Source organism: Dreissena polymorpha, chromosome 3 (assembly GCF_020536995.1).
Source record: "Dreissena polymorpha isolate Duluth1 chromosome 3, UMN_Dpol_1.0, whole genome shotgun sequence".
Lineage (NCBI taxonomy): Eukaryota > Metazoa > Mollusca > Bivalvia > Myida > Dreissenidae > Dreissena > Dreissena polymorpha.
The window spans coordinates 43,696,190-43,757,270 of NC_068357.1; the positions used below are offsets into that span (position 1 = coordinate 43,696,190).

General features: G+C 36.2%; 2 protein-coding genes and 1 long non-coding RNA gene across 3 annotated transcripts; 2 read left to right on the top strand and 1 right to left on the bottom strand.

Annotated features, from left to right (window-relative positions):
* Positions 1–2,196: 2,196 nt before the first annotated feature.
* Positions 2,197–42,175, bottom strand: LOC127872173 (rab3 GTPase-activating protein non-catalytic subunit-like). Its single transcript, XM_052415506.1, has 30 exons — positions 42,029–42,175; positions 41,595–41,696; positions 40,908–41,007; positions 37,180–37,278; positions 36,211–36,356; positions 35,395–35,474; positions 32,554–32,643; positions 32,081–32,220; positions 30,587–30,711; positions 30,071–30,270; positions 29,141–29,223; positions 28,790–28,854; positions 25,239–25,349; positions 24,620–24,635; positions 22,706–22,836; positions 21,915–22,167; positions 20,455–20,552; positions 18,161–18,257; positions 17,454–17,906; positions 16,978–17,115; positions 13,747–13,853; positions 13,161–13,227; positions 12,791–12,861; positions 12,379–12,414; positions 11,790–11,928; positions 10,928–11,076; positions 10,655–10,744; positions 10,125–10,367; positions 7,699–7,857; positions 2,197–2,344 (listed from the first exon to the last, which is right to left on the bottom strand). Exons 1-30 carry the CDS (start codon positions 42,173–42,175, stop codon positions 2,204–2,206), a joined length of 3,876 nt encoding a protein of 1,291 aa, XP_052271466.1. The 3' UTR covers positions 2,197–2,203.
* Positions 27,715–28,663, top strand: LOC127873889 (uncharacterized). The gene is made up of 2 exons (XR_008046424.1): positions 27,715–27,879; positions 28,029–28,663. It is a non-coding gene; the product is annotated as an uncharacterized LOC127873889 (long non-coding RNA).
* A 4,881-nt stretch (positions 42,176–47,056) lies between the features above and the next one.
* Positions 47,057–60,275, top strand: LOC127872174 (DNA repair protein XRCC3-like). The gene is made up of 7 exons (XM_052415507.1): positions 47,057–47,114; positions 48,299–48,424; positions 56,575–56,655; positions 57,477–57,599; positions 58,255–58,400; positions 59,026–59,238; positions 59,841–60,275. Exons 1-7 carry the CDS (start codon positions 47,057–47,059, stop codon positions 60,096–60,098), a joined length of 1,005 nt encoding a protein of 334 aa, XP_052271467.1. The 3' UTR covers positions 60,099–60,275.
* Positions 60,276–61,081: the final 806 nt, after the last annotated feature.

The window sequence follows — 61,081 nt, forward strand, 5'->3', positions numbered from 1 at the left end:
AGAAAAACGCTCACCACGCGCTGTACACGTGTGACGCACATGGCACATCAGGGCGCACTATGCACGACTCTATTCGCCAAGTAAGTCCGAGTCTGTACCAGATTGGGCTGTAATTGACAGCAGGTGTAACCCTGCAAATTGGCAAGGAAAGTCTGGCTCAATAACACATGGTCTTTCACTTTCAACTAAACCAAATCGCCGCGTTTTTCATTACCAGACATGAGTTTTGAATCTATGTTTGTTAGGAATTCAGAGTGAACACAGATGAAAGTGACACGGGAGGAAAAACTTCGCGGATTTGGCGAAAACCATATCTCAACAAACACAACGCATTCAATTTGTCATTTATGTAAATTGCATAATAAGGAATATATTTGAAACGGTTGAATACATAAATAAATACATTTAACATTTTCAATAAAACAGTTTCATTAAATAAAAATGAATACACATAAGCGAAAAGCTGATAATCATGTTCCGTTCCACAACACTAGCATTGCACGTTCACCAAAATTGTATAACACAGTTATGAAGGAAAACAGTCAACGTAGCATAACAACAATCAAAACAAATATACGTTGGCTAAAAGTACTGTTATCAAATAATACAGCATATTCACATAAAAACGTTATTATAACAGAAGTATGCAGTCTTCTGGCAGTCAGTAATAAAATAAACCGAACGCAATAGCATTACTTCCTTGTTCATGATATTGATGCTTTGGAATAAAATTGTTAGGCCTTTGCCGATGCAATATTTAAAATAATGTTATATAATAAGGCTTTTTTAATACATGCCAGACGTCCCGATCTTGGCGGGACAGTCCTGCTTTTGGGGTGTTTGTCCCGGTGTCCCGATGTAACACTATTTGTCCCGACATTCGAACAAAACGATATACGCTCTTTAAGTTCGCACTAAAATTCCCTATTCAAGCTCCGTCTGGCTTTAATTACCATCGCTAATCCCTTTATTGCCCCCTAATAACAAACCATATCTACTAATCGAGTGATCCAGTGTTGTTTTTGACACATTATCAGCGATATATCGGCAAATTATTGATTTTATCGGGCATTCACACCAGGGTATTTTTATGATAAGGGTCGTTAATTGCTAGGGATAGATGCATCGTAGTGCATTTAGCAGATTGCTTTTGTATTTCATGGCCCAAATCAAGTCCAAAGATACTATTATTACGCGGTATTCAGTGTATTATATGTCAAACAAATCGAGCGCTGACCGATACCAGAGACATAAATTTACTTTCGTTTTTGGCTGATTTTCAGAAAATATTTTGTACATTTTGCATCAATCTAAATTTAGAGTTAATGGATGATTGGTTGAAAAAAAAAACAGTGCTCGATGTGCGCACATCCCGTTGAACGTTGCCTTTGTCACAAATGGGTTCATCTGCATAGTGCACATGTTTGTTTACTTCAGGAAAATGGAGAACGTCTGTGTTCATGCAATTCTAAACACATTTATCATCAATATTTGCCAGAAATTATGAGGTTTTGTAAGTAATTAGCTGATTACTGACTTCAGTAAAGGTTGCATGATTGATCGTTTTAGGTGTCCTGCTTTTTGGTAAAATGTCCCGACATTTTTAATGGACTGTCCCGATTTGGACCCGAAAATTTCTGGCATGTATGTCAGACTTTATTATGAAGATCTTTTCCACAGACAAAACAACGGTCCCCTACCAAGTTAATGTGGTCCAAGTAACACTATTATCTCCATAAGTTTGGTTGACATTGCTGGAGTACTTTTACACTATTTTAAAGAAGGCGGCATATATCGGTTGCACTGTTTCAAACGGATACACTGAAGTTGGCAAGAACCAGGTGTAATCAATAATCCCTTTCAGTTACAACGGATGAGGTTTTATACAAAGTTCAATACATGTTCAAAACACTTCACGACACATTCTCCGAACATAGTAAAGAAACATGCCCGACAGAAATAAGACTCATAAGTACACTTATTCTAAAGTAATCATGAAAGACATAAAATAACATAATACAAATACACCTAGCGAAAACAACAATATCTGAACGTATCAGACAATGCATGCCTATCATTCTGATGGCAAACACAAATAATTTATAAAAGTTAACCTTGTTTATGAGAAACAAGCCTTCAAACGTAAAATATATGGTTTATGACAGTATTATTTTCAATCATATAAGAAAATAAATGGTCCCAATCACAAAACATGGGAGAGAGATTCTAATGCCTGGGCAATGCCATGAAGTGGGTGGTCCTCGGACAGGTGAATTAAAGTCTGGTGAATTAGGTTCTGTATATAAGATGTCTCTACATCAGCTTGAAGAAGCAAGCCAGCATTCTGAAACATAGTAATGCAAATAATTGGGCCGTTCTCTGTGAAAAGGAGGTTTAATGCATATATGTAAAGTGTCATCCCAGATAAGCCTGTGCAGTCCGCACAGGCTAATCAGAGACGACACTTTCCCCTTAACTGGATTTTTGCTAAGAAGAGACTTTCTTTAAACAGTAAATAGCGGAAAGTGTCTTCCCTAATTAGCCTGTGCGGACTGCAAAGGCTAAACTGGGACGACACTTTAGGCACGTGCATTTAACCCCTTTTTCACAGAGCACTGCCCAAATGTTTTGCAATTTACATTAAACATTAAACAAACATTTTTACATACATCTTTCAATTACAGAGTACATGTTTGCCTTAAAACTTGTTTATTTTACGTGTATATTTTTAAGTGGCGTAGGGGACATGGTGCCCGCCTAGCAACAGGGAGGTTACGGGTTCCATCCCCACTATGGGAGCGTTCTTAAGATCTCCCCTATAGACACAAAGTACTGGTTCTACCCAGAACACTGACTAGAGAGCGTTTCAATAAGCCTTAAGCTTTCAATGCAATCGAGCTAAAATAAATAGGTTAAAACTAAACTAAAAGGTTGAATAGATGGGGAAACAGACTACAAGTTCCATAAATTGTCAAAAAGTACAATATATAAATACATCAGACCAAATGTAACAATAATATGCTTCAATGAATCCAAAGACCTTGCAATCTTTAAAATGCTTCTCTTTTTAATCACAAGAGGGCCATGATGGCCCTGAATCGCTCACCTGACTAACCTAATACAATCCCAACCCAGATTTCATCAAGATAAACACTCTGACCAAATTTCATAAAGATTATACGAAAACTGTGACCTCTATTGTCTACACAAGGTTTTTCTATTATTTGACCTAGTGACCTAGTTTTTGACCCCAGGTGACCCAAATACAATCCTTACCCAGATTTCATCAAGATAAACATTCTGATCAAATTTTATAAAGATTGGATGAAAACTGTGACCTCTATTGTCTACGAAAGGTTTTTCTATTATTTGACCTAGTGACCTAGTTTTTGACACCAGATGACCCAAATACAATCCCAACCCAGATTTCATCAAGATAAACATTCTGACCAAATTTCATAAAGATTGGATGAAAACTGTGACCTCTATTGTCTATACAAGGTTTTTCTATTATTTGACCTAGTGCCCTAGTTTTTGACCTAGTGACCTAGTTTTTGACTCCAGATGACCCAAATACAATCCCAACCCAGATTTCATCAAGATAAACATTCTGACCAAATTTCATAAAGATTGGATAAAAACTGTGACCTCTACTGTCTACACAAACAAATTGTTGACGGTTTTTCTATTATTTGACCTAGTGACCTAGTTTTTGACCTCAGATGACCCAAATACAATCCCAACCCAGATTTCATCAAGATTAACATTCTGACCAAATTCCATAAAGATTGGATGAATACTGCGACCTCTATTGTCTACACAAGGTTTTTCTATTATTTGACCTAGTTTTTGACCTAGTAACCTAGTTTTTGATCTCGGATGACCCAAATACATTCCCAACCCAGATTTTATCAAGATAAACATTCTGACCAAATTTATTAAAGATTGGATGAAAACTGTGACCTCCACTGTCTACACAAGGTTTTTTCTACTATTTGACCTAGTTTTTGACCTAGTGACCTAGTTTTGACCCCAGATGACCCAAATAAAATCCCAACCCAGATTTCGTCAAAATAAACATTCTGACCAAATTTCATAAAGATTGGATGAAAACTGTGACCTCTACTGTCTACACAAGGTTTTTCCATTATTTGACCTAGTTTTTAACATAGTGACCTATTTTTTGACCCCAGATGACCCAAAGACAATCCCAACCCAGATTTCATCAAGATAAACATTCTGACCAAATTTCATAAAGATTGGATGAAAACTGCGACCTCTATTGTCTTCACAAGGTTTTTCTGACTGATGAATGGGGTTGTTTACCCTCGTGACTTCGGTTAAAAAACCATTGCCCGAGCACACTGCTTAACATAAAACTCTGCATTAAAAGGTGATGAAATGAGAGAAAAAGGATAATTACATCCAAAAGAACATGAATTTTAATAAAATACATGAATTGATTTATAGAAATAAATTACTATGTTGATGTTATATTATTATTCTTATTATTATTATTACTTATATTAAAATATTGTTATTGGATGTTTTAAAAGGAAAGGGAGAGAGAATAGCCCAATTTTTATAAGTAAAGATGGTGAAAACACATACTGTTGTATGTGGCATCGTCATTACTAGACCCACTGCTCAGTATATACTGCAATGGGTTTGTTGGAGTCTTTAGACTTTGTGATCTGTGTTTTTAATGTTAAAACAATATAGAATTATTTTAATTTTATGTTTCTATGAAAGAAAAGAAATACACAGAAGTGTAATATGTTTGAAATAGGCAAAAATTATTAATATTTTAGGATTTTACAGATCACAAAGTGGTTTAACATTGCCACTATGTATTAGATCTATGGATAGATGGCAATTTGTTGTTAGTGTTATATGTGATACAAAGAACTCTTATCGATGGGATGGAATAAAGATTTATAAACATTAATTAATAGGGAAGGTAGAGCCTGATTTCATAGCTCTAATAAGAAAAGGGGATTTGCATGTAAACATGCAGTTATATAGAAATATAACAAAATTGTATTTGGTAATTGTATTTTAGTTTAAAATTATATTTTGTATTGTAATTGGTATGTATTCGTATATGTGGCACAATTTTGAACACTTGCAGACAGGGAATATAGCCGTAATGCTCCAACATAAGACCCTTTCTGTATGGAACTTAAGGAGTATTGGGCTATGAAGAAGAAACGTCCCCCCGGAGTGGCGTTAAGACAATATTTAAAAGAAAGTCAATAGTAATATTTATATATTACAGTTAATTACTTACTTGTCGCCAAAAAACGGTAACTTCTATAGGGCCACTTAAGAATTATAAGGTAAAACAATGTCTTTTACAGTCAAAACTTAAACAAAACAAAGAAGTTTCTATATAAAAGTACATTACATGTACATGTATGTACATTATGTACAAAGCTGCAAGCATTTATTAATAAGTAAAAAACATGGTGCCACCCTGGGGGGTTTAAAGGAAGGAGAGTTTTGGAAGTGTAGGCTAGCGTGGGTGGGGGGAACCAGCAGGGGTTGTACTACTGGGATGGGTACAAGGGAGGTAATTGTGGAGGTGAAGTTTTATGATAGTTGTGTCCCCTAGACCAGAGGGAGTGCACGGTAAATGGAAATTACAAATGAAGAATGATGGATAAAAAATTTAAGACAATATGATATTACTATACTGAAATAATCCAGTAAAAAGGAATTGGTTAAAGAGATACCAAATCATACTAAGATGCAGGAAAAATCCCACAAGATGCCTTAATCAAACCTATAATACTGAATATATAGGGGATGAAACAGGGTAAAAATGGTACAAAAGTACCTCATTTGCTATATAAGCAAAGTTACAATTTTAATAGAAGTCAAGAAAAACAAACAAACAAATAAATGTACACGTGTACATTATAAACTATAACACTTAATATAGCAATTTTTTAAAATAATTATAGTACCAAAGAGTTGGTAATACCATTGAAAGGGCTAAAATTCGTTTTGCAAGGTGTATGACCCTGCACCGTGCACTCCTGTCTAACATGGTTCTTCGAGTTTGAAGGAGAAGGGGGGTTGTCAGAGGGGAAAGGAAGGGGTGCAATGCAGCCAACAAATCCGGGTTACTGGACAGCCTCGTCCTTTCTTTTTAAATAAAAGCTGCTGTAAAATATGAATATATTAAGAAACTGAGGAATGTAAATGTAAGGTTTTTCTATTATTTGACCTATTATGTGACCTAGTTTTTGACCTAGTGACCTAGTTTTTGACCCCAGATAACCCAAATACAATCCCAACCCAGATTTCATCAAGATAAACATTTTGACCAAATTTCATAAAGATTGGATGAAAACTGTGACCTCTACTGTCTACACAAACAAATTGTTGACGGACGCACGCACACACGCACACACACACGCACGAACAACGGACGCCGGACATCACACGGTCACACTTCGTGACAGGTGAGCTAATAAAAACTATATTCAAGTTGTGAGATATCTGTTTTCTTTAATAAACTTAGGTTTTTCAATTACTTAGCACAAAAACTTTCTTGTATTTGAAAAATAATCAATACACAAAAGATGGTTAGGTACATGAAAACCTTCATTGCATTCTAAAAATTATATACTTCAGTAATGTAAATAAAACCAAAACTGTGTTAAGATATTCCCAATACATACCATAGCTTTAAGCCAGGTGTATAGGACAGGGTTCACCACTACATACCATAGTTTTCAGCCAGGTGGATAGGTCAGGGTTCACCACAACATTCCATAGCTTTGAGCCAGGTGGATAGGGCAGGGTTGACCACTACATGCCATAGCTTTGAGCCAGGTGGATAGGAGAGGGTTCACCACTACATACCATAGCTTCGAGACAGGTGGATAGGACAGGGTTCACCACTACATACCATAGCTTCGAGCCTGGTGGATAGGAGAGGGTTCACCACTAATACCATAGCTTTGAGCCACGTGAATAAGACAGGGTTTACACCTACATACCATAGCTTTGAGCCAAGTGGATAGGTCAGGGTTCACCACAACATTCCATAGCTTTGAGACATGTGGATAGGTCAGGGTTCACCACTAATACCATAGCTTAATGCCAGGTGGATAGGGCAGGGATCACCACTACATACCATAGCTTTGAGCCAGGTGGATAGGACAGAGTTCACCACTACATACAACAGCTTTAAGCCAGGTGGATAGGGCAGGGTTCACAACTACATACTATAGCTTTGAGCCAGGTGGATAGGGCAGGGTTCACCAATACATACAATATCTTTGAGCCAGGTGGATAGGGCAGGGTTGACCACTACATACCATAGCTTTGAGCCAGGTGGATAGGGCAGGGATCACCACTACATACAATAGCTTTGAGCCAGGTGGATAAGGCAGGGTTGACCACTACATGCCATAGCTTTGAGCCAGGTGGATAGGAGCGGGTTCACCACTACATACCATAGCTTCGAGACAGGTGGATAGGACAGGGTTCACCACTACATACCATAGCTTCGAGCCTGGTGGATAGGAGAGGGTTCACCGCTAATACCATAGCTTTGAGCCACGTGAATAAGACAGGGTTTACACCTACATATCATAGCTTTAAGACAGTAGGATAGGGCAGGGTTGACCACTACATACCATAGCTTTGAGCCAGGTGGATAGGACAGGGTTCACCACTACATACCATAGCTTTGAGCCAGGTGGATAGGGCAGGGTTGACGTTTGACATGAGATCTACCATCATCTGGGCGTCCATGCCAGCCAGCTTGTAGGCCACTCGCTGTCCACATATGGTCAGCAGCTGGGCACCCAGGGACTGGCGGTCATTCACGGTCACCAGCACCTGCATAGACATATAATGAGTGAACACCTGCATAGACATATAATGAGTGAGCACCTGAATAGACATATAATGAGTGAGCACTTGCATAGACATATAATGAGTGAGCACTTGCAAGACATATAATAAGTGAGCACTTGCATAGACATACAATGAGTGAGCACATGCATAGACATATAATGAGTGAGCACCTGCATAGACATATTATGAGTGAGCACCTGCATAGACTTATAATGAGTGAGCACCTGCATAGACATATAATGAGTGAGCACCTGCATAGACATATAATGAGTGAGCACCTGCACAGACATATAATGAGTGAGCACCTGCATAGACATATAATGAGTGGGCACCTGCATAGAAATATTATGAGTGAGCACCTGCATAGACTTATAATGAGTGAGCACCTGCATAGACATATAATGAGTGAGCACCTGCATAGACATATAATGAGTGAGCACCTGCACAGACATATAATGAGTGAGCACCTGCATAGACATATAATGAGTGGGCACCTGCACAGACATATAATGAATGAGCACCTGCATAGACACATAATGAGTGAGCACCTGCACAGACATATAATAAGTGAGCACCTGCATATACATATAATGAGTGAGCACCTGCATAGACATATAATGAGTGAGCACCTGCATAGACATATAATGAGTGAGCACCTGCATAGACATATAATAACCGATCACCTGCATAGACATATAATAAGTGAGCACCTGCACAGACATATAATGAGTGAGCACCTGCAAAGACATATAATGAGTGAGCACCTGCATAGATATAATAATAAGTGAGCACCTGCATACACATATAATTAGTGAGCACCTGCATAGACATATAATGAGTGAGCACCTGCATAGACATATAATGAGTGAGCACCTGCATAGACATATAATGAGTGAGTTCCTGCATAGACATATAATGAGTGAGCACCTGCATAGACATATAATGAGTGAGCACCTGCATAGACATATAATGAGTGAGCACCTGCATAGACATATAATGAGTGAGTACCTGCATAGACATATAATGAGTGAGCACCTGCATAGACATATAATGAGTGAGCACCTGCATAGACATATAATGAGTGAGCACCTGCATAGACATATAGAGTCAGCACCTGCATAGACATATAATGAGTGAGCACCTGCATAGACATATTATGAGTGAGCACCTGCATAGACATATAATGAGTGAGCACCTGTATAGACATATAATGAGTGAGCACCTGCATAGACATATAATGAGTGAGCACCTGCATAGACATATATTGAGTGAGCACCTGCATAGACATATAATGAGTGAACACCTGCATAGACATATAATGATTGAGCACCTGCATAGGCATATAATGAGTGAGCACTTGCATAGACATATCATGAGTGAGCACCTGCATAGACATATAATGAGTGAGCACCTGCATAGACATATAATCAGTGAGCACCTGCACAGACATATAATGAGTGAACACCTACGTAGACATATAATGAGTGAGCACCTGCATAGACATATAATGAGTGAGCAACCAACACGGCTGCCATTTCACGGATGTCAACAATAACAAAATGCACTTAGTGAGGAGACAACCTTGAGGCACACCATACCAACAAAATGTACACTAAAAATTCTAAACACAAGATAACAGGGTGCATGATTACGTGACTTTGTGGGAAGCGGTAAGTGGTGATTTTTGTTCGAATAACTTTTAAAAACAATTTTTCTTAAAAATTTCTACTAGTGCATAAAAGACAGATTTGTGTGCTGCATATGGCAATGTGATATACATCAGAATTACTGTATTAAATTTTAATAAGAATTTGTTCTTGTTAAAAAAATCTGAGTATACTGCATTGACTTATATGTTTATGCTTCAAGCAACGTGAAATTTTGTCACCACTTTCAGATGTATTGAAGGATTTATTCTTAAACCTTAAGATATCGGCACAAACTGCAAGAAAAACTGTCTTTTAGGCACTAAATATTTTTGCAAATGAATTTCAAAAACTTGAGATATTTGCAAGAATAAAGTTTTTAACGGTGTGTTTAAATTCTGTCCAGCCTGTGTGTAAACCCCTGAAAACCCAGTCGATTCTGCACCCTGAATAAGAGCCATCATTACTCTGCCATAGTGTTTTCTTTCAGTATTGATGGAGTTACATTTTCAAGCATCATCAAACTTAAAATTGAATCTAAACTGCGAATTGACACCATTCCAGAAACTTACAAACTAAATCCAGATAAAAGCCAGTATGTACCTCTTCAGCGAGCTTGTCAAAGCCAGCAGAGTAGAGCTCACACACCTGGTGCTGCTTGAGCTGATCTAGGTCAAGGCCAAACTGGTCAGCAAGGTCAAGGATGGTGCCCGGCCAGCGTCCAGCCTCACTTGACCTCAGCTTGCTGACAGACACACTGGGTGGGGAACCAGCATTGTCAGAAGAGCTCAGGGGACAAAACTCTCGCATCTTCTTCACTGACTCGGTGATCACCCTTGTAAAGAACTGGGAAAAAAAAGCCTTGATGTTACACTTTTCTACCAATACAAATACGATGTAGGGTAATAAATAATTTCTGTAACATAGGTTAGTTTGCTTTGAAATATGTGTTTTTCATATATGTGACCAGTATATGAACAACATTTCAGCTTTATCATTTCAAAATAAAATAAATGAAAATCACAATTTTAATTTACAAAACAAGTTATACTTATTACTTCAAATTGAGAATAAGAAACACACAAAACCTTACAATCCTTATCCTATATGTACAATCCCCAAGACCTATGTACCTGCTTTCGTAGGGCAGCCACACTGGAGTCCACGCTGGTTGTAGGCAGCAGGGGATGTGCATGCAGCTCCTGACTCAGTGCGTGTCTACCCTGCAAGCGTACAGCAAATACATAAGCCTTGTTCTGGAAACACTGAGCTTAACATATTTGCATTCAGTGCAGTCTGCAAAGGCTGGTCAGCAACAACACTTTTCTCTTTTATCAAATTTGTTGATATTTTATAGAATAGAAATGAAAAAATCTCTTCTAAACAAAAATTCCCAGGAATATTACCTTAGTATCAAACAGCGAGAGTACTTTGACTTGTTTGATGTTGAAAGTAACCACAGCATGTATAATTGTAGACAGCTGGTTATACACAGTCAACAACCCATAATTGGTTGACTTTTGGTCTATTGCCAGCTCTACCAGAGACACGCTTCCTGAAAATAAATTCACATGCATTCAGTAAGTCTGTGAAATAATTAAGTTTTAACATGTCATTGAAAACAATAGTCTGAAAGAAATTATATAAAATAATTGTACATTTTATATATAAAACAATCAGAACAATAATATCTTAAATCTTCGTTAAAATGTCAGCTAAAACAGCCCAGTTTGCTTGTGTACGATCATAAGAGTTGTACGCTGTTACTTTTTGCTATAATGCACAAAAGCGTAAAATATTGTAGTTATACAATTTCATTTATAAAAAGTATTAGTTTGTGTTTTAAAAATGTGGTAAAGGTAAATGTCCCCATGTTTTATTTAACTAGGAGACGTTTGTCCCACAAAGTGTAAGTGTTCTTTAACATTCTTTAACAAATATGAATATGAAAGGGAAAAAGTTGTACAAATCCAGTGAAATTGTCTTGCTTCAAATTGCACAAATGGCTAAACACCATAAAATCTTTAAAAACTTTGTAATGTTGCAACACCCTTGCATATTGTAGGCATTGTAGCATCTTACCATGTGTAATGAAGAATCTTCTATAAATATCACCGCCACACCTTTCTAGTACAAAGATTGTATCATAACAATTACCGCTATGCCATTCTAGTACAAAGTTTGTATCATAAATGAGTCGCAAGTTCTTGAGCTTTTAAAAATGAACCAGCATTCAAGAACTGCACAAGAATAATTCATACAACTAACCTTTGACCCCAGTCCATGAGGGCTCAAGGTTGAACACAGGCACTTCATTGGTCTCACAGTTGGCATCCATGATAATGGTGAAAAAGTCACAGATCTGGGACACAAAGGTACCTAATCTTGTTTCGCTTATGCCAATTTCCTGGAAATAGAACAAAAACATTTGTGGTGATCTTGCACAACATTTTTTATGTAAAGAATTTCAGTTTGTTGCTTTGTCCTTCAAGAGGTCGCTCACAAGACTGCCTGACGGAGAATTAAATAGTATTTTTCTGCATTTTATAAGGGAATGAAATGTCAGAAAATTACTTTTACATAGATGAAAATCAGTTTATATCCACTTACAAAATAAATAGGACATGGGTTATGGACGCATGTAACCCAGACTACTCCTAAGTATTGTCCTGATAAACATTCTGACAAAGTTGTATCAAGAAAGATGTGGTCTCTAGAGTTGTAACTAGCTAAAACAGTGGAAACACTGCTCAAAGATGTACACATATAATACAAGTTTTTATTTGATAAGAAAAAACTATATCAAACCAATATCATTTTAAAATATATGCTTCAAAGTTTGGTAATTCTGACTTACCTTTCTACAGAGACGATCTTTTGGTACTTTCCCTACCTGCAATATTCAAACAAGACTTCACATAACTTTCAAACCTAATTCTTATCTGATTTAAACATAGAATTATATAATCGCAGTAAAAATTATACTTCTTTTTCAGAATGTGTTCATATTTATGTTAACATAAATTATTCTGTAACATTATTATAGTATGGCATTTTGATTCCTTTAAATACGTATCTAAGTGGTAAAGGGTTAAATACGTATCTAAGTGGTAAAAGGTTCAATACTTATCTAAGTGGTAAAGGGTTAAATACGTATCTCAGTGGTAAAGGGTTAAATACGTATCTCAGCGGTAAAGGATTAACTGTGTATCCAAGTGGTAAAGAGTTACATTCCGGTACGTATCCAAGTGGTAAAGGGTTAAACCAACCTTTTCCATCAGCTGACCTATGGCTTGAAACCTCTTTGCTATGAACATGTGCCACATCATACTGCACACACCTGCAAACCAGTAACACAGACACTTGCAGATAAACAGATACAATATGGAATATTTGTTTAGCAATATTGATGGAACTATGACTTTTCTGTTTGGAAATCAGCACATTTAGCACATTTGGTATGAACCCCCCCCCCACCCCCCCAAAATTTTATATAAATTCTAAACAACATCTTTTCACAGCTTTAATCCAATTGAACAGCAAAATAAAATCAATAATACACAATATAGTTGGAAAAATATAACAACAATATTTCATATTTTATGCTACGCATATTTAAAATGTTAATACAAACCATACCTTGTCTGAGCATAGCATTCTGTACTAGGCGTAGGAAATCAAGGGCTTGCTTTAGATTGTTGACTTCCTAAAACAAGAATATCATTTTCTTTGTAAACGGATGTGTTGATCATAAGCATGGGAAAGGAAAATGAGCAATCAAAAAACCCATAAACACTCAAAATACAAAATGCACTTTTTTTTTTTTTCTTGGACAATATGTTCATCACATGTTCATTTACCATGTTAGTGTGTCGTATGAATAGATATCGTTGCAGGAAATTAAAATGGAATATATTGTGCCACAAAAAATAAAAACAAGCATTTTGCATCTCTTTAAATCGATGTTACCACATCTAGCGTTTAAATGTTTGCTATTTTTATAAGGAACACTGATATTTTATGGGTTAACTTTATTTTACAAAATATTTTGCGAAATATTCGTTGTTTTTGAGTATTCATGTTACTTTAATAATCAATTGGCAATAACTCTATAAAAAACAACAGAATAGAACAACAGGACCGTATGCACACACCACTTGAAATTATCCTCATTAGCGAATATAACAAAAGTTTACACTTGATGTACAAATGAAAGCATGAGTACCTCAGGCACTTTATTCCAGAGGACAGCATACTCCCAACTGCTGTTACTAAACAAAACGTCATTCTCCAGGCTATGGGGGAAACGTCTCTTCAACAACTCCATTTGGTCTGAAGTTGGCAAACAAATATATTACACACTCTAAGAGTTCCCATAATACCAATCTTTTACTCGTAACTCCTGTAACTTTTCCACTTAGGCTGTCACAGGGCCCATAAACCTCCAACACAAGCTTTGTTGCTGACAAAACAGCAGTTGCTTGTGTTGTTGCAGGACCCAGATTTTAGTTTTTACTCATTTCTGTAGTATTGCAGACCAGAATTTTTGTCAAACCAAAAAACTGAAACTACTTGCATATTGCTACATGTGGTCCTGTATCTACAATTTCATAAACCTAGTTTTTTTTAACTTGAAGCAAGATCAAGATGTTTCTTTTCATTCATTTCTGATACCATACTATCCACAAAAGTTGTCTGAAAAAGTGAAATAACGTGCCCATTACCAATATAGCCCTTTATCTACAAACACACACATTTCATTCACCTGCCTTCAGTACTTTATACATTCGCAGACAAACACAGGATTGGTTTGGATATTAATGATTTTTGCATACAGTTATTCCCTTTATTGAAATTTAACAGAGAGAGCATTTGTTTGTGTGGATCTGAAAGTTAAGGATCAATCTACCCACAAAATCCAAGGAAATTAATGTCACACAAACATTAATGATTTTTCAGCATGATATTCATAACAATTTCCAGATATATGTTATTTCTTAACCTATCCCAGTTATATGTTATTTCTTAACCCATCCCCGTTATATGTTATTTTGTGACCCATACCGTTTATATGTTATTTCATAACCCATCCCAGTTATATTTAATTTTGTAACCCATACCGTTTATATGTTATTTCATAACCCATACCGGTTATATGTTATTTTGTAACCCATACCGTTTATATGTTATTTCATAACCCATCCCAGTTATATGTTATTTCATAACCCATCCCAGTTGTATGTTATTTCATAACCAAACCTAGTCATATGTTATTTCATAACCCATCCCGGTTATATATTACTGTGAAACCATTATTAATCGTCAGGCATTAATTTTCATAAATTTCGTCAGTCGACCGATCGGCGAATTTAAGATCCTAACGAACAATCATGCTCTATGTTAGAACAAAATCAAACACTGAGTTGAACAATATTTTAAAACTTTACCGTAGACATGAGGCATTAAATTCCAACATAATCCATGCACACATTCACTGCTGTTTCGTAATCAAGATTAATCCGGTTTTGACACAAAGGGATGTAGATTACACAAGGTACTTAACTGACACGTTACACTTCTTTAAAACGCGTGTGCAGTACAGCTGTATTGAATGCGCTGACTACGTTTATGTAGAATGGTAATGAATTAGCGCTAATTGTTTATAACTTTATTACCCATTAGGTGCATTGTGTTTTTCAGGGGTGTTGCATATTAGCCATCACGCAGTGAATGCCGATGAATGACAATAAACCAAAAGAAAAGATGACGATGTGTGATCAACATGCGTATTTATCACAAATTTAATAAAGAATATTTTAATTGCTGTTTGTTGTTTGATTGTTTGCGTTTAACCACACTTATTACTATTTTAAATGTATCAATTTATTTATTTTTAAATTATTGACATTATTGATTTATATACCGGTAGTTTACTTTTTAAGAACAAACACACACATAGAGTTTATAATTTTAATGTTGATATCAGAATAAAAAAGCATTTTATTTGAAAAAAAACACTTAACAAACTGGAACCCTTTTTCGTATAACACAAACAGTTTTAAAACGGTATTGACAGCATTTTAATAAAAATCATACCAACTAGAATTACGATTGTTATCAGTATGGCAATTATAATAATAGAAAAAGACTAATAGGCAATTGGCTTCGTTGTTACAAACACTCGTTAACGAATATTCGGTCCCACTTGTCCGCTAATCATAACAATGAACGTGTGAATGGCATACATCAAGAGGGTCCATTACTGTCCCTTGATAACAAAAGACTAGTTAATTGGCATGTGACAAACAGGCCCCACCTCCTGCAGTGATTCTCAAGTGTGTTCCCGCATTCGTACGATTTTTCGCAACTGCGATTGATCGCGAATATGTATTTCACACAAATCGGATATTGACTGACGCATTTTTTTAAATTTAAAATCAGAAATCGGCGAATTTAAGTGCTGACGAAATCGTCATTTTTATAAAAATGACGAAATTTTGTGCTGTCAAAAATAAATAGTTTCACAGTATTTCATAACCAATCCCAGTTGTATGTTATTTCATAACCAAACCTAGTAATATGTTGCTTCATAACCCATTCCAGTTATATGTTATTTCATAACCCTTCCCAGTTATATGTTATTTCATAACCTGTCCCAGTTGTATGTTATTTCATAACCAACCCTAGTCATATGTTATTTCATAACCCATCCCAGTTATATGTTATTTCATAATCCTTCCCAGTTGTATGTTATTTCAAAACGTGTCCTACCTATATGTTATTTCATTACCCATCCCAGTTATATCAGAACCCATCCCAGTTATATGTTATTTAATAACCCATCCCAGTAAGTTATTTTTTAACCAATCCTAGTTATTTGTTATTTTATAATCCATCCGGGTTATATGTTATTTCATAACCCATCCAGGTTTTTTTTTTCATAATCCATCCCAGTTATACGTTATTTCATAACCAATCCCAGTTATATATTATTGAATAACCCATCCCAGTTATATATTATTTCAAAACCCATTCCAGTTATATGTTATTTCATAACCCATCCCAGCTATATGCTATTTCATTACCCATCCAAGCTATATGTTATTTCATAATCCTACAAGTTGTATGTTATTTCAAAATAGGTCCAAGTTTTATGTTATTGCATAACCAATCCTAGTTACAGGTTATTTCATAACCCATCCCAGTTGTATTTTTTTAATAATCCATCCCAGCTATGTTATTTCATAACCCATCCCAGCTATGTTATTTCATAACCCATTCCAGTTATTTGTTATTTCATAACCCATCCCAGTTATATGTTATTTCATAACCCATCCTGGTTGTATGTTATATCATAACCAATCCCAGTTATATGTTATTGCATAACCAATCCCAGTTATTTATATGTTATTTCATAACCAATCCCAGTAAGTTATTCAACCTTATGGTAGCTCACCCCAGACTATTTCCTGACTAGAAACGTTCAAATGACTCCCAGCTTCCCTGCAAGCCTCTTCTTGAAGTGGCCGGTATAGGTCCTGGGGCTGGAAACCTACCCTCGCAATATGCCTAGCAACCACCTCACTGATACAACCTTAATTAAAAAGTGATTATGTCCCATTGAACTGTCGATTAGCTAATAACAAAGCGCAAACGAATTAGTAAAAGTTACTCAACTGTTGTGTATTTTTTAGGTTACTGACAATGTTAGAACCTGAAAAATATATTATGTGGTATTTATATAAAAAGAGTATAGAAACCAAACAATTTCTGTACTGCGAAAAAAAGTAGCATAATATCATTTTTAATAGCTATGTTTAATAAAACACCTACAGTAAAACCAAATGTTTCAAATTAATTTACTTTGTAAAAATGGCAATGGCTCCAAAAAGTGCATAGATTCTTGGTATAAATTTAAGTACATTAACAAACCTTTGCCTCCTTCAAGCACAGTGAGTACACTGACTTTTATCTCCTCCGTCAGGTTCACAACCTGTTTATGACCAGGGGGAGACAACTTCAGAAAGCAGTCTATACACAACAAATCCCCCAGTTGCTGAGCAAGTAAAGTCCAGGCTTCCACATCAGCGGGAGTCTTCATGCCTCCCTCTGCGCTCGCTGTCAGTGGAGAGCTTTCCAACACGGGGGACGGCAAGGTTTCTGAGCAGATACTCATGGTATCGGCATCAGGATCTTTTGCTGCATCATCAGACAATGGTTTATCAGGTTTCTTTGGCATCAAGCCCCAGGTATCCATGACAACTGACTTGGTAACTATGGCAGCCAGGTAAGCAGACAGGCACTTTGTTGTCTGACAACATAGGTGATGCAAGCTCTGCCATCGATGAGATTCCTCTCCAGGGTTGGAAGACAAATCTTTCCCATCTGGAAACAATTCAAGAATGATTGACTTCCAAAAAGTTAAATATTTAATAAATGTATTGCCTTAAACGGTCATTTCTTATTAAAGTATTAAATCCATGCCCTTATGATGAGATTTTTGTCTGCTGAAATAAGTTTTCCCATTATCAACACTTCAATATTTTTTTACTGAAAGAAATTTAATTGTAATGTGGTCTAATACTGTAAGGCCAATTGGTGTACCTTGTCGATGCATCTTTTTATATTTTGGTACCTACCTAGACTAGAAACCATGAGTTTTAGCATGTAGAATAATCCAGGGACCTGGCTGGCAGTTCTTGTATTATCTTGCAACCAGGAGCACACAAGCAAACTCTGCAGCAATATGTAATATAACATTAATATATACAGGCTAGGATGAAACATGTTTTAGATAAAGTATTGTCAACTCAAATCATAAGTTTTTTAAATGAAGGTTCAAAATACTATTCACAGTAAATGAATATGCATGAGATATTTTGGATAGAAGCAGAGATATTTTTTAAAGAAACAAGCCAATTACCAACTGCTTATTCTTACTATACAGAAGTCTGAAGGACATTGCTGCCCTCACTATATTTCACGGAACACAGAAGAGTTTTGTTTCCCACCCATATTCAGAGCATTTAATCCAAGATGTGTGTACAGGTCCTTTTAACCCATTTGCCACTTAGATACACATGTTTACACATTTGTAGTCCCTCAGAAATTTAAATTTAATTTAAGATCTTTCTTACTGTACTCAAGTTTTAAAGGCTTCATTTCCAACCCTAAGGTACTGATGAGCAGCAAACAGCATGAAACCTGAACAGACTGCGAGTTACTCGCAGGCTGTTCTGGTTTTATGCTGTTTGCACATAGCCATTTTCACTTTGCTTCTGAGTGGGAAAGGGTTTAAACTGTTGATACACATAGAGCCTATTTCACATATGTGAAATTGAACTTTATTGCTTTTAGACCAACCTTACTTGGTGTACACAAGATTTCATCTATGAATGATGAAACAACTTTGCCAATGCACTATAAACAAGCAAATTCGTTGAATTGATATCCCCCGCCAATATGCTTTTGGATACTCATACCAAGTTTCAATGAAATCCGCCACAGCACTTCCAAGATATGGCTCTGGACACACAAAAAACAGTTTTTCAAGATACAAAGGGCCATAACTCTGTTATTATCAGATGGTGTTCAATGCCATTTGGCATGCATCATCTTATTATCCATATATATACTCATACCAAGTTTCAATGAAATCTGCACTTCCAAGATATGGCTCCAGACGGACGGAAGGACGGACGGACGGACGGACAGACAGACAGACAATGCCAAAACAATATCCCTCTTCCTATGGCGGGGGATAACAAATAGGACTAACGGTCACATGAACATAAATTATTATTATTATACCAAATTATAAGAACAATATTCACAATTTTTTCTCTATGACCTGGACATTAAAGCATGAAACATGGTTGTTTCTTGGGCGATACATTGTCCAGAAATAATTGTTATTTGTGCCAATTTTTTTCTAAATGCTATAAGGCAAGACACTATTGTTGGCAATATATTGAATATATACAAACTCCAAACGTCTACTGCAACCTTGACCTTTAAGTGAGCAACATAACTTTAAATGCATCAGGTAGGGACAAATTTGCACCAATTTGAATTTAAAATCCCAGCACACACAACAATGTTAAACACAACAATGTTAAAAGCTGGACACAAACATACTTTAACAATATACATGCAAGGAATATGCAAAGACTTAATGAGTCCACTGAGAACTTGACCTTGAAGTGAGTGACATGGTTTGCATGTGACATGTTGCCTTGATATGATAATCCCATAGTGTACCAACATGTATTTTCATCATATACATAAAAGAAATATGCTAAAACTTCCAGTGTTCATGGTTACCTTGATCTTTGAGCTAGAAACTTAGTTTTTGAACGCAACTAATTGTCTTGATATGAGGGTCATAAGTGCCAATTTAATTCAAAATCCTTTTATTTATAGAAAAGTTATGAACCAGACACGAACATGTACTTTGAATATATATAAACATAGAAGAAATATGCAAAAACTTAACTGTTACCTTGATCTTGAAGTGACATGCTGTTTGCACACAACACATTGTCATAACATGCTGATTATTTGAGCAACTTTATTTTAAAATCCCATTGTTTAGTAGAAAGTTATTGGCCAGACACAAACATGTACCTTCACTACATACACATACCAAATTTATTTTTAAGTTCAAGCGTTCCCTGTGAACTTGTGATGCAAGTAACACAGTCTTTATATTATGATCATTTGTGCCAAATCATATATTAAAAAAAACACAAACAAAAACTCCTAAACACACGGACACAATAACACTGTATGCCCTTCCACCATTATCATGGAAAGGGATACAAATAAAATTATTGGTATTTGGGATTCAAGCATAGATATATTTGACTTAAAATAGTCATAATCTTATGAAACCCTCTTTATCATGTAAATTTCTTAAAATCAAGTCACTAACCGCCAAATCTTCTGTAGGCACCAGGCAGTTTCTAATGGCAGTGAACAGATCAGTGGCAGACGTCTGATACTTTAGACATGGCTCAAACATCAGCCGCCCTGAAACAGAATTCAAATGGAGATATTGACAAAACGAAGCAATAAGCAGAACACGTATATCTTTAATGTTGATTAATTTAAAGGACCATGGCAATGTGATTAACAAAGCGTCATAAAAAAATACATGACTCAATGTTCTCATATTTCAGCCTTTAGAGGCTGTTTGCAGTAAATTACTGTAATGCAAAAGAATGCATATTCTTTGCTATAAGTTCTGGGTTACTGTGAGGTTTATCTAGCCTTAAAATTGGTTTCAACCCAGCTGCTTTTAATTGACCCTTCTAAGGCAGTCACCCTTTCTTTGCATTGACCACTCCAAAGCTGTCACCCCCTCTTTTAATCTTTTCAATTGACTGTTCCAAGGCTGCCACCCCCTCTTTTCATTGACCGTTCCAATGCTGTCACCCCCTCTTTTAATTTACCGTTCCAAAGCTGTCACCCTTTCTTTTAATTGACTGTTCCAAAGCTGTCACCCCCTCTTTAATCTTTTTAATTGACTTTCCAAGGCTGTCATCTCTTCTTTTAATTCACCATTCCAAGGCTTTCAAACCCTCTTTTAGTTGACTTTTCCAAGGCCGTCACCCCCTCTTTTAATTGATCATTCCAAGGCTTTTAACCCCTCTTTTAATTGACTGTTCCATGGCCATCACCCACTCTTTTAATTCACTCTTCCAAGGCTGTCACCCTTTTTTTAATTGACCATTCCAAGGCTTTCACCCCCTCTTTTAATTGACCATTCCAAGGCTTTCATCCTCTCTTTTAATTGACCATTCCAAGGCTTTCACCCCCTCTTTTCATTGATCATTCCAAGGCTGTCTACATCTCTTTTATTGTTCCAAGGCTGTCACCCCTGCAGGCAGCTACATGCAGGTTGTTTTGATTACTTATTGTGTGTATATAACATGCTGCCATGTAAATCTATGCATTTTATGTTGAAATAAATCTATCTATCTATCTACCCCCTCTTTTATCATTCTAATGCTTAATGCTGTGTTGCTTGTTTTGACATAAAAGACACAAATGATTTTATACCTGATAATGTTTCTGGAGTTTTATTGTTTCCTATATCAACATTGCGAGATCCTTATACTTCACTTGAAACTATTTTCCTGTTTTTGATAAAATACATAAAGTGCAGAAATATTTAATTTTGCTAGTTACTGACGGTTCAAAACTGATCAGATACAAAATACATAGATTCATTGTTATTGTCTAAGGTTGTTTGTCCAAGTATATGAACAGATTGGAATATGCATCCATGCGCTAATGTTTACCACTGACATATACAATCGACATCCATAGTTGTTCACCTTAATCCTAAACTGTCAAATAGCCATTCCTTAATTAAAATCGTTGTATTACCTAATTGAAGCGTCTTTTCATCAGTCAAGTCTTTAGCCAGAGCCACAGTTCCAGGCCCAGATGTGGCACTCTCCCCTGCATGTGGGGTGCACGCAAAGCAGAACAGAAAGTCAGCCACATTGGTCACACCGTCTTCCTTAAATGTGACTCGAGCTCCACCCCGACTGGCCGCTGGGATGCCATGGTAACGAATGGCCTGGGCCATCATGTGCTCCACCTCACTGTCGCTCAGACCAAGAAGTGTGGACAGAGTCTGAAAACATTAGGTAAAATTTCCTCGCAAAAAGGTTGAAAAAAAGCTTTACCCCTTTACCTCTTAGAAACATATTTTCACGCATTTGTAGTCCCTTAATAAATTTAATTTAATATAAGACCTTTCTTACTAGATTCAAGTGTTTAAGGCTTAATTTCCAACCCTAAAGAAATGATTAACAGCAAACAGCATGAAACCCGAACAGCCTGCAAGTTACTCGTAGGCTGTTCTGGTTTTATGCTGTTTGCACAAAGCAATTTTCACTTTGCTTCTGAGTAAAAAAGGGTTAAGAGTGATAACCTTTTCTTTTCTCCAAGTTTTGACATGGAAACAGAGTTTTCAACCTTATCTGACCAAACTTGAAATTGGCAAATATATTTCAAGATAGAAATTCTTGCCATGTTTCATTAAGATTGATCAAAAGCTGATGGCCCACCCCACATACCACACAAACCCAGACATGGAATGATCACATAGGTAATTGTGAGCATTTTGTGATAAGTAAAAACCTCCCTGTGAGACTGGTGTGAGTACCCACTTGTGTGTGCTGCTCTACAGCCTGTGTGGTGGACTGAAGGGTAGACAACTCTATGTACGTCTGTATGAGTCGCTCCTGTAGCTGACAGTACTGCAGAAACAGGCGACGCTCAATGTCTCGATGATTTTCTCCTGTGAAGGCAAAAATCTTTGATAACACAATAGATATGGGCAGTGCTCTGTGAAAAAGGGGTTTAATGCATATGCATAAAGTGTTGCTCCAGATTAGCCTGTGCAGTTTGCTTTTATAATATTTTCTGTTAAAAGAAAGTCTCTTCTTAGCGAAAATCCAGCTTAGGCGGAAAGTGTCGTCCCTGATTAGCCTGTGCGGACTGCACACGGCTCATATATTATGATACAGGACATGTAATTATGAGTATTTTGGTGATATTATACAGAAATGACTTACATTCAATTTCTTTGGAGTTTATGTCATAGAGTGCTATCAAGTACCCACTGAGTTATTGGAAAGCAGAAAATAAATGTATAACAAGAGATGTGTTTGTAAGAAACACAATGCCCCCTATTGCGCGGCTTTGAAACAAAATTTCAGTATATCATTTGGCAGGTTTAGCAATTATTTCCCTTTTAAAGCTTATTACTTCCCTTGGATGTTACTTTTTGATTTTTGACCTTGAAGGATGACCCTTACCTTTCATCACTCAAAATACGCAGCTTCATGAGATACACATGCATGCCAAATATCAAGTTGCTATCTTCAATATTGCAAAAGTTATGGCCAATGTTAAAGTTTTCGGACGGACACACAGACAGACAGACAGACAAACGGACTGACAGTTCAACTGCAATATGCCACCCTACCGGGGGCATAAAAACTAACGTGCAGTTAAAGTGGTAAACATGAGATGTGTTTGTCAGAAACACAATGCCCCCTACTGCGCCACATTGAAATAAAATTTCTATTTATCATTTGGCAGGTGTAGAAATCATCTCCTTTTAAAGGTTATTACTTCCCTTGAATTTGTCCAATCCAACTGGGGGGGGGGGGGGGTTGGGGGGGTTGGGGTCTCACAGTCAATTATGACCATGTCAGACATCACTGACAACCAAGGCCTGCGGTTTAAAAGAGATCATAGACAGAGTTGATCATGTATCTATAGACATAAGTCCACAGGTATGTAATGAACATCAAAGAAATTATAATTACATAATTTAAAAAAAATAATTGAAAGATCAATCATTTGGGTTATAAATAATCAAAATAGTAAATCTGTACAGTAACTGTGAAAAGAACTTCAATTCTTGGTAAGGAAATATATAATATGAGATTTATAATTATATAAATTACTTCCCTGGAAAATAATTGTCTGTAACAAATCTCTATTTTTAGTAGCAAATAATTAAAAGCCACTACCGTGACTGTAGATTCACCACTCAAAATGTGCAGCTTCATGAGATACACATGCATGCCAAATATATAAAGTGGCTATGTTCAATATTGAATAATTTTCTCCCTTTTTAAAGCTTATTACTTCCCTTAAATCTGTATTTTTTACCATCGATCGTAAAGGATGCCCTTGACCTTGATCTTTTACCACAATGTGTTTGTCAGAAACACAATGCTGCCTACTGCGCCGCTTTGATATATTTAACAAAACTATATACGTAGGCAGGTCAGATAACTATGTCCATTTAAAGCTTATTACTTCCCTTGAATTTGTTTTTTTGACCCTAGACCTTGAAGAATAATGTTCACCTTGAAATTTTACCACTAAAAATGTGCAGCTCCATGAGATACACATGCATGCCAAATATCAAGGTGCTATCTTCAACATTTATAAAGTTATGGCCAATGTTAAAAGTTTTTTCGGACGGACAGACAGACTGACATACTGACGGACGGACAGTTCAACTGCTATATGCCACCCTAACGGGGGCATAAAAAGCAGCTCACCTATATTTTTGAGTCTCTGAACACAGTAAAATGTGGTAAAAAAGCAACTCACCTATATTTTTGAGTCTCTAAACACAGTAAAATGTGGTAAACAAGGGACAAAATTGTCACAAAACCAGGTTTTCATTGTGAAAAAAAAATCTGATAAAGGGAGAAAACTCAAACTGAACTTTTGAAATGAACAAACAAAATTAACCCCCTTTGTAAGTTTTTTTTTTTTAAATCTATTTTTAGTCGTGGCGACCTTGACATTGGAGATATTGACGTGATTCTTTCGTGCGACACACCGTCCCATGATGGTGAACAAATGTGCCAAATGATTTTAAAATCTCACAATGAATGACATAGTTATGGCCAGGACAAGCTAATTTATGGCCATTTTTGACCTTTGAACTCAAAGTGTGACCTTGACCTTGGAGATATCGACGTAATTATTTCGCGCGACACACCGTCCAATGATGGTGAACAAATGTGCCAAATGATTTTAAAATCTGACAATGAACGACATAGTTATGGCCCGGACAAGCTTGTTCCGCCAGCCCGCCAGCCAGCCCGCCAGCCAGCCAGCCAGCCCGCCCGCATTCGCCAATATAATAACCAGTTTTTTCCTTCGGAAAACCTGGTTAAAAAGCAACTTGCCTATATTTTTGAGTCTCTGAACAATTGCTGCTAGAATGCCCAACATGAACTTGGCACTCAGATATGGTGTGGAAAGAATCTTGTCGACACCCTGTGGAAATTAACAATAATTCCTCAAATGTAAATCATTTACATGCTACTCACTGCAATACGATAGCAAGTGGTTAATAACAAATAACAAGAGCACCGCCTTGCGGGTGCAGACCGCTCATCTATTTTCTTTTTAAAGGTGAAGGGACTCTCATTTTCAATCACAAAGGAGGGAGGGGTGGAGTGAAGAGGGGTGTATAGTGTGGGGGTGTGGACATTTATTACATTATTTTCCAAAAATGCGAAAAAAATGCGGAAAAAATTAAAAATCGGGGGGGGGGGGGGGGGGGGTGGGGGGGATTCTTGGGTGCGATGGTTGGACGGTATTTTAATCATAAAATAATAACATTAGGGGGGGGGGGATTCGGATGGGGGGAGGGGGGGGGGATGGGGGGGTAGGAGGGGAGGGCACGGGGATGGTTTGGGTGGAGTCTATTGTGGTATGTCAGGTAAGAGTAGTTTTGTCAAAGTATCAATCAAATCAAATCATAAATAAAGAAGTTATGGCAATTTTAGCAAAATTTAATAATTTGACCTTGAGAGTCAAGGTCATTCAAAGGTCAAGGTAAAATTCAACTTGCCAGGTACAGTAACCTCATGATAGCATGAAAGTATTTGAAGTTTGAAAGCAATCGCCTTGATAGTTAAGAAGTAAAGTGGATCGAAACACAAAATTTAACCATATATTCAAAGTTACTAAGTCAAAAAAGGGCCATAATTACGTAAAAATGACAACCAGAGTTATGCAACTTGTCCTTTTACTGTACCCTTATGATAGTTTGCGAGTGTTCCAAGTATGAAAGCAATATCTATGATACTTTAGGGGTAAAGTGGACCAAAACACAAAACTTAACCAAATTTTCAATTTTCTAAGTATGAAGGGCCCATAATTCCGTCCAAATGCCAGTCAGAGTTACATAACTTTGCCTGCACAGTCCCCTTATGATAGTTAATAAGTGTTGCAAGTATGAAAGCAATAGCTTTGATACTGTAGGAATAAAGTGAACCTAAACACAAAACTTAACCAAATTTTCAATTTTCTAAGTATAAAAAGGGCCCATAATTCTGTCAAAATGCCAATCAGAGTTACATTACTTTGCCTGCACAGTCCCCTTATGATAGTTAGTAAGTGTTGCAAGTATGAAAGCAATAGCTTTGATACTTACGGAATAAAATGGACCTAAACACAAAACTTAACCAAAATTTTCAATATTCTAAGTATAAAAAGGGCACATAATTCTGTAAAAATGCACACCAGAGTTATCTAACTTTGCCTTCTCAGTCCCCTCATGATAGTAAGTAAGTGTACCAAGTTTGAATGCAATAGCATTGATACTTTCTGAGAAAAATGGACCTAAACACAAAACTTAACCAAAATTTTCAATATTCTAAGTATAAAAAGGGCACATAATTCTGTCAAAATGCACGCCAGAGTTATCTAACTTTGCCTGCCCAGTCCTCTCATGATAGTTAGTAAGTGTACCAAGTTTGAATGCAATAGCATTGATACTTTCTGAGAAAAGTGGACCTAAACGCAAAACTTAACCGGACGCAGACGCCGACTCCGACGCAGACGCCAACGCCAAGGTGATGACAATAGCTCATAATTTTTTTTCAAAAGATAGATGAGCTAAATAAGAATGTGGTAATATTTAAGATTTTTAATGAAGGAAAATAAATTTTAATCTTGAAAGAATATCTTTGACTGTGGTCACTCGAGTTTGAACATAAACAAAACAACACAATGAAGTTAAAAAATAACCCAAAATCGTGTGTGTCAGCATAGAAGCATTTGTCAACAAAGCACAGATACAAGAGTTCCGCGGTCGGAGATGACCGCATTGAAGCCGGATTTTTGATTTAAATGACAGGAAAGTACCTTTCGTGTTTTTGTCAATGCAATACTTAAATTACTGAAATATTGTTCAAAGGTCAAAATGACCAGTGGTCATCTAAGTGTGCTTGCAAACCTTTACGTCAAGTTTGAGATTCTAGGTCCAAGCATACCAAAGTTATAACAATTTTAACATTTTAACATTGAAGGTCACAGTGACCTTGACCTTCAAATGAATGACATTGAAATGAGCAGTGGTGATCTTCTAGTACTGGCCAACCTTTATGTCAAGTTTGAAGACTCTAGGTACAAGCATACCAAAGTTATAACATGGAATAAGAACTTTAACATTTTTACCTACCAAAGTTATAAGAACTTTAACATTTTTACATTCAAGGTCACAGTGACCTTGACCTTAGAATGAATGACCTTGAAATGACCAGTGGTCATCTAAGTGTGCTTGCAAACCTTCATGTCAAGTTTGAAGACTCTATGTCCAAGCATACCAAAGTTATAACAATTTTAACATTTTAACATTTAAGGTCACAGTGACCTTGACCTTCAAATGAATGACATTGAAATGACCAGTGGTCATCTTCTAGTACTGGCCAATCTTTATTTCAAGTTTGAAGACTCTAGGTACAAGCATACCAAAGTTATAACATGAAATAAGAACTTTAACATTTTTACATTCAAGGTCACCACAGACAGCTTTGACCTTCAAATGAATGACCTTGAAATGTCCAGTGGTTACTTACTAGTTCTGGCCAACCTTCATGTCAAGTTTCAAGACTCTAGGTCCAAGCATACCAAAGTTATAACAACTTTAACATTTTTACATTCAAGGTCACAGTGACCTTGACCTTCAAATGAATGACCTTGAAATGTCCAGTGGTTACTTACTAGTTCTGGCCAACCTTCATGTCAAGTTTCAAGACTCTAGGTCCAAGCATACCAAAGTTATAACAACTTTAACATTTTTATATTGAAGGTCACAGTGACCTTCACCTTCAAATGAATGACCTTGAAATGACCAGTGGTCATCTGTTAATCCTGGCCAACCTTCATGTCAAGTTTGAAGACTCTAGGTCCAAGCATACCAAAGTTATACCATGAAATAAGAACTTTAACATTTTTACATTCAAGGTCACAGTGACCTTGACCTTCAAATGAATGACCTTGAAATGACCAGTGGTTACTAACTAGTTATGGCCAACCTTCATGTCAAGTTTCAAGACTCTAGGTCCAAGCATACCAAAGTTATAACAACTTTAACATTTTTTATATTGAAGGTCACAGTGACCTTGACCTTCAAATGAATGACCTTGAAATGACCAGTGGTCATCTGTTAATCCTGGCCAACCTTCATGTCAAGTTTGAAGACTCTAGGTCCAAGCATACCAAAGTTATACCATGAAATAAGAACTTTAACATTTTCGAGCACGCCGCCACCCCGCCCGCCCGACAACATCAATCTATAAGCCGAGATTTTTTCGAAAAAAATCCGGCTAAAAATATGTAAGAAAACAACCAACTTAAATTGTTGTTTTGATAGATAAGGTATTCTATATTAATTTTAATTCAAGTAAAACCGTTTTAACATGTACCTGTTGGGCTATACTGCATATCTTAATATTCAGCAACAAATCCTGAACTTGGGCAGCCAGTGATTCTGAATAAGAATAATGGGAATATATAAACACTTTACCACTTAGATACGTATTTAACCCTTTACCACTTAGATACCTATTTAATCCTTCATATCTTAGATACATATTTAAAGGACAAAACTCAGATAATTGTTACAACAAACATAAAGACTGCCAGAAAAATCTAAATGCCCCTGCCCCACCCCCCTACCTTACATCTAAAGATTGAAAGTGGAGTCATAAAAACTTGTTAATTAATGTGTATTTAGACAATTTTAAAAAGTTTCAGTATTGAAAACGATAACTCACCTGATTCCTCTTTGTTTTCTCTAAGTATTTCCTTCAATCTTTTAAGAAGATGCATGTCTCTTACTCTTTTGTTGTTTTTGTCACTGAAATATGTGTAGGTATAAGAACATTCAAATATGTTCATCAGCATAAAATTACATTTGAATACATAATTAAAATGTTTATGGGCCTATTTTTCATTTTTTTAAGTTCGTATTTTAAAGAAAACAAAATCAAAAGCTTTGTCACAACCAAACTGTGTCAGTTATGTTCGATTGCAAAAAACTCGGGAAAATGTTTCTCAATCTACATTTCATGGCGCGGACACATTTTTCGTTTCAATTTTATCGTTTTAGAAATGCGGCAATAGTTCGATCCACAAACCGATAACATTTCATGTAACCATGGCAACCAACAGAGTTACTCCATATACCTACTCAATACAAGGGTATAATTATTGGTATGAGTTAAAATACACAGAAAAAATGAATGGAAAACAATAGAAACTTAAGACAAATAAGTTCAAATACAACATCTTACATACATTATACTGACAAGATTCCATAAAATATTAATTTTAATAATGAGGGATCAGAGAAATTAATATTTCTTTGATAAGAAATTATAAAAAAATCAACACTTTATTGAAACCAATGATTGTATAAATATGTTATGCATGTTTACCTTCACTCGTGTGAAACAGAAAAATCCAAGAGTGATAATTTTCACTGGTATATAATAGGTTAACAATTATCTTTCACCAATAAATCCCTACACATATCCAAAGAACATGAACTAATTACCTCTATTGTTCCATTCTTCACAAAGTTTAACCCATAATCATTTTTAATAGTGGTGAATAGCAAATACAAGTTCCCCATGTCCGCATACACGGTTCACAAGTCTAAGCAAAAAAGATAATCAAATAATTGTTTCCCAGATCTGTCGTACCTGAGTGCCAGATGGAAGGGAACCTGGACAGTCTTCAGAGTACCTGCAGGGTCGAGAAGGGCCACCTGGAAGGCCTTGATGCGGACCCCTTTACTGGTGACATTGTTAAGACCGAGTATGCCGTGAGATATGGACACCAGCTGGCAGTGCTTGCTCACGTTGAATGCTGCCACACGAGGGCCATTACCAGCAAGCCATATCTGTAAGCATTATCATCAATAGTTAGTACTAACGTTGAATGCTGCCACACGAGGGCCATTACCAGCAAGCCATATCTGTAAGCATTATGATCAATAGTTAGTACTAAGGGCTACGTAGAAGTGGCAATAAACAGTTATTAAACAAAAGAAGCTGAAATTTACATCTAAAACAAAGCTTTATCCAAAAGTTAAGCTCTTTAACAGCATGTTTAGTTCATTTAAAAAAGACTATGCACATTAACTCACATTACATACCGGCAATAGCCATGCATCACTAATTCCATAAATTGGGAGTGTATAGCCCAACTGTCCATACCTCCAGAATGCCCCTCCTGGATGCATATATAACCAGGAACTGTGCACTGCGACACTGCCTGACATGAGAGTGGGACTCTTCCTCCTCCTTGACCTCGACCCAGCCCACAGTGGCGTCACGGTAACCTACAGAGTATTAACCCTTTACCACTTAGATACATATTTAACCCTTTACCACTTAGATATGTATTTAACTCTTAACCACTTAGATATGTATTTATCCCTTTACCACTTAGATACGTATTTAACCCTTTACCACTTAGATACATGTTTAATATAGCATGGACTTGGTTATGCAAAAATGTGTCACTTTTATTTTTAATTAATTAATTACTAAGTGCAAATTTAAATCTCAACATACTAAAAAACATGAACCCAGAATTTCATTCAATAATTGGAAATATTGTGTAAGGTTGCATATGTCATCAAATTTTTTTATTATTTGTGTCTCATAGTTAACTAAGGTGAGACCAACTTTGGGAAGTGTTTTAATCTACATTCTTTCTCTATTGATTCAAACCAACTTTGAGACACAAACATGAGTTTGAGTTAAGCTTTATACATGTATTTTAAATTTGTAATACTCCTGAACCAAGACAACAACAAGTTTGCCGTGGCATGATGGATAAAGTGTCCGCCTAGCGACGGGGAGGTCACAGGTTTGATCCCCACTCGAGGAGCGTTCCCTAGATCTTCCCCAAAGACACCGAGTACTGGTTATAAGCCCAGGAAACGGACTTGAGAGCGTTTCTATAAGCCTGAGGCTTTTGATGCAATTGAGCTAAAATAAATAAATTTAAAACCAAGACAACGACATTCAAGAGTTAAATCTTAAGAATTAATCTTCTACACTGGGTATTAAACCAATAACAATAAATTCTCAAAAGTTATAAACAATATGATTGGTCAATAGTTGAGACATATTGAGAGACCAAGAGCATTTGCTTAACTGGTTCCCCATTGAATATAACCGTTGACTCCGTTGACTATAATATACAGGTACAGGTACAGGCTAATGTATCGGCGATTTTAATTGGATAATGCGAAGACCAATCGGAGCGTGGTTTATAACTATTTTTATGGGAAACAGCACGTGCAGACATAAACATTGTAACGTCACATTTTTTTATACAAAGATTCATATGCTCACAAATCAAGAATTTCCACTTTAAAGTAACGCGAGGATATTATGTATCATGTAGTATTTGAGTTGCATGTGTATTGTGAATCTTATTTGCCTAGAACGATCTTTTATTCTTACCTATCAGCTGTCAAAAAGTTCGGGAAAATACACCGGAAATGGTACACGGATTACTTCCCCTGAACCTCGAATAATCTCACGATATGTTTCTAAAAATAACCAGTCAAATTTTTGACCGGTAAAATTAGCCTGTACCGATCCCTATATAGAGTATGCGATAGATAAGGAGAGGTAACCAATCAAGGCCATTTGCATTAGTAAGGCAAGAATATTCCTTGTAGTAATGGTCCATACCTTTCCACATCCTTATGGCTATTCCCTGAGCGATGTCAATGAGTATGACCCTGCCAAAGCTGTCTGTGGTGACAGCGTATGTGTTGTTAGGTGACAGGCTGACACAGAGACCCTCGCGGCGCTGGTCCGGTAAACCAAATCTGAAAGGGCAGAGGAGGTAAAGTCAGATGTCCACATACATGTGTAAATGGTAAACATCCTTGCACATATCCCGAACATCACTAGAACAAGAGGTACTCATTTACAAACTTTTTGCACTATTTCTGCAAATGATGTAGAGTTTTGTGGATATAATGTTAAATATTTTTAAAACTAAGGCTAATTTTTTGTTTAATAATTTCATCAACAATGCCAATCATGGTTAAACATGTTTAAAATCATCAACATTAAAACTGTTTAACACGATTACATATTGCAAACAAAAACAAAATTAAAATCCTTTTATACCATCTGATTTATTAGAAGAATATTACCTCAGTGGTAAAGGTGTAGCTGGTTCTATTTTTGGTTGTTTTTCACCGCTAGTCTCTGACTTGCCTTTTGACCCAAAACTCAACCATCCACTACAAGAGTGCACACATTTGATTTCAGTAATACTATTTGTGCATGGTTTTAAATTAGTATGAGTGAAATGCTATGCTGATCCCTTTGAGTTATTGACAAGGTTAAGTTGGTTATACATGACCAATTTTAAAACCAAGTATGCATGGATATAAAATAAATAAATGAACATCTGTTAATTTCTGTTATAAAATCTCTTAAGCCATGTAAAACATGTAAACAGCTAAAATTGAATGTCCTAACACTTGTTTTCATTAATAACCTAATATAACAAAGACCATCAATCAAGCCTACCTTGCAGCAGACATGAAAGCTGACTTCAGTTTACTGGCTACAAGCCTACCTTGCAGCAGACATGATAGCTGACTTCAGTCTACTGGCTACAAGCCTACCTTGCAGCAGACATGATAGCTGACTTCAGTTTACTGGCTACAAGCCTACCTTGCAGCAGACATGATAGCTGACTTCAGTTTACTGGCTACAAGCCTACCTTGCAGCAGACATGATAGCTGACTTCAGTCTACTGGCTACAAGCCTACCTTGCAGCAGACATGATAGCTGACTTCAGTCTACTGGCTACAAGCCTACCTTGCAGCAGACATGATAGCTGACTTCAGTTTACTGGCTACAAGCCTACCTTGCAGCAGACATGATAGCTGACTTCAGTTTACTGGCTACAAGCCTACCTTGCAGCAGACATGTTAGCTGACTTCAGTTTACTGGCTACAAGCCTACCTTGCAGCAGACATGATAGCTGACTACAGTTTACTGGCTACAAGCCTACCTTGCAGCAGACATGATAGCTGACTTCAGTTTACTGGCTACAGCAAGCCTACCTTGCAGCAGACATGATAGCTGACTTCAGTTTACTGGCTACAAGCCTACCTTGCAGCAGACATGATAGCTGACTTCAGTTTACTGGCTACAAGCCTACCTTGCAGCAGACATGATAGCTGACTTCAGTTTACTGGCTACAAGCCTACCTTGCAGCAGACATGATAGCTGACTTCAGTTTACTGGCTACAAGCCTACCTTGCAGCAGACATGATAGCTGACTTCAGTTTACTGGCTACAAGCCTACCTTGCAGCAGACATGATAGCTGACTTCAGTTTACTGGCTACAAGCCTACCTTGCAGCAGACATGATAGCTGACTTCAGTTTACTGGCTACAAGCCTACCTTGCAGCAGACATGATAGCTGACTTCAGTTTACTGGCTACAAGCCTACCTTGCAGCAGACATGATAGCTGACTTCAGTTTACTGGCTACAAGCCTACCTTGCAGCAGACATGATAGCTGACTTCAGTTTACTGGCTACAGCAAGCCTACCTTGCAGCAGACATGATAGCTGACTTCAGTTTACTGGCTACAAGCCTACCTTGCAACAGACATGATAGCTGACTTCAGTTTACTGGCTACAAGCCTACCTTGCAGCAGACATGATAGCTGACTTCAGTTTACTGGCTACAAGCCTTCCTTGCAGCAGACATGATAGCTGACTTCAGTTTACTGGCTACAAGCCTACCTTGCAGCAGACATGATAGCTGACTTCAGTTTACTGGCTACAAGCCTACCTTGCAGCAGACATGATAGCTGACTTCAGTTTACTGGCTACAAGCCTACCTTGCAGCTGACATGATAGCTGACTTCAGTTTACTGGCTACAAGCCTACCTTGCAGCAGACATGATAGCTGACTTCAGTTTACTGGCTACAAGCCTACCTTGCAGCAGACATGATAGCTGACTTCAGTTTACTGGCTACAAGCGTACCTTGCAGCAGACATGATAACTGACTTCAGTTTACTGGCTACAAGCGTACCTTGCAGCAGACATGATAGCTGACTTCAGTTTACTGGCTACAAGCCTACCTTGCAGCAGACATGATAGCTGACTTCAGTCTACTGGCTACAGCAATCCTACCTTGCAGCAGACATGATAGCTGACTTCAGTTTACTGGCTACAAGCGTACCTTGCAGCAGACATGATAGCTGACTTCAGTTTACTGGCTACAAGCCTACCTTGCAGCAGACATGATAGCTGACTTCAGTTTACTGGCTACAAGCCTACCTTGCAGCAGACATGATAGCTGACTTCAGTTTACTGGCTACAAGCCTACCTTGCAGCAGACATGATAACTGACTTCAGTTTACTGGCTACAAGCGTACCTTGCAGCAGACATGATAGCTGACTTCAGTTTACTGGCTACAAGCCTACCTTGCAGCAGACATGATAGCTGACTTTAGTTTACTGGCTACAAGCGTACCTTGCAGCAGACATGATAGCTGACTTCAGTTTACTGGCTACAAGCCTACCTTGCAGTAGACATGATAGCTGACTTCAGTTTACTGGCTACAAGCCTACCTTGCAGCAGACATGATAGCTGACTTCAGTTTACTGGCTACAAGCCTACCTTGCAGCAGACATGATAGCTGACTTCAGTTTACTGGCTACAAGCGTACCTTGCAGCAGACATGATAGCTGACTTCAGTTTACTGGCTACAAGCCTACCTTGCAGCAGACATGATAGCTGACTTCAGTTTACTGGCTACAAGCGTACCTTGCAGCAGACATGATAGCTGACTTCAGTTTACTGGCTACAAGCGTACCTTGCAGCAGACATGATAGCTGACTTCAGTTTACTGGCTACAAGCCTACCTTGCAGCAGACATGATAGCTGACTTCAGTTTACTGGCTACAAGCCTACCTTGCAGCAGACATGATAGCTGACTTCAGTTTACTGGCTACAAGCGTACCTTGCAGCAGACATGATAGCTGACTTTAGTTTACTGGCTACAGCAAAGGCTACTTCAGACAGAATAGGTTGGGCGCTTCCCTGAAAATGCAGCAGGAAAATAATAGTATAAAATATCATAAAATGTCACTGACATAACTACTGCCCGACATAACAGTGTGGAATATGACTGTGCATGGATTGACATAACTTCTTACTTTTTATTGAAATAAATTATGACTGATAGAACACTATGGAATATGCATGGATAAGGAGCGCACTTGTACTATCAAAACATTTCATACTTCTGAATAACATGAGTATTTTTCTAGACCAGAATACCAAATATAATCTTATAAAATTCATCTTTAAGACCAGTACATGTATAAAACTTAAATACTGTCTCAGCTTACGTTTAGTATTGGTATGAAAGGAATTGCTTTGGTTAGTTAGATAGCCACAATATTTAAGCTTTATTCACTACATGTCATGAGCCGGTTGTAAAAGTAGTACATTTTATACAAGCATGTCCAGCAGACAGAACAGTTTCATGCCTGACCCTCGATATGAGCTGTGCTCTGTGAAAAGGGGGTTTAATACATGTGCCTTAAGTGTCACTCCAGATTAGTCTGTGCAGTCTGCACAGGCTAATCAGGGACAACACTTTCCGCTTACACTGGATTTTTGCTAAGAAGAAACATATCATAAAAGCGGAAAGTGTCGTACCTGATTAGCCTGTGTGGACTGCACAGGCTTATCTGGGACGACACTTTACGCACATGCATTACACCCCCTTTTAGCAGAGCACGGCGCATAGACATCACACAACAAAACTCACCTCTATGGCATAGAAGAAGCCAGTGTAAGGCCCTATGCCGGCCAAAAGGTACACAGAGGCAGCGGGTGGGGCGGGACGTATACTGTTCTTGTGGGACACAATGGAGGCCAGAACCATCTGATCAAACGGATTGGGAGTGTGAACTCCTGCAACACAGATTTGTAATTAGCAATAATGACACACACAGATGCACGTTTGCAATTATAAATAATGATATATATAGGCAGCAATTTGCAGGAATGTTCGTTTTCAAGCATTTGTTTACCAAATGTTACATGTATTTTTGTATTTAATCTTAATTCACAGCAACTCATATAATAGGTATACCCATACAAGTATGTCAAGCAAGTATTGAGAGAAATCTTCATTTGCTAACAATTAAATAAGTGAATGAAATATTGGGCCAGTATTTATGTGAAATGTGTATAGAGCCTTGACAAGTGATAATTGTTTATTTTCAAATATCAACAGCGACCTGGCAGTGGTGCATGTAAGCTATTCATAGTGTCACTTTCTGCCTTAACTTTGAGTGCTCACAAAAGAAAAACACTTAGTACTTTAAAATGTGTTTGTCAGAAACACTTCGTCACCTTTTGCTCCGCTTTGAAGCTATATATTTGACCTTTGACCTTGAAGGATGACCTTGACCTTGCACCACTCAAAATGTGCAGCTCCATGAGATACACATGCGTGCCAAATATCAAGTTGCTATCTTCAATATTGCAAAAGTTATTGCAAATGTTAAAGTTGGGGCAAACAAACAAACACACTAACAAACAAACCAGTAATTATAACATGATTTATTACTGACTATCAAAACAGTGGAATACATCAACGCTTGCCCCAAAGTCTGTGATTTTGTTGCTGCAGAAAGGAGAAATAAATGAGGAACAAACTTACTAAATGCCTTCTTTTGTAGTGAGTGTATTGATCCATGACAATTTTAAAGAAGTCATCTCTAAGACTCACCTGTGGTGTGCATGTCCACTATAGTCTCCATGTCCTGTGGGGCCCACTTCTTGTAGGCCAAGGGAGGTGGCTGAAGGCTAGCCTCACCACTTGCGGTTGCTGGAATTAAAGCATTTAGGGACTGAAACAAAACAACACACTGCTTTGGATATTGGATATTTTCTGTTCATGTGTTTCAATAACTGCCACAATGGAACATGATACAGAAGTGGAGTTTGATTTGTTTAAATTCAAAGAAACACATTTGATTATTAATAAAGAAAACCGAAGAATCATTTTAAATACTAGTATAATACATTTTCAAATTCAACATAATAGTCCATTAATTATATTAAAGAAGTGTCTATCTGTGTCTTGGGAACAAAGAGTTTATTTACCCTTTCCATAATCAGATAAAGAAAAATCCCCAAATCCTCGATAAAACAATGGCATATAATGCACAATTGTTCATACTTGTCAGAATTAAATTTCTGGGATTTTTTAAGCAAAGCTACATTTAGTGAAAAGAAAATTTAAGGATTTCTGGTTTTGACAAAAACCTTTGGAATTCATGTCGGTCATATGCCTATGTGTTGTTAATATGTTTTTTGATAAATCACAGTGGGGAAAGGGAGACTTATACAGGAGTATCACTTGCCAATTAACTACTCAATTGTTATGAAGTGATAGTAACAAGCTCTGTTTAAGTCTGTTTATTACATACCATTAAACTCATCCATTGTCATTAAAACTAATAGTGAACAGAAGATAGGTATTGAATGATCGTTTCCAAGAGTTTGAAGCCATAATGCAAATTTCAAACGAGTCTTATTAAATTACAAAATTCTAAGGCGTTTTTGGCTTAATCGCGATGGTGTTACTCACTTTCTATAGTCAATCCATAGCTTAAAATTTAGGTGTTCAATAAGTTATTTATGGTATTCTTTCCTTATCTGAGCAGAACTGTCGATTAAGATCCCAACATAACAACCAATTACAAGTTATAGCATTTGTAATATATTTGCAAGAATATGAATTTAATGATGAACAAGAGTTCCGCGGTCGGAGATGACCGCATTGAAGCCGGATTTTTGATTTAAATGACAGGAAAGTACCTTTCGTGTTTTTGTCAATGCAATACTTAAATTACTGAAATATTGTTCAAAGGTCAAAATGAAATGTAAGTACTTTTCAAGGCATGAGCAAACCTTGTGTTATGTTTTGAATGCATGCATATACATGAACAACAATAACATTTAAGGTCACAAATATGAACTTGAATTGACAATTAGGAAAGTTTGATCTCAATTTTTTTATTTTTTAACATTTTTACATTCAAGGTCACGGTGACCTTGACCTTAAAATGACCAGTGGTCATCTACTAGTTCTGGCCAACCTTCATATCAAGTTTGAAGACTCTAGGTCTAAGCATACCAAAGTATTAACAACTTTAACATATTTACATCCAAGGTCACAGTGACCTCGACCTTCAAATGAATGACCTTGAAATGACCAGTGGTCATCTAAGTGTGCTTGCAAACCTTTACGTCAAGTTTGAGATTCTAGGTCCAAGCATACCAAAGTTATAACAATTTTAACATTTTAACATTGAAGGTCACAGTGACCTTGACCTTCAAATGAATGACATTGAAATGAGCAGTGGTGATCTTCTAGTACTGGCCAACCTTTATGTCAAGTTTGAAGACTCTAGGTACAAGCATACCAAAGTTATAACATGGAATAAGAACTTTAACATTTTTACCTACCAAAGTTATAAGAACTTTAACATTTTTACATTCAAGGTCACAGTGACCTTGACCTTAGAATGAATGACCTTGAAATGACCAGTGGTCATCTAAGTGTGCTTGCAAACCTTCATGTCAAGTTTGAAGACTCTATGTCCAAGCATACCAAAGTTATAACAATTTTAACATTTTAACATTTAAGGTCACAGTGACCTTGACCTTCAAATGAATGACATTGAAATGACCAGTGGTCATCTTCTAGTACTGGCCAATCTTTATTTCAAGTTTGAAGACTCTAGGTACAAGCATACCAAAGTTATAACATGAAATAAGAACTTTAACATTTTTACATTCAAGGTCACAGTGACCTTGACCTTCAAATGAATGACCTTGAAATGTCCAGTGGTTACTTACTAGTTCTGGCCAACCTTCATGTCAAGTTTCAAGACTCTAGGTCCAAGCATACCAAAGTTATAACAACTTTAACATTTTTACATTCAAGGTCACAGTGACCTTGACCTTCAAATGAATGACCTTGAAATGTCCAGTGGTTACTTACTAGTTCTGGCCAACCTTCATGTCAAGTTTCAAGACTCTAGGTCCAAGCATACCAAAGTTATAACAACTTTAACATTTTTATATTGAAGGTCACAGTGACCTTCACCTTCAAATGAATGACCTTGAAATGACCAGTGGTCATCTGTTAATCCTGGCCAACCTTCATGTCAAGTTTGAAGACTCTAGGTCCAAGCATACCAAAGTTATACCATGAAATAAGAACTTTAACATTTTTACATTCAAGGTCACAGTGACCTTGACCTTCAAATGAATGACCTTGAAATGACCAGTGGTTACTAACTAGTTATGGCCAACCTTCATGTCAAGTTTCAAGACTCTAGGTCCAAGCATACCAAAGTTATAACAACTTTAACATTTTTTATATTGAAGGTCACAGTGACCTTGACCTTCAAATGAATGACCTTGAAATGACCAGTGGTCATCTGTTAATCCTGGCCAACCTTCATGTCAAGTTTGAAGACTCTAGGTCCAAGCATACCAAAGTTATACCATGAAATAAGAACTTTAACATTTTCGAGCACGCCGCCCGCCCGCCCGCCCCCCCGCCCGCCCGACAACATCAATCTATAAGCCGAGATTTTTTCGAAAAAAATCCGGCTAAAAATATGTTTAAATTAATTACTATCTAAAAAAAATTCTTTCTCTCATTAAAAAACTAAATATCCTCACCCAACGGCACCCAAATACTAACTTGGAAATGAAACCACATATACACTCACAAGATTATGCCCTCTTCTAATTGGATATTTACTGTTATTTGGATGGTTGTTCATGTATTTACGTTGTATAAATGTATGATCAAATTGACGACAATCTCACCTAGACCATAGCCAATTGGGGATGGTGTGTATTTTATTGTTTGTGACTAATGTAAGCAAATGATTTTGCTTAGTTTTTAATAAGGCTTTATTTCTCTCCAATAAAAGAACAGATTTTTTTTTTATAAAGTGATATCGGTTATCACACATCATCATCTCATTGTTTTTATTTCACTGAAGCTTGACTGATTAAAATTAAACATCCATGAAGACCACAATACATATACTGGGGATAACAGGTGTCTACAATTTGCCCCAATCATTACTATTATACCTAAACTAAGTTGACAGTATCGATATTGCTGTACTGCATAAGCGTTTTACAGGAAATGTCAAGTGTCAGCTAAGTACCAAGTTTAATGTTGCCTTTTTTGAGTAGCATCTGGACTTATTCTATTTAATGTCTCTCAAGGGCAATTGCAATTCGGTCCCAAAAAGTTAAGGATAATTAAATTAATTTTTCATTGGGATCTTAAATTCACAAATAAGTCTACCAACTTAATTAACAAAAATTCAAGTCACACAAATAATAATTATTTTGCAGTAAACGGACATTCCAGCATACTGACACACTTGCTCAAGTCAACCTGTGCAACATGTTGCTAACCTCTGGCCACCTGATTTCTACAGGCTTTGAGGGCCTGGTACAGACTGAAGCCATCTATAGTCACCAGGGCAGTCACATACAGGATCAGCAGCTCCTCATGCTGAGAACAGTAAAGGATTATGTAATTTGTAACAACAAGTGTGCATTGTACTTAACATTTCCAGTAAGAGCTTTATGACCATGGCACAATATACAGTCCAATAGGCCCTAGAAACAGTCTCAAATTGCCCAAGAATAAGTCTAACATAAAAGATATCTTGTGTGTACATGGCCCAAGACACAGTCTAATATTAAAGACATCTTTTGTGTACATGGTCCCAGAATTTGTAAAACAATCTGAAGGAGTAATACTGCTTATAAATTGTTTATTTACAACAGAGCTAGATGTAAGCAAGGGATGTGCCGCTATCTATTAACAAGAGCACCGCATAACGGGTGCCACGCTCGGCTGCGAAAGCTGGTCAGAATATTTTTTTTCCTTGACCTTTGACCTAGAAACCCAAAAATGGGTGTGGCGTGTAGAACTCATCAAGGTGCATCTACATATGAAGTTTCAAAGTTGTAGGTGGAAGCACTTTGATGTAAGATTAAAATGTCAAGGTTTAGGCACGGCGGACGGCGAGCTGGCTATGACAATACCTCGGGTTTTCTCCGAAATCAGCCAAGCTAAACATTAAGAAAAGTGACCTGTTCTGCAATGCCAAGGTAACGCCTGGGAGTGTAGGTATTACACTTAAGTCGCTGAACAGGTTCTGTGTGCAACTTTTGAGACAAAAGTAAAGCTCCCGTCTGAAAAAATATTTAAAGTCATTATTTTACATTTGTATTTACATTTGAAACATGTTATTCTAGGCAAGGTTTCCCCTTTCTTATAACCAAGTCAATGATTTCATTCAAACAACACAAACAACATGGAAAATATTTCTTTGTATAAAACTAAATTCATTCTCAACAAATTTGAATCATGTAAAGTGAACCCTACGAAAAAAACTTAATTAACTCATGAAATGTTTCAAAACATGTGCACAGACTTTACTGAATATTAAAACAGGACACATGTAAGGCGCGTTATAAATTCAAGTTCACAAGTGATGCAGCAATGTGAGCAAACTGGTGTTCACCTCTGTGTATATTCTCACGAAACCCGACGACAGCCCTACAAGGACACATGTCCAGTCTGGGGCCCCTTGGGTACTCATCTTCTGAGAGGCCAGCGGCAAGCAAAGCAGGGAGGTCACAAACTCACTGCCAATAGCATATTCATACATGTTATTGATGACCACACAATTTATTCTTGCTAATAAATGGCTGATATAGTGATAGATGCTCTGAAAAGGATATTCTATTTCAAATTTAATTTGGTATTAGCTTAGCTAAAAATATATGGGAAGGTAATTTGTACACCTCCATTTTTTTAAAGATACATTTGCTATTAAATAAAATATTATTTTAAAAACTCATAATACATATGAGCCGCGCTCTGTGAAAAGGGGGTTTAATGTCACAGTCTGCACAGGCTAATCAGGGAAGACACTTCGCTTTTATGATATTTTTGTTTAAAATAAGTATTTTCTTAGCAAAAATCCAGTTTAGGCGTTAAGTGTTGTCCCTGATTAGCCTGTGCGGACTGTACAGGCTAATCTGGGTCGACACTTAAAGCACATGCATTAAACCCACTTTTTTACAGAGCACAGCCCATTGTAAGGACAGTGTTGTCTTTAAGCACTCGCACAGAAGGTTTAATTGTACCTAGTATTCTGAGCTACAGATCCCGACCAAACTGTGCAGTACCGTGTCATCTCATCATCTGCATCTTTGTCAGCTTTATATTTGGCTGAAAACAAACAAAATGTCCTGAATAACTTAGTTTTGTGAAAAAAACATTTCAAACAACATCTTTGAATGGAGTCACTGGTATTATTGTAAGTAGTCGAGATACCCAACTATGTACAGCTTTCACATTAGAACTCGGAACATATTCACCATTTATTTAACAAACCTAATGGTTTTATATTTCAACTCTTTAAAAAATATAAAATAACATTGTAAACACACCAGTAATAAGCCACAATATATCCCAAATATTAATTAGGCAAGTTTTGTGTGTACATCTTTAATCACTTATTTATATTTGACTTTGACGTATACAGGGTAATAATTATATCTGAAAATTTTCCGTTTAAAAACCTACGTGTCATAAGGACCAGTTTATCCTTGTTGCTGATAGCAATGAGGTCTGCAGTTGGGGAGATAGCCAGCTGGCAGTCCTGAATCCACTTGCTGGCACTGGCATGCACAGTTCCCTCCCCTTCTGTGTCGGTATCAGGAGTGCTCTCCCTTGTGTCCATTGTCTCCTCGTCCCATTCTCCCCAGTCTTCTGTCCAACTGTCACCTGATGATGGTGAAAAAAATACTAAAATATTAAGCTTTAACCTTCTTTTAACGAAAATATTTAACATGAAGAAACATTTTTATTTTGATTTGGGATAGATCTTGAAACAATAATAGCGTCCTGATATCCATGAAAACACAAAATAAAGTGTAAATACAAATGATACAATATTAAACAAACAAATGATGTTTATTGTAAGATTTTTTAAACCTTTATTTTCTTGATCTGGTTTAGTGTCTGCTGTGGCCTTAAGTTGAGGGAATAAATAGTCACGCAGATAACACAAAACAAAGTGTAAATATAAATCATACAATATTAAACGGGTGCTGGACGTTTCGTGCCACTACCAGTTCGTGCCACTGACATTTGTGTAGGAGGGCATTGGACATTTCGTCCCACTGATAATATATAGGCGGATAGGTGTGAATAATATCGTATAGAAGGTGTGAAAAATAACAGCAAACTGTCGCACCTTTGATTGTAACATCTGTTCAATGTTAAAACAAGATTGTTTTATTTCATGATTGTTTAAGAGTCAATTTACATGCTTAATACAATACATTAACAAAAAATTACATAAAACATTTTCAAAACATTGACATTAACCATATCCAAAAGTGAATGCATACAATCATTTTAACAATATCTAGATTGATTACATAAATATATTCAAACATTTGCAATAAATTGACATTAACAATATCAGAAGTGAATGCATACATACATTTTAACAAAATCTAGATTTATAACATAAATATATTGAAACATTTGCAATAAATTGACATTAACAATATCAGAAGTTAATGCATACATATTGACATTAACAATATCAGAAGTTAATGCATACATACAATTTAAAATGTTTTAATACACCAGGGTTTTTTTTTAGAGAAAGGGGAAGACGCTGGACGCTGGGTGAAAGGGGAAAAAAGAGTGCGAAAGAGACATATTAGGGGAAAAAATAAAAACTGTTCATTTCAATGTCTGTAACTCATCAAGTCGCCGTGGTGTAATGGATATGGTGTCCGCCTAGCGACCGGGAGGTCACGGGTTCGATCCCCACCGTGGGAGCGTTCTTGAGATCTTCCCCAAAGACACCAAGTACTGGTTCTAGGCCCAGGAAACGGACTCGAGAGCGTTTATATAAGCCTTAGGCTTTCGATGCAATCGAGCTAAAATAAATAGGTTTAAACTATAAACTAAAAGAGGCTTGTCTCCGTCCTTTTTGTTCTTAAACACATTTAACACGTATTAAAGTCAAAGTCCTTAATTAAGTTGCACGTGTAGATCTAATTATGGGAAATGTTTTCAACTATATTTCTGTACTGGGGCCGGGGGACGATGTCAATTTTGTGATTTCAATTTCATGATGAATGGGTTGACGATCTTGATCTTCTACAGTATTGGAAGGGAAAGGAGCAGCAGCTGCCGATTGTCTACTTTCACTTTCACAATGTTCGATGTTGATTACCTCAGAATCCTGATGGGTTATAACGGTTTTCGATGATTCTTTCTTAAAAAATGCCTCGATGCGTTCAGTATCTTCCAATTCCGAATGTTTTATTTTGTTTGTGTAAGAACGCCAATTGTGAGACATTTTTTTCTGTTTTCACGTTTATATCTTGGCTTGCACATAGCCCGGATGAAAATTCGACTGGTTTCTGGTAAGTTATTGACGAAACACCCTTCTCGCGCAAGACCGGTATCCAGTTAAATAGTCACATGATTATTACGATTAGTTGCCCAGTTTACATAACGTTATTTAAGAGCTATATTTAGAATAACTGGGATTCCCAGATTTTTTGTGTTCGTCTGGAGAGAGAGAGAAAGATCGTTGTACATGGTGCAAATTGGATAATTGTCGAATGCCCAAAGGAAAAATAAACATTTCTTTGAGAGAAAATATTATATTTTGGTGAAAAATGATATTTTTGGTGGGGAAATTGTATTTTGAGGGGAAAAATTCTGGTAGGGGAAGACGCCGAATATCGGCGTCACTTTCTTAGTAAAAAAAAACCCTGTACACATATACAAAAGTAAATAAATATATAAACAAAAATACAACAGCATACTATCCTATCCTATACATACACAAATCAGATATACAATGTATTGCATTTCAGAAGTCATCATTGTGGATTTTGTCCATGGTTGTGCTTGGTCCCAGCCCGATGATATGGCTGCACGCTCTCAGCAGTTCAGTAGTTGTTATGTCATCGTCTTCGTCCTTCTCCCAGATCTCGAAGAGTTGGCTTTATCTTCTTCACCAACATTCCGTGCACAGTACACACAAGGATATTCTCAAGCCATTACTGGTTTTGTGAATTCAACGAACAACACGTGTTTTTATACTATCAATAAATCATTTTTAATTTTATTTTTACAAACACATACACATGATGCATAAAAAATAACAACACTTTATGTTTTATATTTATTGAACATAATGAACTATTTACAATATTTGTATAATAAAAATAAATCATTTTATTTTTAGTTATTTATTATTATAATTGTCAACATTGTTGTAATTTTCAACATAAATATACACTCCAATATCATTCACACCTATACTGTATTATTCACACCTATCCGCCTATATATTATCAGTGGGACGAAACGTCTACCTCTTTTCAACACAAATATAAGTGGCACGAACTGGTAGTGGCACGAAACGTCCACAAACCTATTAAACAAACAAATGATGTTTAAAGTAAGATTTTTTTAAACCTTTATTTTCTTGATCTGGTTTAGTGTCTGCTGTGGCCTTAAGTTCAGGGAATAAAAAGTCACGCAGACCAGTAATGTCATCAAGCTGAACTAGTGGCAACAGATGGCATGACATTCTTGCTATTCAAGCTGAAATAAATAGAAGGGTGTTTGCTTTGAATTAAATTAAAAATATTTATAAACTGTAAACAGCATGATATTCACAGTTACTAGACACCAAAAGGTTGATACAACAATCATTAAGTTTGATGAATCAATGTTTTTTTCCCAATTATACTGAGATCTTATATTGACATATGTTAGCCTCAACCTGTAAAGAGCGTACAAAAAGTTGCTGTCAATTTACACTAATGAAAAGAAACACACAATTTTATGAATTAATTTTTTTAAATGACTTGTGTAATCAAATCAATTAACAAAATACATTTATAACTTTATAAATATATTGACGAAACATTCATTTTATGACGTAATTTCGTGATAAACGTTAATTGCAAAAACACAGAAATGTAAAATATTTAAGAAACTGCGCAAGCTTCCAAAAATGATTTATCCGAGTACTAATCAACAAAAATAATTTTGTTAAAGCAAATAATTTACACACCTGATTATCTGAAAATATTAATGATATCACTGATAATTTAGGGAAATCATCATTTTCTGAATATATTTGTCAATCAGATGAGAATATAGATAAAATAATTGATTATCACAGTGTCTGACAATTTCCGGAAATCAATTTAAGAAACCCAAATGTTAAAAATGTACGAAAGAAGAATATTTTGTTCACGTGACAAATTGTATTACACTTTTAATTATCATTTATTCATTTATTTAATTGATAACTTAGAATAACTTTTTTAGAGAACCAATGTAAATAATTATTTACAAGAAGCGCCTTAATAAATTACAGCTACATTTTCATTTTCGCTGTTCTTATAAAACAAATTTTCACGAAATTTGACAGATGGCGGGAAATTCGACAGATTTTTTAGCGTTGTCTTCATAATAGTTTTTTGTTTCAACTATGACAGAGTTGGACCAAATCGATATCGATTTTCGATTGAAAGCTTGCCTCAGAAAGTGTATGTTTTATGACAGATTTACAGAACATTAAATGTGTTGATTAAATAAAACTATAAAAGTTAACTCAGGGACCCATGGCCATGATTTATTTGTATAAAGGTCCTTGCTTATCTGCAGTTTTTATATTAGACTTATACCCCCGTCATTAAACTAAAATAGAAAAGATACATTTAACGCCAAGCTATTGATATTTTTTTGTTCTAGATTTGCTGGACGAATATTTCTTATATAAAAGTATCTAGTATCTACTGGTTCTAACTGCAGTGTTCACTGACTTTCAGTTGGTCATTGTCAGCTCGTGTACTACTTAAATGTACCCTGGGTAGTGTTTAGAATACTTAAATGTACCCGGGTATTATAAATATATTAAAACTGACCCGGGAATTTTAATGCTAAATTGGTCTTGTGTGGCTAAAAAAAATTCAAATAATTTATGTCAATATTTTGTAAAATTTGCTCTATATTAACAAGACTCGTACTAAATAAATAATGTTAATGAATGTTTTATTCAAAGAGACTTTGGTTTGGTATTCTGTAGCTGTTCCATGATCCAGATACAATAAAACTTGGGGAACAGTCTAAATTAGTTTGGTACGTTTTAGTATATTTTCCGTACCCTGGGTACATTTAAATAGTACCCGAGCCTACAATGACCAATTGAGCTTAACTGACAGCATATACAGGACGTTGTGGAGTCAATCGCAAATTAATAAGTCATTTGGGATAAACAGTGTTGGGACAAGATACCATTAATATGGCAGCATATTTTTCATTTGACAGGAGAGACTTAACCTTCTTTCAAAATTCTGTGAAGATGAAATCATTTGATATTGTAACATGTTATTTTCATTGATTACAGGCTTCTTTAAGTTTTCTTACAGAATCAAAAATTCAGTTAAATGGGTTTACACCATTAAGGTGACCAAATGTACCACGGCTGTTTTGTGCATGACTGTGGATGATTTCTGACGAATATAAAAGACATAAATTTATTAAATTCAAAGTTTGAAAAACAACACATAGTATACATGTATATATAACAAATAAGACAATCTTTTTTAAATAAAGCTCTTCATAAGTATATGATAAATTACAAAAATATTTTAAAATCATGTTGGAAAGTTTACACTATGTACAGTTTTGAGCACTATTAACTTTTTTTACAAATGCAAAATGGTTTCAGTACGACTTACAACACTGAAATCCATACTGTACCTGACTGGACCTGTTGGTGGATTGTCACCAAGTGATGTGGAAACAGTGAAACTTGCAGCTGCCAAAATAGTCAATAAAGAGCAACCAGTTTCCGGTAATAATTGTTGGTAATATAACATAAGTAAAATAAGGTCGCCGTGGCGTAATGGAGTTGATGTCCGCCTAAAGATCCGAAGGTCACAGGTTCGATCTCCACAGTGGGAGCGTTCTTTAGATCTCCCTCAAAGACCCCAAGTACTTGTTCTAGTCCCAGGAAAGGGACTTGAGAGCGTTTCAAATAAGCTTTCTATGCAATCGAGCTAAAATAAATAGATTTAGTTTAAACTAAACATGTACGTAAAATAACTTTAGCACATTCTTTCTAATTTGTATGACAGTGCAAGTCAATCTAGTGAAGTAATAAAAGAACTGTCAACTAAAAATAAATTGATGCCTTTAAAAATTCCATCAGTACTCACAGTGTTTTTTTTCACATATAGGGGAATGGTGGCAGGGCCCGTCCAAAGGGGAAAAAATGCGTCGTTTTTAGGAAAAGGGGAAAATTAAAAATTCACTCGTTAATATGTAATGATATTTATTATATTAATACACATGTTTGTATGAATATAATATTCACAGCTGGATGTCTTTGTCCTTTTTCTTAAAATTAAAATATATATCAATGATTTTTTCAACATTTAAGTTTCAGACAGTTCAGCCTTCATGCACTGTCTCAGTTTTCTTAGCCATTTTGAGTCTAATTGGGATCTTTCAAATCTATAAAATGGCAAATTTGAGCATTTTTTATCAATAAAATGGACCAAATGGGAATGATTTTATCAACAAATATGGACACAATATAGATACATCAGGCCTTTTCTTTGCCATTTTTGGGAGAAAAATGCAATTAATGTGAAAAGTCCACTGATTTGGGAAAAACTATTTAATACAACTCTTTATAATTATTCAAAATAATATTAATTATAGTTATATACTTTTTTAGTTGTTTATGAAATAAATTTGAGATATCGATGGTCCCAATTCAAAATGCCGAACTGACAAAAACACAAGTTTTCAGGAGACGTATTTTTGTTAAACATTTCTTGCACAAAATCAAATAAATATCAATTTTAACATTTTTAAAAGTGTCTCATGATGGAGCATGTTTGTATGAAATTAATTTGACGTTAAGTTAATAAATCTGCTGTAAAATGTATCTTCGTCATTTAGACTTGCATTTATATGATGTTTCGGCAAATTGAACAGCTAATTGTATAGATTTTGTTTCAATAGAATACATTTTGCCACTGTTTTCGATTAGATATAGCAAAGCAATGCGTGCTTTTCTGTTTTACACGGTGGCACAGAGGTGACAACCGCAATTCTTTATTTATATTGTGGCCTCAACATAGTAACTTGTGGGAACAACTTATAAAGTTGAGGGAACAACTTCATAAATTGTGGCTTCAACTTAATAAGTTGTGGAAACATCTTTTATAATACTTTGTGGAAACAACTAAGTACGTTATCCCCACAACCTATTATGTTGATACCTCAGCTTACTAGTTATTTAGTTGAGGCAACAACGAATAAGTTGTGGCCACAACTTCATAACTTGTTCCCAAAACGTATTAAGTTGTGGCCTCAACTTAGTAATTTGTTCATTTAACTTATTAAGTTATTCCTTCAACTTAATAACTTGTGGGAACAACTTATTAAGTTGAGGCCTCAGCTTAGAACTTGTGGCGAAAACTTCATAACTTGTTCCCACAACTTATTCGTTGTTGCCTCAACTAAATAACTTGTGCGACCAACTAACTAAGTTGAGACCACTACTTTACGTTTAACGAATCAGACCGGCCGTTTCGTCTTTACCGTTTTATCACAATTAGTACCCCTTATACTTCTAGGTGCTCGGGTTCGAGCGCCGGTCTGAGCACTATCCCTGTTAGCTATAGATCCCCGGTTCGAGCCTTGTCTGAGCACTTGCAATGTAAGCCATGGATTCCAAATTTGAGCCCCTATTGAGCAATCGCCAAGTTAGCGACAGTGTTCAGGGTTCAAACCCTGGTGTGAAAACTAGGCCTGATAGCTCCCTTTTTAAACGATGGGTCTTTGGGTTTTAGCCCCAGTCTAAGGACTTTCCCTGTAAGCGACTGGGACCCCAGTCTGAGCATTCGCACCTTACGTAACGGGTCCCGGTTTGGAGACCCTGCCTGAGCACTCACCCTGTATGCTTTGGGCCCCGGGCTCAAATCCCAGTTTAAGTACTTACCCTATAAGCGAACAAACCCTAACCCAAGTCCTAGTCTTAGCGCCGAACCCGAAAAAATGAGGGTTTATAGCTTACAGGCTAGTGCTCAGACCGAACCCAAACACCCATCGCTTGCGGGGCGAGCTCTCATTCCGGGACTCGAAACCAGGAAATGATGCTTACGGAGCTAGTGCTCATTTCGGCAACCGGTCGCTTAGAAGGCGAGTGCTCAGTATAGTGTGTTAGCGACGGATGTTTGGTTGGAGACCCTGTGTGAACCCGTAGCTTTCGGTGCTCAGACTGAGGTTCGCAACCAGGATCCTTCCCTTACTGGGCAAGTGGTAAGACTCAGGCTTGAAACCGGGATCCATAGCTTTCAGGGCTAATGCTCAGACTTGGGCTCGAACCTGGGACCTGTCACTGATTTCCTTAAACCGAGGATCGATCTAGAGACCCAAAGCTTTCAGGACTAGTGCTCGTACCGTGATTCGAACCCCGGGACCGTCGAAAACTCCTACTTAGCTTTAAGGACTAGTGTTCATACCGCGATTCGAACCCAGGGACCGTCGAAAACTTAGGCATCTAGCACTCACCTCGTAAGCGATGGTTCCCTGGATCGAGCCCCGGTAAGAGCAATCGCCCTTTGCAAGAAGGGTTCCGGGTTCGAATCCAAAACGAATGGACCACACTCTTATGAAGCGAGTGCTTCGGGACTCGAAATCGGGATACGACGCTTACGTTGCTAGTGCTCAGACCATGGATGGAACCCTGAACCCAGTCGCTAACAAGGCAAGTGCTCAGACAGGGGCTCAATCCCGGGATCCATAGCTTACAGGGATAGTGCTCAAACCGGTGCTCGAACCTGAACACACAATAGTACGAGTATAAGGGTACTAACTGTGATAAAACGGTAAAGATTAAATGGCCCATCTGATTGGTTAAACTATGTTGTGGTCCAAACTTAGTAAGTTGTTCCCACAACTTATTAAGTTGTGGTCTCAACTTAGTAACTTGCGGCTAGAATTTATTAAGTTGAAAAAAAAACAACTTACTATGATGAGACATCAACTTAAAAAGTTGTAGGAATAAACTATTAGTTGTGGCCATAAGTTACTAAGTTAAGGCCTCAACATTTTATATTATTTCAATCTCCGTTTGCGTTCATCAGAGCTATAAAAATGTACATCATTGAATTATTCTATCAGCAAAAGTTTACGTTTCGTCAATTTACCTTAAAAATACATGGCTATATTGATACCTTTATGTATTAATTAGCGCGCACAATGCCGAAGCTACATTTTTTTGCAACTTCGTCATTTTGACTTCAACCAATTGCGGTTCGTCATTACATCACATGACTTTTTTGAGCTGTTGCGATTGGTTAACTAATTCGTTATTTCGGGGGTATATGCACATTGATTTCCCGCTTTGCACAGTATCAAAATCGCGAAATGCCAAAAAATGTAGGTTCGGCATTTTGAATTGGGACCATCGATATATTTATCATGATTATGAGACAGTTCTTTCTAAAAAAAAAAAAAAAAAATTTTTTTTTTTTTTAACTTCTGGAGGGGATTTTTTTTTACAAAATGGGGGAAAAATATATACTCTTTTTTGAGGGGAATGGGGTCGAATATCGTCCCCGAAATTGCCATAAAAAAAACACTGACTCATAAAAGAAAATTATCTTTATTTCACAAAAAACTACTTTATTTCTAGTTAATATGAAATACATAATATATTTTCCAAAGCACATTTGGTGAAGGGTGTGCACTAGGGCTCACACGGGTCAAAAATATTCTTCGGGTCGGGTCGGCGGGTCAAAATTAAAATACCCCAGAAAATTCAGGTCGGGTAGGGTCAAATAATACATAAGCTAATTAAAATAAAACTACATTAATTGTCATAGCGTTCTTAAATATTTAAATGTTTGTCAAGTATATTGTTAAGAATATTATACTTTTTATTGTTTTGATTTCTTTAATTATGAATGAAATACTGAACTGCCTAAAACTATTTATTAAGTTTACACAACATTGTTGAACTTAATCAGCAAACGTAAGTATTACAGGAAAAACAACCTGTCAAGCAAAAATAAAGCTTGTCTTATTTTGAGGACAGAAGCCAAACTAACTTTCACTGTAAGCTCTAACTGCATTTGCTACTTTGAAGTCAATATATTTTAAAATACAAGTTTCGTTTTTTAACGTCGCCATTTCAGGATCAGAATAACAAATTAAACTTGACATTTCTGCTTTTGGTGCATCACTTTTATTAATTTATAAATATTTGTAATAACAACACTGCTTAAACTGATAACGGGTGTGATTTTACTTCACTTGTTTAAAAGAGGTGATTGGACTACACATTCAACATGTGATCTTGTACTTCGTATCTTGCGACCTGAACAGGTATCATTCGCAGAAACTTTGACCCGGATCTGCGGGTTATTTTATTACCCGAGGATTCGGGTTTTTGCGGGTACCCGTTTGAGCACTAGTGTGCACCATGTATGCTTGGTATGAATGTTTTGTACTTCTTTGTTTTACTCCAGAGGTAATTGTTTGTTTTGACACTGCAATTTTTAGCTTGACTATTATATATATAAAATATAAATAGTGGAGCTATCCTACTCACCCCAGCGTCGGCGTCTGCATTAGCGTCTGCATTAGCGTCTGCGTTAGCGTGCAAATGTTAAAGTTTTCGTACTACCCCAAATATTTTCTTTGTCCCTTGACATATTGCTTTCATATTTTGCATACTTGTTTACCAACATGACCCCCAACCTATAAACAAAAACAGACAACTCTATCAAGCATTGTGTCATAATTATGGCCCCTTTTCCACTTAGAATATGCAGCAAATGTTAAAGTTTGCGTAGTACCCCAATTATTTTCAATGTCCCTTGACATATTGCTTTCATATTTTTCATACTTGTTTACCAACATGACCCCAACCTATAAACAAGAGCAGACAACTCTATCAAGCATTTTGTCATAATTATGGCCCCTTTTCCACTTAGAATATGCAGCAAATGTTAAAGTTTGCGTACCGGTACTACTTGCTTTCATATTTTGCGTACTTGTTAAACATCATGACCCCAACCTATAAACAAGAGCAGACAACTGTATCAAGCATTTTGACACAATTATTGCCCCTTTTATACTTAGAATATGCATATTATTGATAAATCTATGTTAAAGTTTGTGTACTACCCCAAATTATATTTCCAAACCCGAACCCCCCCCCCCCAATGTTTTTTTGTTTTGTTATACATCATCTAATAAATTACCCCACCCCACATTATACCCCCTCTCCCTCATATACTAAATTACCACACCCCACATTATACCCCCCTCTCACCCCCCCCCTACCCCCCCCAGCATTTTTTTTTCCATTTCTTATTTTTTTTAATCATCTCATAAATTACCACACCCCACATTATAACCCCCTCTCAACCCCCCCCCCTACCCCCCTCCCCCCCCCCATTTTTTTTTTCCTTTCTTTATTACCTCGACTATTGCATATGAAATATATTTATTACCTCGACTTTTATATATGAATTACATATATATCTATATATATATCTATATGTATATTGTTGAGCTATCCTACTCACCCAAACAATACCCCACGCCCCAACCCAGATTCCCCCCCCCCCCCCTAACCCCCCCCCCCACACACAAACAAAATTTACTTTTTTTTATTTTGGATTTTTCATCTAATTAATAACCACGCCACACATTCTAACCACCTCTCAACCCCCTACCCTCCCCCCAATTTTTTTTCCTTTTTTTTTGCATCCTCTAATAAATTGCCACAACCCAAATCTAACCCCCCCCCCCCCAAAATAAAACCAACCCAATTTTTGTTTTTATACATCCATAAAATATGCCTCCTCTTTCACATCTGTCTTTTCACAAAAACATATTTCTCCAAGATACGCATTTCAATACATCTAGTGGTGATGTCACTGGTCAAGCCTGACTGAACAATTACATAGACTGGACATATGATAAATCACATGCTTTTCCGACTGTAACTCTTAAGACAGTCAACAGGTTAATAAGTAAACCATATAAACACAATGAGTTAATGGGAAATTATAGCATTTGAACATAACAAATGAAGAGATTACTTGAAATTAATATTTCAACCCTGTTACAGATTTCCCTGGGCTGAAATATGATGTCCTCATCATAACAAACCAAGAAAAAAGTCATGTTACAGTACAAACATAATCATATGTCACAAAATAAAATAATTTCTATTCAAAATAGATGCACAATACCTATATATGTCACTTTACTTTTTACAAGAACAGCACTGTAGAAGAACAACACACTTGATCTAATCTAGTATCATCTATTCTGATCTTACCAAGTATATATGTATACATATGATTTTGGTCCCAGAATTCTAAACCTGATCACTGACCTCAAGTTCAAGGTCATAGGGGTGAAAAATTGTATGCGCACGGAAAGGTGTTGTACAGATACACATGCATAAATAAAAAGGACTTATCATCTGAAGGGACACAGTAGTTTTGAGCCTTTTTATCCCCCGCCATATCTTGGAAGTGCTATGGTGACAGCTCTTGTTAGTAATTAAAGTGATAACTGTAGCAGGAATGATTTATTTATATATATTTACAGCATTTGTTTTGTTATTAATACTTGTCTGGTGTCCAATCTAACTTGTACTGGTTTACCCTTGTATATGAAGCTTTTCTATCCTTGTTAGCATTCTATTCTGATCTGCATTAAATAATTGGGCATTTGTTCCTCATGGACTTCATGATGTTTACTGGTCATCACTCGGAGGCCCATTCAATAATAATATTAAATTTGGTGTTAAGAGTATGGTGTAAAATTGTTATGTGTTTTAATATATAAAGTTAAGGCAGGGCCTCTATTTTAGTAGTAATAAATGAAATTCTCATGGGATCCATTGTTTAAAACAGTTTTAAAGCCACTGTGTATGCTGAAAAATGTCTCTCACTTCATCCTGTTTGTGTAATTCCATTTTCGAATGATACTCTTATACTAGTAACTGATAACTTTGTTAAATTTTGTGTTTAGATCCACTTGACTTCTAAAGTATCAAAGCTATTGCTTTTAAACTTCAGATACTTTCTTACTATCAAAAGGGTATTGTACCTGGCAAGTTCAATTTTACCTTGACCTTTCAATTACCTTGACTCAACGTCAAAATGATAATTTTTTGTTCAATTGCCATAACTCTTATATTTATGATCAGATTTTATTAATACTTTTATAAAACATTACTTACCTGAATACCACCACAGATTCCATCCAAACAATAACACACACCCAACCCAGAATCCCTGCCTCCCCCCACCCAAACAAAAAATATAATACAAATTATTATTTTTTCCTTTTTTTTTTAATTTTTGACAAATCGTCTAATAAATTACCACACCTCACATTAAACTCCCCTCTAAACCCCCCCCCCCCCCCCCCCCACTTCTAACTAACCCAAAACATTTTTTTTTTCTTTAAAACAAGGTTACAAAAAAAACATATATTTATTTTATTTTTGAACAACCGTCCAAACTTACCACCCAAGCTATTGCTATCAAACTTTACATATAATCTTATTACTTTGTTTTATGTCTTTACAGTGTTCAATGGATTGTGCAAAATATACCTGAACTATTACCTTGACCTTATTGAATAATTTGAAAAAATTTCCCATGATGGCTTACGTTATACTGTCAAGCAATCGAATAGTGGAGCGCGCTGTCCTCTGACAGCTCTTGTTAAAATACTTATTTGACCCATTTTAATCCAGTCTTGTGTATTTTGATAAGTAAGATGTCCATTAAAAAGCAAAGTTTCATTTACTTTGTTTCCAGGGATAGAAGCTTTAAGGACAGTTACCAGTAATCAGTTGGTATATAATACTATGATTAAATTAAGAGATACATGTAATCTTATTGAATAAAAAAGGTTTCTTCCCACATTGAAAAAAAAACTCTTATTTTCAAGCAAAACAGATATTTGAAAATGAAAAATTGCACCACCTGAAGCTTACAACTGGTTGTGCTGTACTAGACCAAGCACTGAGAGGTGAGCAGAATCCTTGTACAAATATTAGAAAGCGTTTGTGACACATTACGTTGCTTGATTTCTGTAGTGCTCTAACTACCAATTTCATTTTTTGGAGAAAAACACATTTAAAGGTTTAACCTTTATTTTCTCATTTATGCACGTATGTGGAAAAAAATATACCGGAGTGTTTATCAGCAAACAAAGAATATGAATATAATTAAATATTAACTTTCGTAAATTATATGTTCATGTTATTTGCAATTTTATGTATGGAGATAGAGCATTCTTGTAAAAAAGTTTAAAAATCGTTAATGCTGAACTGCTCTAACAGGACATAGAGCATTTTATCGGTTACGGATCTGGACATTTTTTCATTGAACTTGATGGCGATGGATCATTACAGTTCTGAAATGAAATGAAACTCAGTCACGTGGTGAAAATTCTGGCAATTGATAGGCTAATCTGAGCGTGAATGCTACTTTGCTCTGTGTCCCGGAGATGGTGCTGTACAGCATTCACCCGATTACGTCATATTAAAGATCTCGTTCTCACGAACACAGCGATATGAAACTCATTTTTGAAAAATTTGGAGATACAGCACTACAGAAATTAAGCGACGATTAGTAACCTTATTAATGCTAAAGATATTTAATGAAGTGCCGAATAATGATTATTTTAATCACAATTTCATGATTTATAACATAATTAAACCATGACATTTAATAAAATAATGTATTTTATTTTGTCTAATATTATCCAGAGTGAAATTATACAATCACCGCCGTTCATTAAAAAAGATGAATGTATCAATCACATTTTCACCATTTCTTACATTTCAGGAGGAATCTTATGCAGTGGTATTACAGAGATTTCTGGGGAAAGTGCCTGTGGGAAAACCCAGTTTGCCCTACAGTTGTCCCTCACCTCCCAGTTGACTAAACAATACGGTGGTCTGGATTCAGGTGGTTTTCCACTTAGATACATATTTTACCCTTTACCACTTAGATGCGTATTTGGACTTGTTTGTAGTCCCTTAGAAAGTTATATTTACTGGTAATTAAAGCCACTTAGATATGTATTTGAACATGTTTGTAGTCCCTTAGAAAGTTACATTTAATTAAAGACCTTTCTTCTTTAATTCAAGTTTTAAAGGCTTCATCTCCAACCCTTACATACTGATGAGCAGCAAACAGCATAAAACATGAACAGACTGCGAGTTACTCACAAGCTGTTCTGGTTTTATGCTGTTTGTACATAGCCATTTTTACTTTGTCTCTGAGTGGGAAAGGGTTATAGCTCTTCCTGAGACATTTTTAATATATGTATTTTCATGTTATCACATAATAAATACCATACGATCTTAAGAACCATGTGCTCTATGGTTTACAATGGGTGGATTGCTATTATAGTGGAATGATGGGGGGAAATTTGAATATGACTAACATTGTGATGCGTTATTTAAATGCTTATTGGTATATTATGAACCTGAAAGTTAATATTATTCAACATATCAGCCCTTTGAATTTGTCATCAGCAAATACAAATGTGAAAACATTGATTTAAATCTTTATGAAATAAAGATTAAAAATGATACTTTTTCAAATACCAATTTTACAGGTGCATTGTACATCTGCACAGAAGATGCTTTTCCCAGTAAACGCCTATATCAGATGATCAAGAACTTCACTGCAAGTCACGGCAACAAGTTGTGTAACCAAGGAAATCTAGGGGATAAAATATTCATTGAACATGTAGCAGATTTTGTAAGTTCATTTATTTTGTATTACAGGAAATACATGTATGAGATCAACCACTAACTGTGTGTCTTTTAATTATCAAAATAGCATCACCATTGTGTTTTTCTCCTTTTTGTAACTAAATGAGTTTAACAATTAAATTTTTGTTCGTCTTCAATATTTTCTTCACATTCTTGATTTATATAATTTCATTATACAATTTTTCCTTTACATTCTTAAATAATTCTCTTACATTCTTCAATATTATCATTTACATTCTTCAATATTTCTTTTACATTGTTTAATATTTCTTATAATTCTTTAATACTTTCTTTACATTCTTCAATATTTTCTTTACATTCTTCAATATTTTCTTACATTCTTCTACGTTTTCCTTTACATTTTGAAATGTTTTCCTTTACATTTTGAAATGTTCCTGTACATTCTTCAATATTATCCTTTATATTTTTCAATATTTCTTTTACAATCTTTAATATTTTCTTTAGTCTTCAATATTTTTTTAACAGTCTTCAATATTTTCTTTACATTCTTCTATATTTTCTTGACATTCTTCAATTTTTCCTTTACATTCTTCAATATTATCTCCTCATTAACATTTCTAAATGTATTCTTTACATTCTTCAATACCAAGGAAGGTCTTATGAGCTGCCTGTCCAACAGAGCCCCCATACTGCTGAACTCTGGAGCAGTCAAGATGATCATCGTGGACTCGGTGGCTGCACATTTCCGCAGCGACTATGAGAGCAACGAGATGTACAAACGAGCTCAGCATATCTGTGCCATGGGGTCCCTACTGTGCAAATACAGTCACCAACACCAAATACCTGTTGTCTGCATTAATCAGGTTTGTATAGGTCAGAAAAAAGTGATGGAATTTATGGGTTTTATCATTGAATTCAAGTGCCGATTTAAGGAAATAATTTACTTGTATAATTATCTATGACAAATGAATGGCATAATTAATTGAGTTTCTTTACTTAGACAAAAGAGTTTTTTAGAGTAGTTGTTGAAAAACAGTATAATAAACACATGCATGAAAAATACAACATATTAAATGCATTTTAAACACATGACCCTGTAGTAGTTCCAAAAGTTACTAAACGTTTGGTAAATATGTGTATAATGTAACAATTAGTTTCTTAACCCTTTCTCCCACAAGAAAAAAAGTGAAAATGGTTTTTGCAACCAGCATATTACCAGAACAGCCTGCGGGTAACTCTGTTCAGGTTTTATGCTGTTTGCTGCTAATCAGTAACTAATGGTTGGAAATGAAGCATTCAAAACTTGAATTAAGTAAGAAAGGTCTTTAATAAAATGTAACTTTCTATGGGACTACAAATGCGTCAAAATACATATCTAAGTGCTAAACGGTTAAAGCCTCGTTTATTATAATAGAAAGAAGAAAGCAGCATTTAAAATATCAGTCAACAATTGTATATCCTGCAGGTGACGAGCTCCATGTCCCCAGACAGTCGTCAACTGATTCCCTCCCTGGGCCTCGCCTGGTCCAATCATGTGACCACCCGCATCATGCTGGCACGTACCCAGCGTAGCCTCACCATTCAGCAGGACAGCGCTCACGGCCCCTTGGAGACCGTTGTCAGGGAGATGGAGGTGGTGTTTGCGCCACATCTACCCACTATCACTGTGCCCTTTGTGATAGACCATGAAGGAATGAAAGGATTTGCACAGAATATTTTGTGAAATTTAATCTTCAGTGTACTATCATGAGGGCATGAAAAGAATTGCACATGTTTTGTTGTGAATTGAAATCTTCAGTGTTCGACCAAGAGGGAATGAAAGGATTTGCTCGCATCATTGTTTTGTAACATGAAATCTTGTGAAGGGTACTTACTCATAATATATATATATATATATATATATATATATATATATATATATATATATATATTATATATATATATATATATATATATATATATATATATATATATATATACAAACACACACATATATATACATATATATAAGTATAACGTTTGGTTGAGTAGTTGAACCAGCAAGGCTACTAATTGTTCCAAAGAAAAATGCATAATTGTAAAAAATTTGTTTTGATTTAACATCATTCATCTAGAAGTTCGGATTTGTATGGTGTTTAACCCATGTATGCCTAGCGTCTAGAAAAAAGGCCTTGGCAAACAGCGTAGACCCAGATGAGACGCCGCATGATGTGGCATCTCATCAGGTCCTGCGCTGTTTGTTTAAAGGAATTTCTGTAAGAAATATTCTAAATATATAAATAAGTATACTAGAAATTCCTAAATTCGGAATTTAACTGATCCAATTTAGAAGGATGGGAGAGTCCACTAGGCATAAATGGGTTAATACAAATGAATAAGAACAACGAAGAGTGCTATTATTTTGATCATAACATGATTTGAATATCATGTCCACTTTAAATGACAACTCATTAAGTATGTGGTGCATGTTTATTGATATTTGTATCATGTTTAGTGGTTACTGATTTTGTTTTTATCTGTTGAAATAATGGAATAAAACTCGACCTCTGACCACGGTGTGAATATTTGGGGTCATAAATACGGTACATCATCAATACTGCTTGGGGTTATAGTGGTTCACTGCGTCATACTTTGGCAGTTAATTGAAGAGAAAAAACATCTACAATAAATATATTAAAATTTTATTTTTAAAAAGTGTCAGATAAC

Bases quoted from the DNA above. Each gene is read 5' to 3' on its own strand.
- LOC127872174 (XM_052415507.1), top strand. From the start codon at position 47,057: ATGACAGAGTTGGACCAAATCGATATCGATTTTCGATTGAAAGCTTGC. The intron at 56,656-57,476 runs GTGAGCAGAATC...CTTACATTTCAG, and splicing joins ACTAGACCAAGCACTGAGAG to GAGGAATCTTATGCAGTGGT. The intron at 59,239-59,840 runs GTTTGTATAGGT...TATATCCTGCAG, and splicing joins CTGTTGTCTGCATTAATCAG to GTGACGAGCTCCATGTCCCC.
- LOC127872173 (XM_052415506.1), bottom strand. From the start codon at position 42,175: ATGTATGAATATGCTATTGGCAGTGAGTTTGTGACCTCCCTGCTTTGC. The intron at 32,221-32,553 runs GTAATATTCTTC...CTGCCCTTTCAG, and splicing joins GCTACACCTTTACCACTGAG to ATTTGGTTTACCGGACCAGC. The intron at 30,271-30,586 runs GTATGGACAGTT...TAATGCTTACAG, and splicing joins CCAGGAGGGGCATTCTGGAG to ATATGGCTTGCTGGTAATGG.